Consider the following 60,948-nt stretch of genomic DNA (forward strand, 5'->3'; position numbering starts at 1 on the left):
AGCACGAAGGACGGTCAAGTATTCTCACCTGCAAACCTGGATCTAATCAAGCCTCTGGAGCTGCCTGCCAGTTTACAGGAAACAGAAGGACAGCAGAGCGGGCTAAATGACACAACAGGGGCCCCTGGGTGGCTCTGTCGATTAAGCATCCGACTTTGGCTCAGGTCATGATCTCATAGCTCATGAGTTCGAGCCCCACGTCAGGCTCTGTGCTGACAGCTCAGAGCCTGGAGCCTGCTTCTCAGATTCTGTGTCTCCCTCTCTCTGTCTCTCTCTCTCTCAAAAAATAAACATCTAAAAAAAAATGACGCAACAGAGGGGCGCCTGGGTGGCTCAGTCGGTTGAGTGTCCGACTTGGGCTCAGGTTATGATCTTGTGGTTCCAGCCCCGCATCAGGATCTCTGCTGTCGGCCCAAAGCACATTTCAGATCCTCTGTCCCCCTCTCCCTCTGCCCCTCTCCCGCTTGCTCTCTCTCTGTGTCCCCCCAAAATAAACAAACATTTAAAAATAAACAAATAGGGGCGCCTGGGTGGCTCAGTCAGTTGGGTGTCTGACTTCAGCTCAAGTCATGATCTCACAGCTCGTGAGTTCAAGCCCCGCACAGGGCTCTGTGCTGACGGCTCGGAGCCTGGAGCCTGCTTCGGATTCTGTGTCTCCCTCTCTCTCTGCCCCTTCCCCCACTCATGCTCTGTCTCTCTCTCTCAACAATAAATAAATGTTAAAAATTTTTTTAAATGTTCTAGCAAAAAAAGCAGGGTACGATGATACATATGAAGTCAAATGGACCAGAGGTTGATGGTTCAAGCAGATAAAGGCTACTTAAGAGCCCATTATGTTATTTGCTCTACTGAGGGGTATATTTGAAGTCTTCCAAGGTAAAACATTTTCAGTTTTATCTAGAATTTAAATCTATGCCACAGACATAGTGTACATTGAATCTCATTAATTGGGACTAATGGAAATCAAAGCCAAACTAAACTGTTTTTTAGAGTATAATTCCAATTGTAGAAAAGCGTGCTTCATTTCAACAGACTGTATATTACTCGTAAGTTGATGCAGTCACTTGGACCGGGAATGTTTTAAAGAGTTCTTTAAAGGGTTCCTAGATAAAACATCCGTCGTTGTGTCTGGATGGTTAAGGCAGGTGACTCTTCAATGTCCGTTTCAGCAAGGGCCCCAAAGGCCAAATGGTGAACAACAGGTTCCAAGTTACCTGCTGTCTCGATTGAGATAGCGACTGGACCAGACCGTCTACACTGGACTGGTAAAGGGGGAGATCCAGGCCAGGTCCGCAGGAAGGGATGAGGGTCCCCAGAGGGGCTCTGAAAGCCCCAAGGGCACTCAGGAGTTGGGGGTCATGACTGACGGCAGGCATGTGAAAGGGGAGAAGCCATGGCAGAACAGCCTGTCTGCAGGCAGAGCAAAGAGAATCACCTGGAAATGAGCTATATTTCCGCTGATGGCCGAGCAAAGGGAGATGTTTCCAGGGACCATATGTGGACCCCATGGTGGGCCCCTGCCTGGCATCATGGAAGGAATTCCTCTAAGAGCACCACTTAGAATCCGGACCACCCAGAGGTGGGGTCAGGGGGTCCACACTGCAGACTACACCCCCGTCCACCATGGGAAACGCTGCTCTGTCCCCTTCACCCTGCCCTGCAGGCATCAGAAACTGCTACTAATTTCCAAGCCAGAATTAGGCCCAAGCTTGGGAAGCGGGGACATTTTGAAATTAAATACATTTGGAGTTTCTTTTTTCTTTTTCTTTCTTTCTTTTTTTTTTTTTTTTTTTTAGAGAGAGAGCGAGAGCAGTAGCAGAGGGAAGGGACAGAGAGGGAGACACAGAATCCGAAGGAGGCTCCAGGCTCTGAGCTGTCAGCACAGAGCCCGATGCGGGGCTCGAACTCACAGACCGTGAGATCATGAGCTGAGCCGAAGGAAGTCAGACGCCCAACCGACTGAGCCACCCAGGAGCCCCAGATTTGGAGTTTCAACAGAATTCTTAATGAGACTTTAAATTTTCTGAAAGGACTTATTCAGGTGACAGACACAGAAACCAAAAAAGCTTTGGGACATAGTCATAATTTTATCCAAGAGAGAGGCAGGATGAGTCTACAGAGTAAGCTTAACAATTAAAATTTCTTTTATACTTACCTACTCAATCAAGATTTTTTCACTAAACCACTGAAAATACTTGTGAAACCTTGGCAGTAACTAGAGAGCTGGGGATCCACACAGGTTGAGACCAGAGGGCCAGGGGCCAGGCGGTGAGGACAGCTGAGCCCTGTCAAGGATCTTGGTCTTTGTCCTAAAAACAATGTAGAGCCCCTTCATTGTGGATTACGAGGTAGGATATTCAGTTGCACAGGGGCAAATGGGGTGGAAGCTGGAGTGGAAGCGGGAAACCAGTTCGGAAACTACAGGCATCCGGAATCCAGCCAGATGGTGGTAGTAACCCTGCTGGAAATCAGGAAGGCGAGGAGATATTAGATTTATTGGATGAGGAAATCTACAGGGCTTTTTGATGATTGGCTATGGGGGGGGGGAGAAGGGGGGCAGGCAAGAGAGGGTCCCTGGGATTATGGACTGAGCACCTGCATGGGTGTGGTGCCTTTTCGGGAGGGAGAAGGCCACAGGGGAGGAGGTCTGGAGGGAAGAATGATGAGCTTGGTTCCAAAGCGGTCAAGTTGAAGTGAAGTCCCTGGGAAGGGAGCAGGCAGGGAGCTGGAGACAGGGCCTGGGGCTCAGAAGAAAAGGGGCCACCGAGAGCGAGTGCAGCCTCCGGAGGGCCTGGCTGGCTGGGCCTTGTGGGAAGTGACATCAGCAGCCAAGGGAAAAGCCTCAGGGAAAGTGAGGGGTGGGAGGGGAGAAAGGTCAACCCAGAATATCTCAGAAGAGGAGGCCAGAGAGCAACCAAGAAGAGGGAGAGAGAACAGTGCCATCAAAGTTTAGGGTCAATGGAATTATAATAGTGGGGGGGGTGGTGGCAGATGGTAGCCACACCCACGACACGCACACCACACCACACAGACTTGCTGAAACCCTGAGGTACACCTGAGACTAATGTAATTGTGTGTCCTCTATACCCCAATTCAAAAAAAAAAAAAAAAGTTGAGGGAGGAATAAACCACAAGTTCGATGTTGTTGGATGGCCAAGGCAAAGATGTGAAAATGGTCGTTGAGAGTTCTTATAGTTTTGACAGACGGACTGAGTATTCGGGGATAAATGACATGACATCTGGTGTTTCCTTCACCGTAATCCTGGGCTGGGGTGGGAGGCAGCAGGTGGGGCTACCTGGGCGCGAGCTGTTAATTGCGGGAGCTGGGTGCTGAGCGCGGGGAGGTTCACCTCGCCCTTCTCTCTACCTAGGTGTGTGTTTGAAACTTCCCACCACAAAGTTTTTATTTGCCCCGTATGGAGGTTCCTCAAAGAGTTAAAAAAAATAGAACCACCCTATGACCCACCAGTTGCTAGGTGTTTGCCCAAAGGATACAAAAATACAGATTCGAAGGGGCACATGCGCTCCAATGTTTTTATAGCAGCATTATCACCAACAGCCAAACTATGGAGAGAGCCCAAATGTCCATTGACTGGTGAATAGATAAAGAAGACGTGGGGTACACACACACACACACACACACACACACACACACACACACACACACACTGGAATATTACCCAACCATAAAAAAGAACGAAATCTTGCCATGTGCAATGACGTGGATGGAGCTAGAATGTATTATGGTAAGCGAAATAATCGCAGAAAGGCAAATACCCTATGATTTCACTCATCTGTGGAAATTGAGAAACAAAACAGATGGACATGGGGAAGGAAAAAGAGAGAAGGAAGCAAATCACAAGAGACTCTCAAAGACAGAGAACAACTGAGGGTTGATGGAGAGAGGTGGGTGGGGGATGGGCTACATGGGGGATGGGCATTAAGGAGGACACTTGTTGGGATGAGCACTGGGTGTTATATGCAAGTGATGAATCACTAGTTTTGCCATACATGTTAACTAAGTAGAATTTTATTTTATTTTATTTATTTTGAAAGAGAGAGCGTGTGCGCGCTCAAGTGGGGGAAGGGCAGAGAGACAGGGGGAGAGAGAATCCCAAGCAGGCTCTGCACTGCCCCTTAGCTAACTAGAATTTAAATGAAAACTTGGGGAAGGGGCGCCTGGGTGGCTCAGTCAGTTAAGCGTCCGACTTCAGCTCAGGTCACGATCTCGCGGTCCGTGAGTTCGAGCCCCGCGTCGGGCTCTGGGCTGATGGCTCAGAGCCTGGAGCCTGCTTCTGATTTTGTGTCTCCCTCTCTCTCTGCCCCTCCCCTGTTCATGCTCTGTCTCTCTCTGTCTCAAAAATAAATAAAACGTTAAAAAAAATTTTTTTAAAAAAGAAAACTTGGGGAAAAAAAAGGTTGTATTTTTTCCATAATAAAAAGTAGCCTTTGGGAGCACCTGGGTGGCTCAGTCGGTTGCGTCCGACTCTTGACTGCAGCTCAGGTCATGATCTCATGGTTTGTGAGTTCAAGCCCTGAGTCGTGCTCCGTAGCTGGTAGCATCCTCTTGACCCAGAGGAGAGCCGGGCACCTAGCAGGTGATCAAAAAACATCCTTAAGCCAATGAATGAGTGAAACCCACCGGAGAACATTTTCGTTTCAGCTTTAGTGACAAGCTTTTCTTTTTTCCTTTTTTTTTTGGAGGGAGGGATGGCGCTTCTGAGGGCTGATCTGTTACTTTGCCCAGAAGGTCAGTGTCTCCTGAATCGTGTGCCGCATTGCTGTCCTCTCCTTCCGTCTTCCTTTTCCCAATGCAGTTAGTTTTTATTGCCGCCACCAAGAACAGTTCCCAGACTTAGCACTTCACATCTCGTGCCTTTGAAAAATCCCCCTCAAATGCGAACATAAAAATCCTACTCTAAATGCAAAAGATAAGTTCACCAAAGCGTTGCTCTAAAGAAAACGTCCACTTCAAATCCTCTTTTTTTCACTTCACTTGCAATTTAAAATTAGAAGCGAGTCTTGGGGCGCCTGGGTGGCTCAATCGGTTAAGTGTCCGACTTCTGCTCAGGTCACGATCTCACGGTTTGTGACTTCGGGCCCCCCCGTGTCGGGCTCTGTGCAGACAGCTCAGAGCCTGGAGCCTCTTCGGATTCTGTGTCTCTCTCTCTGCCCCTGCCCTGCTTGTGCTCTGTCTCTCTCTCTCTCTCTCAAAAATAAATAAACATTTAAAAAAATTTATAAAAAAAAATAAAATTAGAAATGAGTCTTGACCCCCACCTCCCCCATCAAAAGCTGGTCCCTGGAAGAATAAAAGCATACCGAATGATTCCAACAAACTTTTTGAAAACCACATTACCTTAAGGTAATTTAATTTAATTTAATTTAATTTAATTATTTAAGGTAATTTCCCTTTTGAAATACTAACGTTCGAAATGCTAACCCTAGCGAAAAATAGTAATATCTTACATTTGATTGTGTATTATATGCATAAGCGTATGCCACCCGGCCCCCAGCATTGTTTGAGATGGCAGGCGGTGAGGGCCACCGAGGCAGGAACCGTGGTTAAGGCCAGTGTCTTGGGCTCATAGACTAAGCTCCACTCTCTCTAGCTGTGTGATCCTGAGCCAGTCACTTCTGGGCTTCAATTTCCTCCCCTGTAGAAGGAGGTATTAATGCCTCCCTCACAGGGTTGTGAGGGTTAATGAAAAGCCCTTGGAACACCTGAAATGTGTGAGTTAGCTAATATTGCCTATGTATTGTCTTTCTTTTTACAGATTAGGAAACTGAGACCCAGAAAAGTTCACAAATGTGCTTAAGGTTGCACAGCCAGTAGGCATCTGAGTTTTGACTCATCCCCAGAATTTCTCACTCCAAACTGAGTGCTCCTTCCATCGAACTACAATTATCTCCCATTTTAACAATGAGAATGTTCGGCTGCGCTTAGACAAGGTCAGAAATAAGAATCCTCAAATTACAGCATGCAATCGGGAACAGACAGCAAGAATACCGTTTTCACATTCTCATGACGTCCCCATTCTAGACAGATCAATCACCAAAGCACAGAGATTCAACTACTGTTTTACCAGCAACAAAGTACCGTGATCCTTTAAGTTATAGCTAAGTAATTCCCTTCGGGATGGTTTTTTGTTTTTGTTTTTGTTTTTTTCTCATCACTCCTTCTCACTGGCCTCTGTGACCGGATGCAACTGTATGGCGTGTTACAAAAATACAGTCGATCTCGTTATTCACCATAAAGTGAATGTCCTGTAAAGTCACTGCGAACAGAGTTACTGAATTCGCAGGGGAAAAAACAGTGTTAGGTTCCTGTGAGCCTCCGGCGACAACATTTTTGTCAAGCAGTCAAATCATAACCTTGTTTTATGTGTGTTTCTGTTTAAAGACACCTTATTTAATATACATTGTTGATTCGTTAACATTGAACTTAGGGGCGACATCACTGTAACTCATGCCTGAGCAAAGCGTATCTAACGCGTATTTCTCTCGTAAAGTACTTCACGGCCTTCTTGTGCTCAGGAGCGTTGCCAGGACCCCAGCACTACACTCGGGGGCCACTTTAAAGAGCAAATCACCCACGAAAAACAGAGCAATGCCAAAAAGCATGGCATTAAAGTGACCACGAAAGGGACATTTATAATATTCAAGCTAATGAAAGCAGGCTGAATGCCACCGTGTTCTACCTCGGTTGGGAACGTGCGCATTGGGCAACTCAAAATTTTCACCACGCTGTGTGTCTGGCTGTGAATGACCCAGGGACTTATTTGAGGATAACAAATCAATTTTAGCAAGGAGATGAGTTCACAAATGGAGTCTGCAAATAACTATCAGGAAGAGCCGTACGTACTCGGAACAGAGAGAGGCCATGTGGAAGGGGGCCGTGAGCTTCTAGACTGGCTCGCCTGTTAAGGAGGTGTGTGGACAAGTCCCCAAGTCAATCTCCAACTGGATCCAGAAGTCCTCGCGGCACTAACATTCATTGATGCATTTAATGACTGTCACATAAGCATGCAATAGACGACTTGACGTAGATCATGAGACTATATGGATCATGGGAGCTTTGCGACTCTGGGCAAACAGCTAACCTCTCTGAACATAGATTCCTTCTTTACAAAACGATAACATTTGGCTCAAAGAGTTGCTGGGGTGGACAATGACATGGGATAATAAATGAAATCATAATATATGCGAAGTGCCTAGAACATGGTGAGGACTAAAACGGTCATTCTTTCCTGAGAATGTAGAAAGCCTGCTTATTAATATAAACTTGTTCGGGGCACCTGGGAAGCCCCAGATCGGTTGGGCACCCGACTTCGGCTCAGGTCGTGATCTCACTGTTTGCAGGTTCGAGCCCTGCATCGGGCTCTGTGCTGATAGCTCAGAGCCTGCACCCCCTGGAGCTTGCTTCGGATTCTGTGTCTCCGTCTCTCTCTGCCCCTCACCCACTCGCACTCTGTCTCTGTCTCTGTCTCTGTCTCTCAAAAATAAATAAACATTTAAAAAAAATTTTTAATAAATAATACAAACATGTTGAACTGCATGCTGGGAAAAGGGGCTACTTAATAACTTCATAAGATCCAAGAATAATCAATGACGAATATGTTTGATCAAGTACCTAGTGGTTTCTAAACTGGTAATAAAATATGTCAAGATTGTTCCTGAGTTATTGCCAATTAGTAGGTTAAATGTGGCCAGCTCAGCCACATCAGGTTATCAAAAGTCCCTGGCTTTCTCATGCACTGATTCATTCATCTGTTTATTCCACAAAGATTTACAGACTACTTACTATGTGCCAGGCCCTGGAGATAAAGCAGAGAATGAAATAGTTAAGTCCCTGCTCTCCAAGAGCTTATGGTCAAGCCTAACGAGGGGCAGACAATAAACCGAGATCTAATGCAGTGTTTGGTGACAATCAGGGCTAAGAAGAACAATAAAGTGGCTCACGGGGACAAGAGGAACGTGAGGAGGACCCCCTTAGATGGCAGGGTCAGAGGAAGCCTCTTTAAGGAGGTGCATTTGAGCAGCAACTAGGATGGTGGGAAGGAGAGACCCGAGAGAAAATCCAGGCAGGGCAAGGGCACTCCAAGCCTTGAAATACAAATGAGTCTGGGGCACCTGGGTGGCTTAGTCAGTTGAGCATCGGACTCTTGATTTTCGCTCAGGTCATGGTGTCATGGGTTCGAGCCCCGCTTTTGGATCTGTGCCGACACATCTGAGCCTCCTTGGGATTCTCTCTCTCCTCTCCCTCTGCCCTTCCCCCACTCTCTCTCTCACACAAAATAAGTAAATAATAAAAAAAAACAAAGAATGAGTCTGTGCATCGGATAAACAACATGGAGGCCGGGGCCCCAGAGTGTAGGGTCAAGAGGGGAGAGCAGTACATGAGGTCAGAGTGGTAGGACAGACCAGCTCATGGAGGCCAAGGAGGTCATGCTAAGGACTGTGGACTCCTTTCTAGATACTGTGGTGAGCCAGCCAGTCATGGTTGGGAGCAGGTAAATGACTTTTCTGATTTGTTTGGAAAGAGTAACTCTGGGTGTCATGAGGCAAAGACCATGTGAGGGTCAAGAGCGGAAGCAGAAAGACCAAGCAGGGGCTGCCCCGTCACCTAGGCAGGAGGTGGTGGTGGCCTGAAGGAGGGTGGTCGGCTCCTGAGTAACAGGATGTAACTGGTGCCGGATTAACTATGTTCATGGAAGTCATGGGGCAGGAATTCTTTACTAACAGCTGGCGGGACGATTAGGCGCTCTGTACCCGAGTTGGACTCTAACTGGCCTTAAACAAATCTGAGGGGAGAAAAAAAGCAAAAGTTCTCAAAACCACCCCTTTTCCCTCTTTCAGATCTCTGTGACCTTACCCTGCAAGACCTTTGAAAAGGAAAGAATATACTGGAGATTTCCTTCGTGGAATTTTTTTAAGTCGGGTAAACATACATTGAATGAATTTGAATTGCTTTTTAAATCCAATTATGAAATATTTAAAGCCACTGAAAAGCATAAAATACAACAAGCCTGGCTGGCTCAGTCAGTTAAGTGTCTGACTTCGGTTCAGGTCATGATCTCGTGGTTTGTGAGACAGAGCTGACAGCTCAGAGCCTGGAGCCTGCTTCATATTCTGTGTTTCCCCCTCCCTCTACCCCTCCCCGCCTCATACTCTGTCTCTCTTGGTTTCTCAAAAATGAATAAATGCTAAAAAAAAAAATTAAAGTAGGGGGCGCCTGGGTGGCTCAGTAGGTTAAGTGGCTGACTTCGGCTCAGGTCATGATCTCACAGTCCGTGAGTTCGAGCCCCACGTCGGGCTCTGTGCTGATAGCTCGGAGCCTGGAGTCTGTTTCAGATTCTGTGTCTCCCTCTCTCTGACCCTCCCCCGTTCATGCTCTCTCTGTCTCAAAAATAAATAAACGTTAAAAAAAAAATTTTTTTTTAAATTAAAGTAGAATAGAATCTTCCTGGTTGCCTGTCCTCAGTCACATACCTCTCCCTCCCCACAAGAGGAAATATTTTCCTGAATTTGGTATTATTTCTAGGTGGACCTTTATGTTTTTACTACTTTATATGCATCGCTACATGCATAGTGTTGTTTTGTATAATTTTAAGCTTTATATAAACACTTTACATATCTTTGCGTGGTTTACATTTTGTTTCAAATTATGTAAAAAATATTAAAATTATTGTAAAAGCCATCCACATTGATGTTAATCTAGTTCATTTGCACTGATGATATATATGTTATTGCTGACTTCGCCACAATTAATCTACCCATTCTCCCATTCCAGACGCTTAATTGTTTACATTTACATTGTTCTTGGCATACTGCTATGATTATTCTCGCTTTTATATGTGAGAATTCGCACTTTTACATGCCCCCTTTTATATGCGAGTCAAAGTTAAATCTATTTTACTTACTATTCAAAGCGTGGTCCCAACATTAGCAGTATCAGCATTGGCTGGAGCTTGCTAGAAATGCAGAATCTTGAGCCCCACAACAGACCTTGAATTAAATCTGCATTTTAACAATACTCCCAGGAAATTTATGTGCACAAAGTACGAGTCTAGCAGAAGCAGTCCTTCTCAAATTATTGATGATGAACCAGTTCTGTTTTGGTTTTTACATTTTCAATCTGTTACACACGGATATTTTGTAAAATATCAACATTTCAGGGGCGCCTGGTGGCTCAATTGCTTAAGCGGCTCAGGTCATGATCTTCCAGTTTGTGGGTTCGAGCCCCACGCGTCGGGCTCTGTGCTGACAGCTCGGAGCCTGGAGCCTGCTTCGGATTCTGTCTCTCCCTCTCTCTGCTCCTCCCCTGCTTGTGCTCTCTCTCTCTCTCTCTCTTTCTCTCAAAAATAAATAAACATAAAAAAAATTTTTTTTAATCAAAATTTGATATCACTGCTCAGGAAGGGAAGGGCTTATCCAAGTTCAGGTGGTCTGGGAAGTTCCTTGGAACGTGGTGTTGAGCTTGCCATGGAGACTGGGACATGACCAAAATGGAACACCACGTCAGGGAGTCTGCCTGTGGGAAGACAGCGGAGCGGGGAACCCTTGCCAGCCACTCACTGCAAAAGCAGTTTTCAGAGAACCCATGACTGACGAAAACATTTCAGGTAATTGGAGGATATGTGCGACAAAGTCCACATGAAATAGGGAAGTTGCCAAAGAAGACTTTGCCTCGTTTGATTATGTACCAACGATGGATGTAAGGAGCACTCTGAAAGATTTGAATAGAAAAAAGTAATCAACTTATGGGGCGCCTGGGTGGCTCAGTCGGTTAAGCGTCCCACTTCAGCTCAGGTCATGATCTCACGGTTCCCAAGTTCGAACCCCACATAAGGCTCTGTGCTGACAGCTCGGAGCCTGGAGCCTGCTTCGGATTCTGTGTGTCCCTCTCTCTCTGCCTCTCCCCCACTCGCTCATGCTCTGTGTCTCTTTCTGTCAAAAATAAATAAACATTTTAAAAATCTTTAAAGAAATAACACACACAAAAAAGAAAAAAGTAATCAACTTAAAGACTGCCAAGCTAAAACTGAACTACTTGGGAGCCCTGATCCACAAAAACAATATATTATTGAAGATCCCTATTACAGGAATGACTCCAACTTCGAGGATGTGTACCTGGCGGTGTATCCATTCACTGTCGAAGACCAACACTGACTACTCCAACATTAGTGAGGTTCAACATTTCTCAGTAGCGGTGTTAAAGGGAAGTAATGTCCCATAGCTCAAGGCCACATATGCTTCTCCAGTTGACTTAGTGTTTCTTACCTTAAAAAAAAAAAAAAAAAAAAAGTTGTAGATGGAAATCAGTTGTGTTCGGCAGAAAAATAAATTAAAATCTTTGATTCAGACAGTTTATGGAGTACATTAAGTGTTCTCAGACCAGTTGAACCTCCCACTTCGCCCCAGTTACAAAGATAGGGGGCCAAACAAAATGGTAGACCCGCAAAGTGGAACATAAATGAAGTAAACAGCTTATAATCAAGGCCAGATCAACCTCGGAACTCACAGTCACAAATGATCTCCTCTACTTCTTCAGGAAGTTTATGTAGATAATTTGATAAAGAAAAAATGCGTTCTTTTCACTTTTCATCTTTCTATCTCAGGGCCTTTTATTGAATAAGAATGGCCCCATGCACAGGAGCCTCCAGCTTCAGCTCAGGTCATGATCTCACAGTTCGTGGGTTCGAGCCCCGCGTCGGGCTCTGTGCTGACAGCTCAGAGCCTGGAGCCTGCTTCGGATTCTGTGTCTCCCTCTCTCTCTCTCTGTCCCTCCCCTGCTCACGCTCTGTCTCTCTCTTTCTCAAAAGTAAATCATCGTTAAAAAATAAATAAATAAAAATAAAAGGACAGGAAAGAGAGAAAGATTTATGGGGTTAATCGTTAGCACCTTTAAAACTTTGTAGATTTTGTATGCTTAGTTTATCTCATAAGGAAATCGACTTATTTGTTCCCATTTAAACCACTGCACCTGTGAAATTTTAATATACCCAGAAAGAAGGACACCACATGCTGGCTTATCTTATGGTCAGTTTGAGGAATGTGTCTGTTTTCATAGGCACACACACACCAAATGTAAATGTATATTGGCTTAGGTGGGACAAAAACCATTGTAAAGGTTGAGAAAGGAATTATATTAGGTTGAAGTGCTTGAATATTAACATGTTAGGTTAATAACCTTTCAGCAGTGTTTAATAAATGTATAGGAAAATATGGGTGATTTCTGTGTGCTTTAAAGTAACTAATCTCCCAATTCATATGGAGATGTATCAGGAAAGACTGTTTGCAAAATAAACTGGGGAGCTATAATAACACAACTGAAATTAAAAAAAAAAAAAACGGGGTGGGGAGGACACTGGAGGGAAAGAGAATGCCAGAAGGATCAGAGGCTGACGTCTCGGGCCTGGGACAGTTGGACTTCCTGGCATGTGCTGACGAGAGGGAGCACAGGAAGGAATTTTAGCCTCACTTTGCAAATACGAAACCTAAGGCCATCCAAGATGCAGTTTTAAACGTGCAGTGAAGAAACTAATGGTTTCTTGTACAAAGCGTTAGTTAAGGATCTTGAAGAAGACGGCATCAGTATTTTCCCTATACTTAAATAATCGTCCTCCCTAGTGGCTTTAAGAAGCAATTGAATCCCCACTAAAAGTACAAGACTTCTTTGAAGAAATGGTTGATTACAGGTCTGGGGCAGGGAATGTGCACAGAAGCGTACTGAGCATACAAAGGATGTCTATATCTAATTGTAACGCATTAAACACATACATGAGGAAAATCATATCCAAATAGATCTATGAAGAGGGGAGGAGGAGCTCCAGCAAACAAACCTAGATGGATTGGCAAAATATGGAAACCACCAGTTGACAACCCCAATGTAATCATCAGTTCAAGGCAAAATCATCCAAAAAAAAAAAAAAGGCAACACCGTTAGGTGAACGGATTTGGGGGAGATTTGCGTAGACTTTTAAACGCAAAAAGGGAAGCCTATCTTTACGATGGAGAGTTCCTGGTCTCCACGTTAACCGAGGGACCAAAGTTAGCATCGCTGTAGTGGGACCACTGACATAGGAGCCCCCGGATGGGTTACAATCTGAAATACACATCATCTAGAAATATCCTTACTAAAAATGTTTAACTTGGATTTAATCAAGCTATTAGACCACGCGTGTCAATGGGAATATAAATTTTCTGTATACATGTTCTATCTAAAGCAAAAACGAAACCAAAAAGCCCACAGGTGAAATTTATTTAAATACTTAATTTAGCCCATATCTATATAGGAAATATTAGTATTTCAACATGTAATCAATATAAAAAGTTAGTGTTCATATTTTACCTTCTTTTTTTATAGTGAGTCTTCAAAATCCAGTGTGCATTTTTACACTTAAAGCACATTCCGGGGCGCCTGGGTGGCTCAGTGGGTTAAGCATCCGACTTCAGCTCAGGTCATGATCTCGCAGTCCGTGAGTTCGAGCCCCGCGTCAGGCTCTGGGCTGATGGCTCAGAGCCTGGAGCCTGCTTCAGATTCTGCGTCTCCCTCTCTCCCTGCCCCTCACCTGTTCATGCTCTGTCTCTCTCTGTCTCAAAAATAAATTAAAAAAATTTAAAAAAAATTTTTAAAGCACATTTCAATTCAGATGATGAGTTTTCATTGGAAATGCTTGATCTGTATTTAGATTTCATCAAATTTACCACTGAAAAAGGAGATTTGCATACCTAAGTTTTTCCAAGCACACTTAACATTTTTCCAACAATGAAATGGAGCATGAGTTTTAGATTCAAATTATTTCAACTTAAATTAAAATTCAGTTTCTCACTTGCATTAGCATTAGTTGTGCAACGCCTACCATACTGGAGAGTGCAGTCCTGGACTTAACTTCCAGTTTACAGAAAATAAAGGTGATAGTAAGTAGACAAGTTAATGATACCACGAGAACAATCCAGAATGTGGGTCGTTCTGCAAAACAACTGGCTTAGTTTCCAAACATTCAGTGTTATCAGAAAAAATAAGATGGGGAGGCCATCCTTGACAAAGACTAATGAGATGTAACAGTCAAATGCAGTACCGGATCCTTGTTTGAAAACAAAAACCAAAAGCGTGGGCAATTGGAAAAACTTCTCTGAACAACCAGGGAACTTTGAACATGCACTACATGCTAGATGAATCACGGAATTATTGCTCAGTTTCCTTAGGTGCGATAACGGCATTACGATGACGTGGGAGATTGATTTATCTCGAGGAAGGATAATAATTCTAGTGGGAGAATCATTCTAGAAATGCAATTGGATCAAAATATCAATCAAAGTTGACAGGAGAGGGGCACCTGGGTGGCTCAGTCAGTTAAGCGGCCGAGCCTGACTAGGGGCTCGATCTCACAACCCTGGAATCAGGACCTGAGCCGAAATCAAGAGGGGACTCAATTGACTGAGGCACCCAGATGCTCTCAAAATAGCCAAATTAAGCTACCAGCATGAAGTCACTGAACAGATTTGGCAAGAGGTGCCCATGATTGGGTCTCAAGAGTCATTAAGAAATGCACGTATACTATCAATTGGTCCCAAGAACCAAATGAGAATTATATGGTATAATTCAGATAATTTCTTATGCAAAAAAAAAAAGAGCCAGTAAGACCTAGCTCCAACAAAATTAAGCAAATGCACAAATACAGCAATTACTAAATCCCTCCCCCTGCCCAAAAAAAAGTCCTACAAGAAAAGAAATGGAATCCTATGACTCTGCGTGGCTTAGCTACAAACATTTACGTTGTCGTGGCAATGTCCACACGGAGTGCGGGTTTAACACTGCAAAATGTGATGCCCCATGTTGAGAGGAGGGGGGGAAGGGGTAGAAAACAGAGCTAAGTTGTCACTATCAGTAGACAATGCCTAAAAGTGAAAAATCAAGAAATAAAAGAATAAGTCTTTTATTTAGAAATATGAAGGGAAGGGGCACCTGGGTGGCTCAGTCAGTTGAGCTCAGACTTCAGCTCAGGTCATAATCTCGCGGCCCGTGAGTTCAAACCCTGTGTCGGGCTCTGTGCTGACAGCTCGGAGCCTGGAGCCCGCCTCGGATTCTGTGTCTCCCTCTCTCTCTGCCCCTCCCCTGCTCATGCTCTGTCTCTCTGTCTCTCTCTCAAAAATAAACATTAAAAAAATTTTTTTAATTCAAAAAGAAATATGAAGGTAAACTATCAGAATAACGAGCCAAAAGAGATAAAGGCCACTGTCTGTGGGGTACAGAACAGACACTCCGAGTAAATTAGGGCAGAAAACAGCTGCTTTTCTTTCTGACTCCATTAAGGCTTGCACACACTCGTGTGCACATATGCACACATACTCACATGCACAGACACACAAATAGGAAAGAAGAGGAGGAAAATTCAGACTTCTGGTTATAAAGGTCTGACAACACAACTTTTTACCGCTCCCTTCCTTAAAACCTATTGAAATGATGAAAAGAATATAAAAATAAATCGGCATTTCTGCTGGAAAGACAGGAGAATGCACCAGTAGAGGACCAGGACAGTAGGCGTTTCCAGATGATACAGAGGAGCTGGGAGCGGATTGATTATTAAACCCAGTATACCTGATTTAAAAACAACCCCACACTCAAAAAAATAAAATAATAAAATATAAAATAAAATAAAATAAAATAAAATAAAATAAAATAAAACAAAACAAAACAAAATAAACCCCACAGAAGCCTAAGAGGAAACCTCAAACCTTCTCTAGCACAGCCCTGCTAACCCCCTACAACGATATTCCCATTTCCTTCCCACCAGCCTGCAGATAACCGCAGCTGTCTAGGATGGGGTTCCTGATCCTGGATGCTCTCTCCCAGATGAGAAAATGAAAGCAGACACTCTGGGCAGCGTGCCAGAGGGTTTACAACCACCAGGAGCAAAGGAAGAGGTAGAGAAGAGTTTTTCTGGTCCCGCTCTGCCCACTGCGCTAACCTACCACCTCATTTAGGACCCCTGCACCCACTGCCAGACAAACACGGAGACTTGCAACAGCCAGCATGGTTGGCAAAGCAAAGCACCACGGTGGGAAGGAGACTGAACAGATCTGGCATCGTGATTCCTTGTTGTCACTGTTATCGTGAGAGTCGCTCCTTTATTTCTTGTCACTGAGACCCTCGGAACCGTCCTGGATGCCATCGTTTTCAACACCTGGCTCAACTTTTTATCCATTCAGTGACTTTCTCCACACCTTCCCAGTACACTTTTTTCTTAATGTTTATTTATTTTTGAGCGGGGGAGGAGCAGAGAGGGAGGGAGACACAGAATGTGAAGCAGGCTCCAGGCTCTGAGCCATCAGCACAGAGCCCGACGCGGGGCTCGAACTCACCGACCATGGGATCATGACCTGAGCCAAAGTTGGACACTTAACCCACTGAGCCATCCAGGGGCCTCTCCAGTACATTTCTTTCTTGTTTAAGCTAACTAGAGTCAGAGTCTTACTTGGAATGAAAAAACCCTTGCCATACAAAAATATGGTTGAATGATAATAAGCTTAATTTTATGTTACTGAGTTTATATTTATATATCCATATATTTATAATATATATATTATACTATTATAACTAATAACCTTAACATGGTACTAATATAGGAACACACACTGTTTTCAAATGCCTATGGAACGTGCACAAAATAATCTCTTAGGTAACACACACACACAAATGGATAAATCACAAAAAGTAGAAATACACGTGACACAGTGTAAAACAAAACAAAACCAAAAAACTAAAAGCGAATTCCAAAACTATATCCACACTTATTTACTTGTAAAGAAATAAAAGCTGAAACTATTAAAAATTTAAGAAAAAAAAATGTAATAAGAACATTACCTCTCAAAATCTATGACATACCATGGGATAAAATGATTCTCAGAGAAAATTTTATAGCCTTAAATATATTCATTAGAAACCAAAAGTGAACTAAGGGAGTCAATTCAAAAAGCTGGGGAAAAAAATTTTTGTGTTAAAAACAACAGGGGCACATGGGTGGCTGTCGATTGAGCGTCTGACTCTTGATTTCAGCTCAGTTCATGATCCCAGGGTTGTGGAATTGAGCCCTTCACAGACACGCTCAGTCTTCATTGAGCACGGTCAGCTCGGAGCCTAAAGTCTCTCTCTCTCTCTCCCCCCCTTTCTCTCTCCCTCTGCCCCTCCCCCACTCATTCTCTCTCTCTCTCTCTCTCTCTCTCTCTCTCTCTCTCTCTCTCTCTCTCCCTCTCTCTCTCTCTCTCTAAAATAAAATTTAAAAAATAGATACCAGGTAAACAGAAAAAATGCAAAATAAAAAATAAGATAGATTAAAAAAAGTGGTTACTAATGCCAAAAGCTTGTCTTTTAAGAAATAATGTATAAATGATCAAAATTATTAATGAGAAGGGAGCACATGAAGATTATTTTCAAAATTATGGGAGTATTTTTTAATTATGGGAGTCGAGGCTTATGTAAGCAAGACGCAAGATCAAAAGCCAGAAAAGAAAATATTGACAGATTACACTCCATTTTTTTAAAAAAAAGTTAAAAGAAATGAAGTGTCCAGAAACAAAATTAAGAAGTGAAGTGGAAATAACTTTATTATGAATTAAAAGCCAACGTTTTAAGGAACTGCTATAAACTAGTAAGAAAATCACATATACAAACACAATTTTTAATGTGCAAAACCTATATACAAAGTTCTTGGAAAAAGAATAACCAACAAACATTTGAAAGAATGCTCAAAGTTTAAGCAGTAAGTTTAAGATAGTTTAAGCAGGAAGACCCCACTTTTCACCCATCACATCAGCAGAAATTTTAATCCATAACATGTAGTGTTAAAAAGGTTGTGAGGAAACAGGCTCTCCAACACATTGTTACTGGGAATGAAAACTGCTAGTATTTCTGGAGGACACTTTAGCAGTAGGTACTCAATTTTTTTAAGTTTCGTTATTTATTTTGAGAGAGACAGACGGTGCAAGTGGGGGAGGGACAAAGAGAGAGAATCACAAGCAGGCTCCACAAGGTCAGTGCAGAGCCAGTGGCTGGCCCCGAACTCAGGAACCATGTGATCGCGACCTCAACCAAAACCAAGAGTCAGACGTTTAACCTACCGCCCCATCCAGGCGCCCCAGGTGGTCAGTTTTTTTTTTTTTTTAACCTTTATTCATTTTTGAGAGACAGAGACAGAGCGCAAGTAGGGGAGGGGCAGAGCGAGAGGGAGACCCAGAATCTGAAGCCGGCTCCAGGCTCTGAGCTGTCAGCACAGAGCTCCACCACCCCCCCCTCAAACGCAGAACCTCCAGATCATGACCTGAGCCAAAGTCGGACACTTAACAGACTGAGGCACCCAGGCGCGCCCCTCAATTTTTTAATGTCACACCCCTTCCAATCAAGCCACTTCCAGAAATCCATCCGACTAAAATACTTGAACATGTGCACAAAAATATAAATATAAAGATGCATTGAAGCACTTTTTTTTGGATTAGTGAATAAACAAAAACAGAAACAAATTTTCTGTCACTCAGAAGGAAAATGAGGTTTGATGAAAGGATTGACGAGCAGCCTTTAAAACGAATGAGAAAATCTATAGGTACTCATGAAAAAGTTTCCAACTTAGTGTTAAATGGTAGAAAGTAAACTATTGAATGCAAATTACATAGTAATTAGATCTGTGTATCATATCCGTACATACAAGTAGGCGTGTAGGGTGGGCAGGTAGGGCACGGAGAGACTTCCGCTTTTTATGCTAAATTCCCATGTCGTTTTAGTAAAGGAAAAAAGGAGAAAAAAAGGACAATTTGGAAACTGACACATCAAACCCCGTGAGTTCACCTTAGGGGAAAAAGGAGGGGTGAGAGTGGAAAAAATGTTTACTTTTCAGTCTTACCCTGTAAACTTGGGGGCGGGGGGGGGGGGGCATATTGTATTGGAGAGGATAATACAACATGCAAGTATTACGCAATTTTTGTGAAAATGCCATTTTTAGTATAAAGAAACAATAACGCTTTCCAAAGACCATGAGTTTACAGTTTTTACATAATAAGTTTACAATTTTCCAAGTCACAGTAAAAATAAAATAGCAGCGCTTATGTGTTTCACCTGGTACTTTTCCAGTTCTCCTTCGTTTTCAACAATACTAGGAATTACTTCAAAAGAATTCCTTCCTCGTTTATGGAATATTACTACCCCGAAACAGGACCTTCCAGACCAAGAGTTCAAAGCACAATCAGCTCGACGGTTGCAGGAGAGAACCCCCACGTGGCGGGATGCAGGGGTGCGGGGCTGTTCTCCCACTGCCCAACACCTACTACAGGAGTAGGCGGTGTAACTGTCCGAGTCCACCCAGAGCTCGGGTGGCACGCAGAGCTGTCCCCATCCACCGCGCGTGGCACGGGGACTGCAGAAAGGGGTCGGGCGACGGTGGGGACGAGGTCAGGAGCCGGAACGGGGCGACAGGGACCGCCGCCTGCCCGCCGCGTACACGCGTGCCCAGGAGCGCACTTGCAAGGGCACCGGGCGGGAGGCGCGCGGCCCCGGCGGGGCAGTCGCCAGCGGGCGGACGGGAGGCCCGGGAAGGGGGCACCGCCCGGCCTCTTCCGCCGCGCTCGGCCCGGGCGCCCTGACGCACGTCCGCCCACGACCGCTCCCTCCATTTTGTCCCCAGTCTCCTTCGGGCGAGGCGGGCGGCGCTCTTTTAAAGCCATTAAGTCGTGGAACTAATAGGGGAGGCGGCGGGGCGGGCGTGGGACGGCGGAGTGCAGGGGGCCGGCGCTGGGGGCTACATGGCCGCCGGCGCTGGGTGGAGCTGCCCGCGGCAGCCAGGGCTTGTCCTAGGGCCGGAAGGACAAAAGACACTCAGGGACCGCGGGCCGCGAGCGAGCGCTGGCCGACTTCCGGGCCGGTGGGCCAGGGCTGGGGGCGGGCTGGGCCGCCGACCCGGCCGCGGGGCCCGCGCGCAGGACAAAGCGGCGGCGGCGCGCCCGCTCTCCGCGCCGCGGACCCGCCGCGCGCGCGCGCGCCCGGCACCCAGGCACGCGCGCGCGCGCCCGGCGGCCAACGGTTAGAAATGGCGGTCGGGACGGAAGGAGGGGGCTGGGGCGGGAAGCGGCGCAGCCTCGAGGCGCCAGGGTTTTGTTTTGCCCCCGCCCCGCCGAGGATCCCAGTGCAGGGCTGTTTCACGAGCCCTCCTTCTCTCACGGCCCCGGCCCCCCGGACTGCGGAGACCCCCTTGTGGAGAAGGCGTCACCCGCCCGTTTGAACAAAGGAGACGGCCCCCCAACCCAGGCGGCGGCCCTGCGCGGCCACTGCGGAGACGGCAGAAACCTGCCCTAAAATGGCGGCCGGCGCGCGGGGGCGGGGCTGGCGGGGGAGGGGGCTTCCGCTCGCGGCGCGGGCGGGGCGGGGCGCAGGCGCCCTCCGGAGGCCATGGCCGCCGCGCCGGAGCCCGGCGAGCCCGCCAAGGGGAAGGTAAAGGGGCGCGCGGGCCGGGGGCCGGCGGTGGGGGGAGGCCACCCGCCGGGACGCGGGTTCCGGAGAGTTACCGTCCCCGCCCCGACATTTCTAGCCGCAGCGTCCTGACGAAAGTGTCCGGGACTCGGGGGCGGAGGGGACCGAGCGGCACCGGCAGTGACCGTGACACGGGCTGGCGGCACTGAAGGAGAGCGTAGCCGGCCGGGGGCCCTGCACCGCCATGTGCTGGTCGCGGTGAAGAGCGTTTGCGCGCTCCCCGAGCACCGGTGCCTGGCCTTGCAGATTGTGTCCTGAGCACGACACACGGGGACCCCGGAGTGCCGAGGAAGGGAAACTTGGTTAGATTCCGGGGAACTGCTGCGCACAGCAGGCGGAGGGCGGGTGAAGACTGAGGTTTTCCCCGTTTGCGTGCGCTCACCTGCAAACTGCACCATTTCACGTCTGCGGGAGATGCAGTCGCTGCGGCGCGTTGCTCCCAGGATAAAAGCCGAATCCCGTGGCCTGTAGTACAAAGCCCTCACGTAGCCCCTAACCGTGCAGCCTGTGTGATTCCTCTCCCTTCCAATTGCACCAAAGCTACCCGAGGCTCTAGACACAGGGGGCTTGGAAAAGGAGGGCGGTTTCTCCTAAAGGGCCTCCTGACTCCCCAAAGCAGACCCGGCACCTTCCACTTAGCTACATCATTCCCGCACTCATGATACTGGATGTGCATCATTTATGTCGTCTTCCTCTTGGGCTCCTTCAGGGAACCCAATTTATATATCCTCAGTGCTGAGCGAATAACGGATGTTCAGAAAATGGAAGAAAACATTTTTTTTCAATAGAGAGCTTGTAGAGATGCTCACTTTGGATCAATAATGAACAAATACGCAAGAACTACTGTGTGCCAGAACGGTCCTAATCTACAGTTTTAGGATAGTCTCTGCTCAGCTTGGAAATTTTGCTACTTCAGTTACTGCTTCTCTGGGGATTTTTCCTTTAAATTTGGCTCAGGTCATCAGATGGTTAATATGAACAAATGGTGGATATTTCCATATTGAATATCAAAACATTTGTCAGTTTCTACACTGTTAGTGCCTTTTTTTTTTTTAATGCCTCATATACTATTTGGAGTATACGTCATGTAACCAAATGTACCCCAATTTAAAAGTTGTTTATTTCAAGAGGCACCATAACTGTAAGCACTGGCATCTTAAATAGGGCTTTTATCCCTCTGTTTGTTACCTTTGACAGATGACTGCTATCATTTAAGGGTGCAAAGTATGGTTTAGCCATTGAAAATTTAAAAATTTAATGAAAAAAAAACTATTGACCTATTTAATTGGTCCATCATTAGTAAAACAAAATACTGTAGTTGGTGAAAAGAAGGCTTAGGTACAAGCCGCAAAAGTGAACACCACCAGATTTATGTGGCAAGGTTGGGAGGGGGGGAAAAAGCTTACTCCTAAAACACTAGTACCTATCAAAGCTCATACAAAGAGATTACAAAATTTATGTAGCATAAGCTATGACTGAATTAGTAGCCCAGGGTGGTGTCAGAAAAGGAAGCTTGCAGTTCTTTTTAAAGAATTATTCAGTGATCATTCCAGTGTAATCTAGGGATTATTAGCATCAGCAAACCTAAGATAAAAATGGGAGTTAATCAAGCTGATAGAACTAACCCTTAAAAACTTTCTGCCCCCTTTCTTTGCTCTCCAGGAAACTTTAAAATACAAAATTTGGTACTGGCCTACCAGGAAAGCACTGTAGGCAAATTCTGAATTTATCAACCCATTCAAAAAGTATTTACAGAGTACCTACTGAGTATTAGGCACTTGGTGCCAAAGACACAGCCTTGATCAAAACAGGCAAAATGTTCCTTGTGGAACTTCCATTGTGCTGCAGGACTCAGACAAAAGGGAAACCAGAATTTCAGCTACTGACTCAACCACGCAAAGATCCAGGAGAAGAAAGGCAGTGTGTGCTAAGGAAGAACCATCTGGGTCGGTGTACCTAGACCAGAGGATGAGAGAGAGTGGGGGCCTTCACGACAGTAGTAAGGAAGGCATGGGGGATTTAAAAGGACGATGGTCTGTGAAGATACTATGAGGGATGATGGTAGCCTGGTAGGAGCAGCGGAGGTGAATTCAGTTCAGGATGTGTTTGGTTCAGGTATGTCCCAGACTTGCCAACACATTGGACATGGGTTTGATGAAGGATTCAAGGATGATGGTGCCTAGGTTTTTGGTCCGCAAATTGGTGGAGGAGTGATGCCTGAAAAGTAATTCTAATTTGGAAGTATCAATTTCAAGGTGCTTCTCTGACATACACAAGGCATCGCTAGACAGATGAATGGGGAAATGAAAGCTTGGGAGAGGTTAGGTGTGATTTACAAATATGGGGAGTCGCCATCATGCAAATGGCATTTAATTGAAAGCCTACATTTGGGAGCGGCAAAGGGCAGTCAGTGCGAGAGGTCATCGGAGGAGGGAACAGCAGAACTGCCAGGAATGGCCAGCAAGGTAGAAAACCAGGAGGCGCTGTCCCTCCCATCTGAAGCCAAGGAAAGCGTTTTGAAAACAAACGGTGGCCCGTGCCAGGTGTGCTGATGGGAGTACGGCGGGTTTTATGGTGTCTCACACAGGCTTCTGCAGTGCAGCGTAGGGATAAATGCTCTTTGAAGTGAGTTAAAAGGAGGGGAGGTTAACTTTAGCTTTGCAGTGAGAGGGAGCAGAAAAATGGGATTGTACCTTAGGCGGCTTGTTGGGGAGAGGGGTGTCGAGAGAGGAGGGGTTTTGTTTTTAGCCCGGAGAGGAAAAATAATGGTGCAAATGAAGGGGTAACCACATTTGCACCATTTTTGAGTGGTCAGGAGGAACCCACTGCAGTTAGGACTGGTTTGAAATAGGAAGGCACCCATTTCATCCGGCGCATCGGGAGGAAAGTATGTACCGGCCCTTGATGCAGTGGGAAATGGGGTGCCTCTATAGTTCAGTCTATTTCCTATAAATTATTAAACTGGCCTGCTGGCTTAGAAATCTTTTGAGCATCCCTAATTCCATCAAGGTGAGCTGGAAAAGCTGCTTTTCCAAATCTAAGCTTAAAATTTTTATGGGGCACCTGGCTGATTCAGTCAGTAGAGCATGTAAACACTTGATCTTGGGGTCGTGAGTTCGAACCCCACGTTGGGCAGAAGAGTGTTTTTTAAAAAAATCTTAACATAAATAGTACTCCAAAGGGACTTACGGCTTGAGCCCTTTAATTTACATTTCTGAGCCTTACAATTCAGTGTACTTTCTAAAAGCGTTCTATGTGCTTAAGACTGGTTTTTCATTAATTTTCCTATACTTGCTTTTAAGTAATCAGTCTAAACTCCAGCTTTCCTGGGAAGCTGAGAATTCTCTACCAGTGAAGGGAAGATTGGGCTCTTAAAAGAAGTCTGTGCACTCTCACCCAGTTTTGATACAAACTGCCGATCTGTACTTAGTACTTACTCCCGAGATGTGTGACCTTTGGAAAACGTCCCCCCATTTCATTTATGAAAACAAAAGAAAGGGTTAAGGATGTGGGAAGGACAAGCTTTGGAGGTCAGGCAGACTTACTTCCACGTCCTCTCTGACCTCTCTGCAGCAGGTCACAGCCAGGCTCGGAGGTCTCCTCACATTGAGAGGTTGTGACAAGGGATGTAAAGGGCCTGGAAGGACAACTCCCGCCCCAGCTCTAAATTACTGTTGTTTAATTAGACCAGTGTTGGTTTCTTAACTTTAGCACAAACCAGTTTTGTTGGATGTGGTGCTGATAAATGTAGTGTGGAATGTTTGGCAGCAGCATCCTTGGCCTGTAGCCACATGTTGGTTTTCTAGAAGATTCCATTTTATAAAGTAGATGTAACTTCTTTTAAGGGGTCTTTTAAAATAAGACTATTTTGAATCACCTCCCTTTTTAACATTTACTTTTCTTAACAGTAATCTAAAAGCTGTCCCTGATCTGGTAAGATTCATAGAAGGGGGGGGGGACCCTGAAACTTTCTAAACCTAGATCTCCACGGCCCATCCCAGAATCTGAGGGCAGATTTGAAAACCTCTAAACTGAAAAAAGGTAAGTTTCCTAGCTGACTTAGTGCTATTTCATATATTTGCGAAGGTATTTTACTTTATAAAGAACTGGGGTTGGTAGCAATTTGCCTAAGTACCCCCAGAAACGTTTCGTCTGCAGATCCTGCCCGGTAGGACTCGGGCACGGAAGGGAATCCACATGAAAAAAGCCATTCATAGAGTGATGTGTGCAGTGGCCGACCCGATCGTTCCTTTTATTCTTAGGACGTCTCTGCCCAAACGTGCAAGCCATAGTGACTTCCTACCCTGTGGCAGACCTGAGAAAATGGGCACAAACCACCCCTTCTGGTCTTCCCCTAGGTAAACGGGCTGGTCTGAAGACGAGGGCATTAGCCCTGGACTGCAGTGGGGAGCCCTGTCTGCAGAGCAGCGCATACCCTCCCCACCTGCCATGACTGTTCTGTCCCCCTTGGCTTTTTGAGCTGATGGGGGACAAGCGGAGTTTTCCTAAATCAAATGAACTGCTAGAAACAGAATCAACCTCTTTGAAAACACAGGGACGTATTAAGTTTGTACTGAAGAGCTTTTACAATTAAGTCGGCAACATGTATCCACCAAGCAGCATTAGGGGTGTGTGTCTGGAATGGGGGAACAGGGAGAGAGAAGAAAATGGGATAATCAAGAAGATACATAATTTCAGCTTTATTGTTAACCAAATCACACTTCTTGCCTGGCAGCAGCTTGAGCCAAAGCAGCAAACACAGGAGGAAATACAAACAAGAGTATCTTCATAATTCAACCTTTAATCTGATTTGCCATTTACTGCCCTTTTCCCATTCCTTCTGGATCTTTTCCCTCCTCCTACAGAATCCTGCCTCACACCATGCTGTTCACAAATTATTCATTGAAACTTTTTAAAATATTTACTAAGAGGGCGTGCGTGTGCACACACACATTGGGGGAGGAGAGAATCGCAAGCAGGCTGTGCTGTCCGTGCAGGGCTGGATGCGGGGCTCCATCCGTGACCCTGGGATCACGACCTGCGCCGAAATCAGGGGTCAGACACTTAGCTGAGCCACCCCAGGTGCCCCATAACTGAAACCTTTATTTTTTTAAATGTTTATTTTTGAGAGAGAACGCGAGTGGGGGAGGGGCAGAGAGCCGGGGACAAAGGAGCTGAAGCGGGCTCGGCAGTGACAGCTGCGGGGCTGACAGCAGACAGCCTGATGTGGGGCTCAGACTCAATCAGACCTGAGCCAAGGTCGGGCCACTTAACTGACTGAGCCACCCAGGCACCCCCATGACTGAAACCTTTATACGGACAAGTCTGCTTCCTTTTTTCAAAGTCTGTTACCGAAAACTTGCATTTACTCATGTTTTAGGAAACCGTCTCATTGTTTTCTACGTCCTTCTTACGTAGGCATGCCAGAGTGAAGCAAGTGTGACTTTAAAAAAAAAAAATTGTGTCCTGCCTTCCCCGAACCCCGAAAATCGAGTTCCATTGGATATTCACACTAAGCACGTGAGGCTAAGCTGAGCAGTATGTTTTTTAATCAGGAAGAGCAAGTCCATACATCCATGCAGACTGTAGAAAAAGAAGGCAAGGTTCATCTTAGCACCCGAAGGAACTTAAATCCTCTCCTAGCCTGATGCCTTTCATTATAGATCGAGGGCCACAGACATTAAAGAATACACATATATCCCACAGGCTGTAGAAGTCGGTGGCACAGCTGACAGAGAAACCCACCTGCACGTTTCCACGGCTTTCCCCAAGACGCCTCCCCCGCCCCTCAGTGCCGTGTGCTATCAACAAAGACTCAAATACAGTCCAGCACAATTTCTTATCACAGGCAAGGAAACAGACCAAGAAATAGTGCACGTTTATCTTCACGTGAAATACTTTCATGAACAAAACTGATGTTCACCTGATACCAGTAAAATCCGAAGTCCTTGTTGACTTTAAAACAAACGGCACTATAGTCTCATAAGCAAGCGCGGCTGAGTATTTACTTTTACCATTCTGTGCTTCCCGAGGTATGGGAAGCAAAGTGTTGCTTAATTTCAGTGATCACCAGATTCCCACCAGATAATTTCATTGATGTTTAAACGATCAATGATCAGAGTGACGGATGCTCTTATTTCCAAATCAGTCAACCGGCAAATTGTGGTATGAACACCATACTTTAATTCGTTTAGATGTTTAAGTTGTCCTGTTGTAATGGGGTTTTCTGATCAGATTCTCCAGGTTTCCCACATTTAGAGATTCAGACTGTGGGCCAAAGCCCGATGACCAAAGATGGTAAGTGGGTTCACGGTTGTCACACAGCACATAGCCTAGAGTTTCTAATCTTTGCCAAACCACCCAGAAATAAAATATTTTGTTCAATCCAGGTTCTTTTCTATTTTATCCTAGACCTTTAAGCTCCTAGGAATTTTGGATGTCGAGAACATCCCCTGTGCACGAGATTCAGTATTATATGGCTCATTAGGATCTGCTGTGGCTGGCCTTGGACATTTTTTGTTAACTAGTGAGTATCTGTTTTTCTCTACGTGTGGTGAACATTTCCTAGAGGGACTAGTATGTAATGTTTAATTACGATGGTCATGTTATGCTTTTTGACAGGTAGGATTAGAAGATCATGTGATGTTGGAGTAGGAGGATTTATCTTGGTGACATTAGGATGCTGGTATGTGTACTAAGTAATTCCAGAATATCCAGGATGGTGATAGGTTTCTCCAGTTCAAGCACATGCTCTTTTCTGAGCCACCTCCCACTCGAAGACTCCCCCCACCCCTGTGCCTTTATATCTTTTAAATGTGCGTATGTAGACGCATTTTATACCATTCGTCAGATGAACGGACGAATGCAGGACATTCCGTCAACACCAAGTCAGGACTTGTACTTTAGGGAAGGCCTCAACCTTCTACACGCTCACTTCCGGCTTATGGCATCACAGCTGAAAATGCTACTTTAAGAGTGTGTTCACAACTACTGGCACAACACATGCATGAATCTGATGATGGGTTTTCTTAAGGGGGGCGGGGGGAGCCAGACCCAGAGGACCCAGAGTACATCATACATATGAGGTTCTACAAGTAAAACTAAGCTAAAGGTCATGAAAGTCCTCATTTTATGTAAAGCATACCTTAATAATAATGTGCTCATAGGTATTCTTGACATCAAACTACCCCCCACAAACAGTACTCCAAATTAGAATGGTGGTATTTTCAGTCTTGGAATAGTCATCTCTAAGGCCTCTTGCATTTTGTTACTACAGACATCACACTTGTCTCTAGAAGAACTTTCTATGAAGAAAGACTTAACTCCTGTTCTTTTCTTACAAGGTTCCACTGTAGGTATAATTATGCAAAGCTAAGAATCCAGGAAAGAATGGCCAGAGAAGGAATTAAAAATAAGATTTTATATGAAAGTACCCACCTTGATCCTCAAAGAAAACCAGCCAACGGCAACGGCGGCAGCGGGGTGACCTCGAGCACAGAAAACCCAGCTACAACTCACTGAGGTCCACGCTAGTACACCTTGTACGTGCCGTGACTTTCAATCAAGTAAATAAAGCGTGTGTTAGTTGTAGTCTCTTTTTCCTACACTTGTGTGAACACACACTTATTCTCACTCTTGGACTGCGGCCAGCGTAGCAGATAGTGGGCTCGTCAAACTGAGTGGCCTCACATGCTCAGAAAAGTTTCCTTGTAGTAAGAGTGTAAGTAATGGCATTTCGAGAAACAGAATCTCTCCCAGTTGGGTCAGAAAACTTGCCTTAAAAACAAGTAACAACTGCATTACTGTATCCTGTTAAAAATGAGGAAATACTTCCTGGTTTCTAAAGTTAGGTGCTACTGTAAGCCTTAAAACATTAATGGGCCGTAGGACTTTGCGGATTACTATTTTAAAAACGCACTCACCACCTGACCATATTCTTCGATTTCTTAGAACAGTAGGATCTCTCCAAAAGTGAAGATTGTTTTTAAGTGCTCTAATTTTTCTGGAAGTATGCAGTTTCTTTTAAATGGAATTTAAATATACGCAGGGCATGCACAAACATTTTCAGAACTTGTTTGGTACAAACAAAAAACTACAGGATCACACACATATTATTACATTAATATGAATAAGTCATTTACAATTCAACCAGCTGTCATGTAAAAAGGCAAAACAGAAACAAAAACAAGGCACCCAACCAACCAAGTCTACAGCATTTATTCATTCAGGGGAAAACAACTCCCTTTTGGAATGGAAGCAATGGAATTATTTATTTTTTGGCTCGATAAATAGCCAACAGGACTTTCCAGGAAAATCTCGTAAATAATTTGACAAAACACAAGCTAGGGGGTCCCTTCCTGGTTAAGAAACGGTAAGTCTGAACACAGACCAGCGGACAGGATTCTGGTTATTAATGGTCCTAGAACTGGATTATGGTGGTGAGCCAGAGAAACAGAACAAGGTCAAGATATGCTGAAACTTTATTCTGGGGTGTCCCACTTTTCAAAGGTAAGTGGGGAGCGCATGCTCCGTTCAGGTCACACAAGGGAGCACCCTTCCCTCCTACGCCCACCTTTCCCGTGGCCGTCCTCACCAGGGGCAGGGCACACGGGCTATGTGGTCTCCCAAATGCCACACCTCCTAAGAATATTATCATCTAGGGGCCGCCCAAGGCGGTATTTGAACACTAATGAGGAAAGGTTGTTGGAAAATGCAGTTTACGAACATCTGTCCACTACAGACACAACTCAAAAGCTGAATCCAGTCTGTTATTCAAAGTGACCAGTCACTCACGTTTTAAGAGGCAGCACTGTATCTGCATGGGGGGTGGGGGGAGGGGGGGGGGCACCGAGGAGTACTGATCCAACCAGACCTTTAATAAGCTGTGTGCACAGGCCACTCCTGTTCTCAGCTTCGGTTTACAAACGGAGGCGATGTATAAAATCGGGCAATCGGATTCAGTTAACTCAGTTCCCACCTTGCCCTCCCATTCTATGATTACATCTTACCCTGAGTGAGAGAAACCTCTCAGCTGGCAAAAATTTCCAAGGCCTTCACCAGTTACAAGGTTAGTTCACTTTCACAGCAGAGTAACTGCATAAACTGAAGACCTGGGTAAAAACAAAGTTGTGACATACTTATTTGGATTGACTCTGAAAATATCGTTTAGTAAGTTTACATGATAACGCCTTCTATTTCCTTCCTCAGTTACGGAGGTTAGGGATCACACTCCTTGCTGGACTAGGACACACTCCAGGCCCCTCCCCCGTGGCTCCCGGACACCTTCCCTGAGGCCTCCCGACAGACCTCTAGGTCCCACCGCTAGTCTCCAACCCCGTCCGCTCACGCTCCGCCATCCAACCTCAGGCTCCCACCAGGTGAGCGCTGTGCGAAGCCTGTCTCCAGCGCACCTCCGGCCGCGGAGACCTGAACTCAGGCCTCTGCTTAAGCTCTCCCACTCTGGCCACAGGCAGAGCCCAAGTCCCTCATCGGCAACTCCGGTCAGCTCTTCTCTTTACGTTCCCAACCCCTGTGCCTGGTAACGCCAGTCCCCACGTGTCCGTTAAACGGTGCTCCAGGTCCCCGCTCCCCCCCACCCCCCTCGCCAGGGGACTGGAAGGGCAACCTACCTTCCGTGACCTCGGGAACCTCCAGGTGAATCGCGGCTTTCACTGTTCCATTAATTCCAAAACTTCACACTAGGTGATCTAGCAGTAGATACCAGCTAAATAGCTGATTAAAATAGAATTGCGGCCATTAGTAGTTTTAAAAACGCTTTGTGGCTTATCTATAATGCTTCGTTAAATCTGTCTGGTGCTCTATGCATTTCCCCCTTCCCTCACCCCTCCCTCGACTACTTGGCTTTTCCATCACAGTAAAAGGACCTCAGGGAATTTAACATTAACTAGAAGCTTTTCTTTGGACTTGTGATTTATAATGACCAAGTTTGGCAACAAAAAATTTTAACTATTCCTAGTACCATTATTTGATTTGCAAGCATCTTTTTAGTCTACGTACCTCTACTCCATCGCTGGTTTCCCTTTGCTTCGATTATATAATGCGAGGAGGTCTATATAATAAATTCAGGACTCCTGTTTATGCACTTTTCAGCAAAGAGCTAGGGATCAAATGGGGTTGGAATCCTAGATAAAAATCTGTAGCGGATGGGGGTCAAGGCACCCCTTTGAGAGTCATGTTAATATACGTACTACAGTTTGGGTAAACAGAAAGTCTTAATGAGTAGAAAAAAATAAAGCGAGTGCTAAACTTCTGATTTTTAATGGTCCTCTATAATAATAGTTTTTGGAAGCATCTTAAAATATGGTCCAGTGGTCATCCAATGAGGACAACAGAATATACCAATACCCCAATGCTGGCGTCTCACGCGGCCGATTTTATGCAGGAAGCTCCACCTTTTTTCTCTTAAAATACGAAGCTTTAGGGACAAAGCTTATTACAAATGTCTTCCTCAAGGTATTACACGTTGAAGCTTGTAACGTTGAAGCTTGTAACTCCTACTTCAAGTAGGAGTCTTCAACAGCTATGCTTGCCTTACTCTTCATTTTCTAGAATAAAGGTTTTTTTCCAAGTATTTCTATCTTGACAAAACCAGCAGTGACTACATTTACACGAGCAGGCACTAATGTAAAAAGCCTTCGGTTGTTCATTTTTGTGAACAAATGGTATCTGTTCCACTTTCCTAGGAATAACATCCGTTAAGTTCCATATGCCATAAACTTATGGTAGGACCTCCCCTTAGGAAACCAAAGTCAACAACCTGTATACACGGGGTTTCTTAATGGAGCAGTTTCCACGGAAATGTTTCTTCCCTTTGGACTGTGAGGACAAGTCCTATGAAATGAAAGCTATGCTTTGCTATCTGAATTCAAAGCTTATTTCTGAAACAAACCTTTTTCTTGTAATGGTTTTCTTCCTCAAGTGAACAAAATCGGATTTTTACTCTTTAGTCTGAAACAGAGCAAGCAGTCTGCTCTTTCAGAAGCCATCAGATTTTAAGTGACACCGTAGAGCTCTAGCTCATTGAGCAAATCCTGATAGCTACGTCTCAACGCTATACTGTATTACCCAATACATTTCCCTCTAAGCTTCTTATCAAGCCTTTAAAGGACTTCAGGGCGGTGAGAAATTACATGCTCTGGACTGGCACAAGCAGAGCTCACACTGAGCCTTTTTATTCCTTCTGTCTTCACAATTTAAATTTACTTCCTAGTTGATTTTTCCATTTTGATATGGAGTCCCACCTCATTATCCAAAAGGATCTCAACCTATTTTCCAAATGTTTATAAACTAATAAAGAGTAAGCATGTACGCATTTAGCACAGATGCAGAAAGATCTGGGGAAAACATGGACACAGGTATCCTGGACAGTTTTCTGCATTAAAGCATTTTCCGTAATCTCTACAAGTGAGGAGAATTAAAAAGAGTGTCTTCCAAAAAGTTACAACAGAAGGAATTTGAACCATCAGACTAAGGATCTAACCTTTTAAGGGCTCGGCTCTATTTGCATACGCAGTCTTAATCCCATGCAAGGACCACCACTTGCGGGCACACCGATACTTCATACTTGGGGGTGCGAAGGACAGAGGAGAAAACCTGGTTTTCCAGTTTATAGAATCTAGCCAATCAGGGTTACCAATGTCTCCCAATCCCCTACTTTTAAATAAGAGAGTTCTAATTAAGGTGATCCTGGAAGCCCAAAGAACAAGTATGAAATGTACAAGCAGCAATGAATTTGGAATACCTATTGGAATCACTGGAACACATTTAGTTGGGCCCTTTTACTCTTCCACACAGGACATTCACATGGACAGACTAAGGAAAAGGAGATGAAATTTCAATCAGCATATATTTTTGTTTGTTTGCTTTATTACTTAAAAAAAAAGATACATAAAGCTGGAACCTTTCGTTGTACTTGACCATGACGCTCCCACTCCCTTCAACTAGACCACTGAAATGTAAGGACACCTTCTATTACTAGCTACCTAAAAAAATTGCTAATTGCCATTCTAGTAAAAGCCCCGCTCCTTCTTCTGAAGTACCTTCTTCTGAATTTTCCCTCACCTGTCTGTAAGCCTTAATACTTCAAAACGTTTCCGTCACAGGTTGGCCAACCATACCGGCCATCTCGCTGTTCTTGGCCTTTTAATTTTTTTTTCGTTGACCCTAACGTGTTGAGTATGCTTCTCAGGTGCTTGGCAAGTGCAGAAAATTTCACTGCACAAAGCGGATTTTACTTCCGGTGAGCGCCTGGACTGTTAAAGGACTGGCAGGGAAGAGCATGCCATAAACAACAGTTCAGTGTTTATTTAGACAGGTTGGCTCCCTGGCCTATGCAGTCGGAGCTGCGCATGCTCCAGAGAACGTGCTCCGCCACTGGGATGGCAACGCCACTGGCGGTGCAGCCAAAACGAAGCGAATCTGCCCCAAGACATTTCTCTATTTACCTAGACTGTCGTTACCACCTCTCTTTCAACTATAGAATGTAGTTTCTCATACCCACCCATCCAGCTTTAAAACCAAAACCCCCCTTGTTCCTTGTCAAGATGCAAGTATACGTTGAATCCTGGCACGAAAAGGGAGAAAAAATTGTAATATTCCTAGGCAATAATTAAAGTTAAGTACAAACTGAAACACACAGTTAAGGTCCTTGTCCCAATAACCTCCCTAACCAAGTAGCGCCTATCGATGATCTGTTCCCCTACAAGTAACTGCTCTACAATCACAACTGAATGCCCCAGGAGCTACGCAATGCCAAGAAATTGTAGTTATTCCGCTTTCCACGTGGACGGCACAACCTAACTTCACAAAATACAGAGCTGTTAACATTTTTAAAATAACTCCGGTTGACATTAGGACTATAGTATTTACAATCTACTGAGCCTTACAGACTAAATTAAGTTCCTTGGACCAACGAATCAGACGTACTCAATCGCCTGTAATTTTAGTCAACTGGTTAGGATGTGACGTCTGTCACTTAATGTACGCGCATGCTGTTGGCCTTCTCCTACGGATCTTAAGTGCTCGTATGGGGTCTCCAGCCGCATGCACGTTGAAATCGACTAAGTATAACCACCAAATAAAGTAGCGTACATTTTTAGCAGAAACAACAATTGGCTATTAAGTAGGTGATTTCAACTATTCAATGTCACATATACAGGATTTAAACTTCGGGATATTAAGGGACTTGGGGATCCTGGTTTTTCTTTTTGTCTACCCCAACGCACTCAAGAGATATACACTGTGTCAATCAGCACGCCTTTAGGTCACTTCCATCACAATTCTGAAGGGTTTACCTTAGATAGCAAGGTGAGTAAAAAAGAGGAGGAAGGCTAAGGTCACTCGCTTCAACACAAGCTAGCCACCATAAAGTATTTTTAGTATTTGTCTATCACGTACCTGCAGTGCTGGCACCAGGGTATAAAATACACTGGGCCTCAGAGGAACCTCAAGAAAAACTCAACCACTAACCTGGCTACACATACGACCCCCGAGTGTTTTACTGCAGACTTGAAGAAAAGGGCCGAAAATTCAAACCTAAATCCAAACAGAAGGCTCCGCGTAGCAGAAGGGCATTATGGTTTTAGGTAAGTTTATGAAATTAACCATTCGAGTTCGAAGAGACCGGTTGAACGGGACTAAAACTATTTAGACAGCTAAGGCAGTTAGTCTAAATACCAATTTACCGTCCCCTTTAACGCCCCGGGCGTAACCATCGTGACCTATTGCCAAGGCCCTTAACGCTACGTATCTTTGCTCTCTACCATTACTGAAACGTTACACCATTTCTCAGAGCCCCAGAAACAAAGGACGACAAAGTTTAGACTCAAACCATTTTAAATACTTAGGTACACACGGCTTTAGAAAAGAATGCTGTACTCCTCTTTCCAGAGTAGTTCAAGGAATATTCGGGGGGGTGGGAGTGGCCAATTATTCTCTGCTACATCCACCCACTTTTAAAAAAGACACTTTATACTTACGCGTACAAAGGGAGTCGTGGAAACGGTTTTTAAGGTTACATTACCAGACACTAAGACTTGGGCTATGAAAGACAGGTTTATGCCTTCCTTGGTAGCTTATTCTGGTTTTGGCTTTTTCAAAAGTACCAGATATATTCCTACAGACCTATAATCAGTTTTTTGTAGGTGACTGAAGTCTACCCCAAGCTTAAAAACGTATGGGAATACTTCGTTTTTATTTGTGCGACGGGACCTATTATGAAAACGGTCCTAAGGACAAACAGCCAATTTATATTAAGCGCACAGAAAAACACATTGATTCCCACAACCGAGGCAAGCATTGGATGCAGAACACACCTCCATGAATGTAAATTCTCCCGAAGGTGGAAAACATACTTAAGTATTACTTCTCCTGGAAAAATTTTAAGTACTTTGTCAACGCAAGTAGTCTTTAGGAAGCTTTAATACCTTGTCAGTGCTCAGGACATGGTCATTTTCAGACAGAATCTACCCTGGCCAAGTGTGAGCTTCTGGTTTTGTGGATTTAATGAGGCTTCCTTTGGTCAGATGGACTTCACTCGTGCTGCATTCTAAGATTTCATCTTACTGTCTGGCCAGGAAGGGGCCACAAGTTAGTCCTGACCTCCTAGGTCCAAGCCAGAGACCTCCACGTCAAAGGCCAAACAGGAGCCACAAGACAGAACCCACCAGCAGCAAAGCAAATGCTCTACAGGACAGGAGCTGTTACTTCATTTCTTACAGTGATTTGCCATCTTTCCTGATTAACCTATTCCTGCGCTTCTCACACCGCTGGAGCTCACCAATCTGATCCAACACCTCACTCAGGAGGACAGGACCACCTGCAAAACTTTCTAGGGGAAGTACCACTAAACCAACAGCAATCTCACCGGTGGAGCGGAGACATTTGTTCCCAACTAGGTCTTTTGTTTCTTCGGTTTTGCTCGCCACAGAGGGACGGGCTACAGGAGGGGCAAGCAGGAAGCCAAGTTTCTCGTTTACAGACCCTACTCTGCCAAATGGCGTTTCTTCTTTTTCTCCCTTTTGCTTGCTATCTGATACGCTCCTCCTTCCCAGTTCCTTAAACACGAAGATTATTCCTTTCCAGGCATATTTAGTACTAATCTTGAGGAGACTGCTGCTGGAAATTTTAACATATTCCTGGACAGTGTTTTTATCTATTCCACTGGTCTTCCCAAACTTCTCTGGACTACCCAAGGGAGAACAGTCTACCCAACAGTATTATTTGGCCATTACTCCCCCACCACGATTCACGTTAGAGTATGAACTCCTCGGGAAGCAGTTTTCAACTAGAAGGTAAGATCCAAGATGTTTCAAACGTACCCAGAACACTGATTAGCAACAAAGCTGAAAACAAATTTTTCCCCTGGGTAGGTCTACTATGCAATCCTCGTAATTACAATGTGTACTGATATAACAGTTAATGCCAGTGGTTGCCAGCACTAAAGCTAACTGCTAAAAAAACAAAAACCCTTGAGACGCTACCTTGTCCCGTTAAGTATTCTCACCGGAATTCCAGGATTAGCCTCCGCTCCCAAAATGTATCAACTTAAACCTACACCACCAGCTAAAACTCCACTCCCGCTCCGCTTGTGGCAGAATTCCTAGGAGTATGAAGAAGTGAAAAATCTGATTGAAGATGGCTAAAACAAAAATCTAAGCAAACAGAAGAAAATACAGACAAACCTCAACTTACCAGAAGCAACCTAAAACACCAACAAAACGCTAGACTGAAGTCAAGTTTTAGTTCTACAGTTTGACTCCTGATTCCTCACTTCACATCAGTGAGGGTCCTTTAGAAGATTAAGTGTTCTGTGCAAACCCAATAGAATTACAATTAGGGGATCTAATGCGGTCACATAGCTACAGTTAAGTTAGCAGTGTTGTGTAGTCGTGAAATCAAGGACTGGCTTGTACGATGGCTTCTAAAAGCATCTGTTCCCAGAGTCTCACGTATCAGATATATGCGTATTAAGATATTCTCTCGAGGACAGCCGTTAGCATTTCGTAAAGATGGTAAACTGAGTGTTAACTTCTCCCAGCCAGTACACCTTTTCCCCTCGTTAAATGTTAAGTCGTCTGGGGGGGGAGGGGAAGGAAGGATTCAACTTTACTTCGTAATTAAAACTCAATTGTCAGTATACATTTAAGTTTTTAAAACCTAAATGTTCGAAGTACGGAGTACAGAATAAGCTGTCCAGAAAGCACACACTTAAATTTCCTCCTCTTGGGAGTTTTATAAAGGGATTTTGAACCTTGATGGCGAGAATCCCAAAACGAGAGTAAAATGAATTCTTTTTATTGCAAACAAACGTCTAAATTAATTTCTCCACCCACTTTCTTTAGAAAGAAAAAGAAATCAGCAGGCTAAGGAGATACCCATTCAAGAACTGACATGATTAAAAATTAAGATATAAATGGGTGACTCACAATTTCATTAGCTTACAAAGATGGTGGAGTAAAGTACTACAAGCACACTAGTGATACAGTATTTTGTGGGAGAAGGGCATACAGACATAGCTAACTTCATATAGATCCCATTAGACAACTGGATTTACAACAAGTTTTTTTAATAAGAAATGGGCAAAGCCAGCTTTCTTTTCAGAATCAAAATGCAGAACAAATGGAAAAATTATGGTATTGAACCTTCACAAGTTTGAGCCTCCACAAATAATGCAACCAAAGTTTTACATTTTGAACAGCCCTTCTACGTACACTCCATCTTCTCTCTCTTGGTTCCAAGTTTTCTCTTCGTTCCCCATTAGGCCAATTCCGTTGTTATTTAAAAAAAAAAACAAAGAAAAAGACTTCCCAGTTATGGTCAGGAACTACGATGGAAGCTTCCCCCTCCGCCGCTCGGCAAACTACAGAGAGGATGGAGTGTTCTAGGAGCAGTACAGAGTCTCAGGTGATTCATGAGGACTGCGCGGTCCTCCCATGAATCTGGTTGCTAACATTTCTATTATATTGTGACAATGACTCCCGACTGTTATCTCTGTGAGAAATGGGGGGAGTAAATTCTTAATAAAAGACACCAGGTACAAAGCAACATTTTACTTTTGTTGTGATAAAAAAAAAAAAAAGTCACATTTTACAGATAAAATGTAGAACCCTGAAATACTGACACATTCTCTTATCGTGCACAATGCTGAGGTTCTCTTACGATTCACTTTAAAACTGCAATTAAAAATGTACAAAAAAGAAAAGAAAAAAAATCAACCCACAAAGCTTCTAAAAAAGGAACCCGCAGGCACTTCCTCTTGTGGAATGTTTAAAAAGTTAGCCTACTAAAGAAAACAGTCGACTTCTTGTGAAGGTTTTGGAGAAATATGTATCAGTTCGTTTTATTTGGGTATTCAATAATATCCTTGGTGATAATGCTGACTCCATGGCTTCTGACCCCAGAATTGCTGTAAGAGAAAATTTTTTTTTTAAAGAAAAAACATCAATAAGCCACTCAAACTGCTTTTAGGAAATGACAATCTAATTCAGAGTAATTGCTGGAAACAAATTTACACCTGTCATACCTCTGATTTCTATCAAACCAGATTTAGTTAGTATTAATATCCCATTATTATCAATAAACACATTACAAAAGAAAACACATCATGACTTGGTTAGTTTATGCAATTAAAGCTAACAATAAAAAGAACCGTACGTATTAAAGAATATTACTTTATTAAAACAGTAAGTTACAGCCATCTCCACCTATATTCAAACCTCGCCCTGTAACGATTATAAAAACGCTCCAATCCCTGCGCAAGGGTTTCAAGACTGACTCTTACGATGAACTTAAGGCACAATGAATGTACGTAGCACATAAGAAGTTACTTACACCCTGCTGCCACTGGTTGTAGCCCTGAGATTGGTTTTTGTAGCCACGATTGTTTCCTCGTCCTCTGAAGTTCTGGGGGGGGGGGGGGGGGGGGGGGAGGCAGGGAGAAAAAAAAAAAAATCCTTGAAAACTCAAACTCCAGAGCACAGGTCTGTGTTGTACACAGGAGCCAGCAGCACAGGACAGGCCTCGCCTCTAGCAACTCAACCCTGGGCACCCTGTGCTGTTTGCTCTCGGTGTTTAATTTATTCATTTAAGACATCCTTGGACGTGTTGCGGGTTCATGCACCTGAACACCAAACTTAGGCGGCCCTCATTCTACCATCCCTGGTGTTCCTGCGCCACCGCACTCAGACCTAATGGCCTAATTGAGGCTGTGACAAGACTTTACAACTTTCCCGACTCCGTTATCCGAATCATCGGGGCCGGGGGCGCGTTACCTGGTTGTAGTTCCCTCTGTTGGGCATCCCGCCTCTGCTGTAGTTCCCTCTGTTCGAGTATCCGCCTCGGCTGGGGAACACGGGGCCGCGAGGGTACGGGTAGCCGATGCCGCCGCTGCCGCCACCGCCGCCGCCTCGCTGCGGCATGTTGCCCCTCCTGTTGTAACCACCGCGATTCCCAGGAGCTGCAGACAAGACACGTTGGCTTTAGCAACCTTGCACTTCCTTTCCACAGGACCCTACTCTTGCGGACTGGCCCTCTACTGTAGAGAAAAGTAACTTCTAAAACCAACAGGGGCGCCTGTCTGGCTCGGTCGGGTAGGCATCCGACTCTCGATTTTGGCTCAGGCCCTGACCGCAAGGTCTGTGGGATCGAGCCCTGCGTCAGGCTCTGTGCCGACAGCGCGGAGCCTCCTTAGGATTCTCTTTCCCCCTCTGCCCCTGCCGCGATCACACACGCTCTCTCAAAATAACATTTAAAGAAAAAGACACAACAAGGTTTAACACCTAACAAGGCGTGCTTAGGATCACATCACGGCATTTGAAGCTAGTTACTAGGGCAGCAGAGTCCAGGGAGGTCAACTGTCCTGCGTTAAATTCAGTTGACCACCACCCAGCCCCCAAACTTAGAAGATGGTCATCGCTCATTCCAACCTCCAACCAAGTGAAACTCAAAAGCAAACTCGCCTCCTCCTCTGAAACTCCCGCCGCGCATGTTGAACCCGCCACGTCCTCTGTGGCCGCCGCCTCTGTTGAACTGGTTCTTGCCACTCTTATTTTTATTGCTCTTCTTGGAACCGGTGTTCTGTTTCTTTTCCGGCGGCAGGGCCTTTTTGCTCTCCTCCTTATACTGCTCCAGAAGTTTTTGGGCTTCCTCCTTCTGCAGCTCAACATAGGTGATTTCATCAAAGCACTCGGCCACCTCCGGCAGCGTGAAGTTTCCTACAAGGAATAGGGTCAGATTAGCCCCAGACCACAGTCCTAAAGCCTGCTTTCATCCTTTCAAACCACGCTATGCCATCTGCTCGGTGTACGAGCGTTTCCCTAAAGAGAGAAATAAACCCCCCCCACACACTCCCTTAACAAAGAGTGAAGGTAACTCAGGAACCTGCATCACTGGCAAACGTTCACGCGAGTTTGCAGGTACAGATCTCGGCAGATTTAACGTTAATAGAATTAAATTCATACCTTTCATTTTGAGGACAGCGTGTTCTGGTAGGTCTTTCCCCTCTACTTCAGCTTTCTTCTGTGTTCTTTGCTTATAGTCTTCATCTTTTGGGCAAACTACGACAGCTTTTCGCTGGAAGCCTGCAAACAGGCACATTTTTCTCCTCTGGGCAGCAGCAGACACGTTGGTCTTTAAAACAAAGTTCATAAACCCAAATGTTAGCTCCACGCCAAACCCAATCATCAGTTCCTTTTGTTTATAACCTCAAGGCTGCAGCTCACCTGATCCAGAATGAAATTTCGCTTCTTACGGGCAGCGATCTCAATAAACTTTCCGAGACACTGTGGAGCCCTCTGCAACAGCGTGTTCAGTTTTCCAGTATCAGCCATCTGTTTCTTAAAACCTGCCACCTGTTTTAAAAGTTCAACAGTTCCTTTGAGCTTGTGAATAAAGCTCAATTTTTTTTTAATATCAGCTTAGATCTACATGGAAACCAGACATTGCAAAGTTTAAATACTGCCTTTCCTTATCATCGCTACAAAAAAGGTTGTTTTATCACGTAAGCAAGATCCTCTGCTCTTCTAGTTCAGCTACTAAATGTCGAAAGTTCAAAAAGTTTCCTAGGAAAAATAAAGCGTCGCCCCTGGAAGGCACTTTACCTTCCAGACAGAAGTAGTTTACATCCTTCTATAGTTTAAGTAACCAACGGAACTTTGCCCAAGCTCCTATCTCTAGAACACCAACGCAAAATGGATAAAGACAACAGGCAAAAAAGTTTTAATGCCTTCTGGTCTTTTTAAAGTGCTGAGATCACACCCTCAATATTTTTCTTACCATCATTTTATCCATTATGGTGTTTGTTCCGAGAATGTTGTATTTACCAGGATTTTCTGCCGCATGTTTAGTAACCCAGGTGGTTTTCCCAGCTCCGGGCAAGCCAATCATCATAACAACCTACCATGGAAAAAAAATGTTTCACTTAGTAGAGCCATCTAAAAATTCCTGAAGTTATTTTGTGAAGTGCACAAAAACCCAGTTTCAATTTGTAAATTTTCATTGCCCTAAAACAAGGGAATTTTTGGAAAACTTAATATTCTACATCAAAAAACACAGCTACAGCTGATGCCAACAGCCGTGCCACAAAGCAAATGAAACAGAACAATCATCCAGATCTTCTGAATGTCATTCTTGCCAAACAAAAGTAACCTTCAAATGCTTTTAAAAAAATCCACTTACTTCGCAATCTTTCTTCTCTTCAGGCCCCTTTGGTCCTCTAACTCGATCCTCTAAGGGGACATTCTGGATAAAAGTATAATCTTCTGGTATTGGAAAATATGGCTTTTCCTTCTGACCAAAATTAAATTCAACTGCACAGTTGTGGCAGAGAACATGCGGGAAGAGTGGCCTTCCAGCAAGAATTTCCTTACTGATTTTGAAGGCAATGCCAAGATCTTGCCCGTTCTTTGCATAGGAGAGTTCTACTTCATCGCTTTCAAAGTTCTGTTAAATTGGGAAAAAAATTAAGATTTTAACCTGCTTCCTTTAAACTTGCTTTAAAAAACCCTCAAAATTCAAGTTGAGTGAAGCTTACCCTCTGGAAAACAGATTTAGGTTAAACGTTAGGAACTTTAGAATAGTTATAAACAATGAGACACACACATCTAGAAGCAGAAACAATACTGCCTTCAGTAAAATACACTAGATTTTTCAGGTCCAGTTCACGTTAAGTACTTTTTAGTCAAAATGGGTTAGTAATGAAGGCCAATGTTCATAAACCTTTTTAAAAAAAAATCCCCAGCTAGTAATTGCTCACTTATATATAGATACTTAGTTGACTTACAGCAAAACATGTTATCACATCATTTTCATCAAATTTCTCTCCATAATCTTCAGTCTCACAGTTGCAGGTTTTTATTCCTTTAAGAGAATACCCATAAGAGAATTCTTCTTCACCTAAGAAAATAAAGAACTTTTGTGAAATCGATTGTTCAAAACAGTCCCATGACCCACATATTTTAACATTCAGGATAGAGGACAACAATATGAATGAGTACCTAACCTAACATTCTTCCACTCATGCTGTATCTAAAACATAGACAAGTAATGAGAGCTACAAGGCTTATATAACTATTTGAAAAACTGCAGACCACAGGATAATGTTTTTCCTAACCACTGGTCATAAAACAAGTAACCATCCTACTATACATGCTAATAGCATTCATCTCTAAAATACTAATAGATTAAGAACAAACAAGACAGAATTAGAATACTTCTAGTCTCACTACTGAAATCAGACCCTGAACACTCATGAGGACAGTACTCTAATGGAAACTTTACCAAGCAACATTCCACTTGTGGTTAGTGACCAGCCAATCCGAACTTCATGTATGTCAATATCTTTTGTATATAAATGCCTTACTGGGATCTTCTCTGTAACCTGAAAGTCAAATCATAAATGATTACAATGAAGATAAACCCTTGAACTCTAGCTTCATTTCATCTGGGCCATGGGCTAAGTCTTCTCTGGCTACTAATACAAAGACACTCATTCTACCCTGTCATCTCCCCCCTCCCCCATAAGAACTTTACAAATTGACAGAACTTGTAACTTGGAATTGAAAAGGTTCAAGTTAAGTACTTGGTCGGATCACATTTAAAAGAACAGATAATGTTTAAAAATTACATATTCCTGACTCAAAACCCGATGAAAGTATACGCTCAACATGCTTTGCTCTGGGACAAAACGAGAAACCCAGCAGTTATTTTTAAACCCTTGGTGGGCTTTTCAAGTGCCTGATAAAAAAGGAGCACCCTAAAGAAAAACAGACTAGCTCAATAACAAATTCTGATTGTAACAAATATGGTTAACGGTTATAAAACAAAGGTCTTCCAAGCCCCTCTTCCAGTCCACAGAAACTTCCAAAGAAAGAAGCCCCACTGACACTGAATAGCGTCCAGCAACTGGAAATTCACTTGTTTAAAAAAAAAAACAAAAAACCAAAAAGTCACAAAACTGCATTTACCTTCATCTCAAAACAGACTTTGCCTTTGGACACACCATAAGATGCCCTTCCTCCGGCCCAAAGAAAAGCAAAACTCTCCATAGTAAGGGAAGAAGCACTGAGGCGGTCTCTTGATATTTTAAAATGTAGATCACAATTATCTGTAATTATATCAAATACCATATTATTTCTTTTGACATCCAAAGTGAATACAGCTGCTACGTAGGCAAAACCTGGTGATTACATTCTTGCGTATTTCCTAATGCTTCACCGACACTGCTTCTACAAACCATGCTGCTGTTCTGACCTTCCGTTTAAGCCCCACCCCCACACCAAGTCACTCACCAAATTACCAACTAAAGCGTAAACAGCCTCCAAAACTAAAACAGCCAGGTTTAACGTGTATTTTAAGTATATAAAATAATCAAGACAATGGGACATGGATACATACCTGCTCTGCTCTTTACCTTGATTTAGAGGCAAGCAGTAGAGGATAGCAGGAAATCAAAGTGAAGTATGCCAGAACCAGGGAGAATTTACCCGTGCCACAATAAAACTGAAGGTAGGCCATGATATTTTAAAATACAGGAATATGAGCCGTTGATCCTGCACTTTGTAATTTTAAAACACCAGGGGCTCTAGATCCTAAATTCTTTCTAAAACTTGTGAAGGCAGCCTCAACCCTACAAAGTGCAAACCTGGTTGTCTAACACTGTTCATACTACGGCATTTTAAGGTCCCTTTTCCCCAGGCTTGCCGGTTAGTCAATAACAATGGGGGATTATCCACTTCCCGGATTACTCAAATCCAAAAGGTCTTTAACTTAGCTACCTTTGGGTCACTGGCTCATTTTGTATGCACCTTCTTGGTGTTCCCCCCATGAGAGCTGAAGTTAAAAAACTGTTTTCTTCAACAGTTTTTATTGATGAAAGGAAATTAAAACTAGTTTGGAATTCTCCTTAAATAAGCTTTGCTCTCAAAAGATTCCTGATCGCTGGTAGAATTTTTGGCTCAAACTGTGTTTGTACCCAATGTAAGTAGCAAATTAAGGAGCTGATATTCCTCAGTAATGAATTAAAAGCCTACTCTGATAGTAGCGTTACTTCTTGAATCACTGCTTCACTATCCTACCCATGCCCGCCCAGTTTGTATTTAAGCAACCAAACTGTATTTAAAACTTTCAAAGAAAACTACTTTTCCGTGTGTGTTTTCTCTTTTAAAAGACTCCCTTAGCTCAACTACCTGTAAAGGACATTTAGTAAGAAATCCAGGGTTAATGTTTACATCCTCACAAACCTGATTAAAATTAAATTCGTATTGGAAAACCCGGGAATCTACACTTTAACTGCCTGGATCTGCAGGGCAGGTTCACACCTTACCGCTTACTTTTCAAGCAATTGTTTCTACGTTTTGTTCTATCCAAGTGAAAGAATTGTGCATTCTGATCAAACGTTAAACCAACAAAACGTTGTTGTTAAAAAATAAAGTCACACACGTGACAGCCAAGGCCCATCTAGAGGTCTGCAATCCTCCTCATACTCAATTGCAACCCAACTTGGGTAAAGGAGCAGTATTTACAGCGCTGCCATTGACACCATTCGCTGCTGAAGAAAGCTAGTAGCCCCGTGATAGCCCACTGCTGCTGCCCCAGGTCTTTGGAAGAAATCAACTTATGTTAAAGCAGCAGCTACTGAACTGGAATTGAGAACAAAAGAGCAGTTATTGAAAAAGTAATATTACAATCTTTTAGAATAGGGAATACACTTGCGTGCTAATGGGAAAAGCCATTCATTACATATTTCACTAGCCCAAAGAGCTCCCTTGCTAGAATTCTACCCCAAAAAGGGAAATTATCGTAGGAGCCTGCAAGGATAAGTTACAGATAGTCTTACAAGTTTCCATTAACTAACTAAAATTTAAAAAACTGGCATTAATTTTACATTCCTACAAATGAAAACTTTCGAGTCATATAAAAAAATATAACCAAATTGCCGAAGCCTGGAAAATTATCAATACGACACAACCGATGCTGTACTAAACATTTAGCTACCGAAATCTGAATACAAGCCATCACCACCTTCCTTTTAACAGAAACGGTTTAGGCTAAGTTTTATGCGTTTACGTTCGGTGCACTGCGTTGTTTTCTAACACTCTCGGACCCAAACCGCCACACTGAGAATCTAGGGGAGTAGACGGGAGAAACCGCTTCACTTACAAGTATCAAGACAAACCACTGTGTCATCGAAGTGCTCATCTTCCTCTTCAACAGGTGGCTGGGGAGATTTGGCTCTGAAAGACAGAATTGTCTCCTGATTCAGCTTGTCCTACCCAAGACCGAACGGGTAACGAGTAGAACTAGATGGGCATCCTCTACCTGCTATACTTGTTCTCTTCAATGTACTCAAAATATCCACGGCCATGATCTTCTCGAGGTCTTTTCACACCTCTCTTTTTATCTCCGCCTTTCTGCTCTGTTTTGCCGTCTCCTATAACACACAACACCCCCGCGTAAGGGGCCAAGCCGCGTCACGGCGGAAAAGAAAAACCCCCTTCCTGTTCAAAGACGCAAAAAGCTCGACTTTCCCGTTCTTTTCCGGGAGGGTTTTCAATCGACGAATCCAACGCGAACCCAAAGAACAATCAGCTCGGAACCGGGCTGCAGTTAGTGACGCAGTCCAAAACCATCGCTAATTTTGCCACTCTACGCGAAGATTCGAGAAAGCTCCTGCAGGCTAGCGCGGCACAGGCCCCGAGCCCACGTGTATCCCAAAGAGAGTTCAGGAAGGGGGGAGGGGCCGGCCCGGCCCGCGCGCCCTCCCCTCCCCTCCCCCACCCGGGCCCGCGTTCCCCGCGGCCGCATTGTACTGATCTTCCGCCCCGCTCTCCCCGCCCGGCCCCTCCCGCCGGAAGTGACGTCACGCCGAGACCCTGCGCTCCTTGCACAATACCGCGGCCCAGCGCCGCCAAAGCGCGCCCGCCCCGGGCCCTCGGGCCTCTCCCCTCCCCCCGAGACATGTGCCCGCACCGCGCGCACGCAGCGCGGCGGCGCCACCGCGGGCCGGCGGGGCTCCCGCCCGCCGCTCCTCCCCCCTCCAGCGGCAGCTGCAGCTTCCCCCCCCCCCCCCCCACCCCCGGCTCGCCAGCCACATAATGGAGGCGCCGCCGCCACCGTCGCACGCCCCGAGCCCGAGACCTCGCGGCCGGGCGGGATTCCCCGCGCCCCCTCCCCCCCTCCCCGCTACCCCCGCGGCGGCCCCCGCCCGGGGCTCCCTCCCCCCGGCGGGGCTCCGGCAGGCCTGGGGCACGGTCCCCACCCCGCGCGGGCCTCCCGCCGCGCGCAACGTACAACGCAGCACTCACCCGCCGCCGGAGCCCCGGGGCGACCGCCGCCTCCGCCGCCTTCCGCCTTCTTCTTACCTCCCGCCTGCTGCTGGCCCTGCCTCGCCCCGGGCGGCGCCACCGTCACCGCGAACAGCGAGGTGGGGCCGCTGCTCTTCCCCGCGGCCTCCTTGGCGGCCCCGCGCTGCTGTGGGGGCTGTTGCTGCGGCGTCGCCGGCGGTTGAGGCTGCTGCTCCCCGTGCCCGTTCTCGTCGCCCGCGCCTTCCTCCTCGTCGCCGAGCTCATCTTCCCCTTCCTGGAAGCCCTGATCGTCGCCGTTCTCGTCTTCCGAGGCGGCCTCCTCCTCCTCCATCGGGCCCGAGTCGGCCGCCCCCGCGGCCCCGTTCTCCTCCCCTAGCTCCATCTGGTCGCCATCCAGCGCGGCGATCCCTTCCTCCTCCTCTTCCTCCTCCTCCTCCTCCTCGTCGCCGCCGGCCGCGGCCTCCTGCTCGAGGCCTGCTCCCGAGCGCCCGGCGGAATCCCCGCCCAGGTCTAGGCTGCCGTTCCCGGGCTCCATGGCGGGGCGGCCGCCGGCCTCCTCGTCGTCCAGCGCGGCCTGGAGTCGCTCCATGAGCTCGGCCTTGAGACCCTTGTCGGAAAGGCGCCGCTTCTTGAGCTCCTCTTTCAGCTCCGAGACCTTCAGCTTTTTTACATTAACAGGCGAGGAACTCATGGTGAGGGCCCCGATTCACCGCTAGGCGCTGGCTCAAACTCGGCTCCGCTCACTCGGCCACTGGTGGCGGCTGCTGCGGCTGCTCCTCGGCCCGGGCGGCGGCTGCGGCTGCGGCTGGAGGTGGGTTCGTGCTGCAGAGCGGACCCGCCTGGTGTCGAACGGCGCCAATTCCTTTCACCGAGTTCGCGAGGGAGACGCGGAGACTCGCCTGGCGCGAGCGAGCACGCAACGTCCTCTCGCAGGGGCGGCGCCGCGCACGTAATATAGGCGCCCCGCCCCCTGCGCCGCCGGGAGCGCCGCGCAGGAGGAGAGCCGGAGCGCGCCCGCGCCCCGCCCCGCCCCGCCCGTGCCTGCCTCCCCGCCCCCACGCCGAACCCGCCGAGAGCGCGGCGCAGGCCGCGCAGTGCGCTTCCAATTGGGGCCGAGCAAATGGAGGAAGAGGAAACCGCCTTTCGGTTAAACCGATCCTCTGCAGCCTCCGCCGGCTTTTCTAGTCCTCTGCCGGCGGTACTCGTCCCGCTCTTGGCCTTCCCGGCCCGGAGGCTGTGTGCGCGCACGGGCTCGCAGGCCTCGACCTGGCCTGTTCAGTGGAGCCCTCCACCTTTTCTTCCATCTTAGATCTGCCTTCGTATCTGTCTCCCCAGCTATTTGTTCGAAACTCCTTCAATCTCATTTCCGTGTCGGTTTGTACCACACGAATCGGCAGTTATCGGACGCGGGGGGCTTTCTTCCGCTTAGTGTTTGGTTTAATTTTTCCAAGCCCTGCCTGGCGCCCTAGGTTTTAAATTGAGGAAGGGCGAGGACAGAGCATCTCTATTGTCTCTTCCCCAAGCCCGGGTGCAGGGCTGGCTTCGGGAGCGGGAGCCTCCACTCCATGCTGCCAGCCTCCCCGGGGCAGCTGTTCGCCCGGTGCTCGGAGCCTGAGAAGTTAAATAAGCCTCAGAATGGCGTTTCTGAGTCGGCTCTACCTCCCCAAACACACAGACCTCTGCAAAATTAATTCCGTCCAACTCAGGACCTGGTCATCCAGTTATGACGTCCCAGCAGCCAACAATGAGGATGAGACCCAGCTAGATCATGCACAACGATTCTATTCCTCATCCCGTACAAATACTCCTGATAGTGCTGAAACTCGTAGGTTAATTATCAAGGCTCATGAAAAATAAAAAACAAGAAAAAGAAAACGAGACTATCCCTCCCGAAGACAATTCTGTTATTCTGGTGTATTTTAGAAGCTTCATCTTCCTCTTTGCGAAATAAAAGGTGTGTTATGTTCTTGCGGTTTTGGATAGGGGTGCCAGAATTTGGATTTGTGATGGGAGGAACATCTTAAACCCCAGAAGATCTGCACAGTGACTGGCCAGTGGTCCACGATCTCGGAGGAGGTCAGTTACCCCCACTGTTTGGTGTTTGGCTGGCACAGTAACGCTGCCCCAATGTTCATTTAAAATTGGAACACTGCGAACACTCCCCCATAGGCTAGTGTGATTTAACTGATTAATAAATTTCATTTTTAAAGTTTCTCCTCCATAGCTTTTAAGGAGCATGTGTTTTACCACGCAGTCGTTATCAAGATGAAATATTAACACTTGTGAAATGATCTGAATTGCAATTAACGGACTATGCACAGTACTGGTAATTCTCAGCTTAAAGCTGGTGGAGGTGGAAGGTACCCAAAATAGGAACTTCCAAACCGTGCCAAAAACTCATTTAGCCTCTGCTTATAATGTCCTTGGAGCTTATAAACAACTCACAGACTGGAATTTGAGCTTTTCAAGTCCTTTGCCTGTGTTCAAAAACGGGAAGAGAGCTCCAGGGGGCTTCCGTGTCCACCAACTGGATAATTAGTCTCTTCAGGAATCAAAGTTAAATGTAGTCATTACAATGGTCCTTTAAGTTTATAAGTGTCCTTAGATACTCTTACATTTTTAAATATTTGTCATAGGAAAACAATTTCCACTTAATTAGAAAAAAAACTAAACTCTGAAAGTAAAGTTTGTAGGTCTAAATGTCAATTTATAACAATTGTTCTTGGTATGTTAAGTCAGTTGTAATAATAAACATGAAATATAAGAGTAGATGGGCACGAAAAGTTTTAGCTTTACCTCCATTGACTTTTAGAGCTTGATGGAGCCTGGAGATTGTCTTCAGTCCACCCATTTTACAGCCCGGGAGGCTGAGGGCCCCCTTCCCCGCCACCCCCCTCCCATGCTCCTTCCTTACACTGGGACTTCTTAGATAACATTTGAAAGAAAAACAGTTTTTGCGGATGGTCAGAGCCATCCGTTACTGTTTGTCCTGTCTACAAACAGGTGAAATCTGCAATTCCATATTTTACTGCTTGCAAGTGCAAATAGTGACTTAGCGTTACTTATCGTTTTTGTTTTCTACCCTTCTAATGCCACCATGATTGTCCTGTTCTGCAGAGACCAGGAAAAGTACAAGTCACTTCCCCTAAATCACTGGGGGACCTGTAAGACTCTTGAAACTCCCCCTTTCTGAAATCCTAGAGATTAGTTAGGATACTGAGTGGAAGTCGGGACAACTGAATTCTCAGCAGCAAAAAGCGATTAGCCTATTGTGTATGGGTAGCCGATCTATTACCACGTTAGGGTGCCCAGAATATACAGCTTCCATTTTTAGGTTGATGCAAAGGCACATACCTAAGCACCGTAGTTTGTCACAGAGTTCACTCAGCAAACATTTTGGAGCACCTTGTCTAAGGCAGGCCCTGCGTGGCGTACTGGGGATACAGCGGTGAGCTACTATGAGATACTATGCCGTCCCTCTCTCAGGGAGAGTCAGGCAATATATCAAATAGAGGTGGGAACAAGTACTAGGGGGAAATGCAAATCAGGAGAGCCAGAGGGTATGCTGATGTGGGGGTGAGTTTTTCAGCTATAAATGGGGGTGGGGTCAGGAAAGCCTAAGAAAGAAGGTAACACCAGAGCAAATATCTAGAAGAGGCGGAGGCAAAGAACGGCAAATATAGAAAACTGAGAGAGTCAACGCCCAACGGACCCATTTATCTACTTAACAAATATTTATCGATCGCCTGCTGTGGAGCAGTATTATGCTATGTGCAGGGAAAACAGACATGAAGGACACAGGCTCAGGCCTCCAGGAGCTCGCAGTTTGGAGAGAAAGGACCGGCTATGAGCAGGATGCTACGGTGCCCTAACCCGCGTGGAGCCAACCACCTTGACCCTCTGCTGAGCTCCCTTCGGCAGGGTTCCCACGGGGTAGGTCTGGAGACACGCTTGTCCACCCACCGACGTTCACACATGGGAAAACAAAACCAGAGCAAACCTCACATACAGACTTGAGAAGCCAGTTGTATGACATTTGACAGTAAACAGTAATTAGCTAGGATAATCTTCTAGCATCCCCTTTATTCTAGATACAGAGCTAACATTTGCAGACTTCTGCCAGCTGATAATTAAGTCCTTCACTGAACGCTGTCCGGGCTTTCGGAGGGCAAAAGTCAAACTGAGAGTGCCCCCAGCACTGTCCTAATTGCCTGCACACCGTGTATATATACTCTTTCCTTTGCCCCTTCTGCTTTTACTTTATTCCACCCAGGTACACTTTACATTTTTTTCTTAATGATGATTTAGTTTTGAGAGAGAGACAGAATCTGAAGCAGGCTCCAGGCTCTGAGCTGTCAGCACAGAGCCCAACGTAGGGCTGGAACTCGTGACCCGCAAGATCATGACCTGAGCCGAAGCCGGATGCTCAACCCATTGAGCCACCCAGGCACCCCTACCCAGGCGCACTTTAGATGGGCTGTTTCTTAAGTCTGCTGTGTTTGTCCCGATTCATTTACTGGGGGTATGAATTGGCAGGGATTGAGTGCCTGCTAGGGATCAGCCTCTGTGCTAGGCATTTTATACAACATATTTCTAATCCTCATAATGTCACAAGGTAGGAATTATTATCTCCATGTATAGATGGCGATAACTGAGAATCAGAGGGGTTGAGGAAGTTGGCCAAAGTTGATAAATGGCAAAGCTGAGGTAGCAACTAGCCTGCCTCCCATGGCCAAGCTCCCTCTGCTGCACCAAGAGGATGCATTAGAGTTCCAAAGTCAAAACTCACATGCTGGCTGGCAGCAAGATTTGATGGTGTATCGTCACAGGAGAAAGAGACACGCCAATGATTCCATTGCAAGGGTAATGTGTGCGATGATGGAGGGGTGTCTTCGGTTTGGGATGTGGAGCAAGGAGTTGCTTAAGGGAAAGACGCGGGAGCCGAGTCTTCAAAAGCGTGTAGGGCTGAGAGGGAAAGGCATTCGGGCAGTAGGAACAGCCTTTGAATGCACAGAATGCATGTGAATCAATCCCATGGCTGGAATTCAGTACGGCTGGGGTAGGAATAAGGCTTGGGAAGCAAGGGTAGATGGAAGGGTGGAGAATACTGAGAGGGGACAAAGAGGCAGATTAAAAAGAATCCAGCTGAGCTAAGATACTGGGGCTTCCTCCACTGACCAAGACATGGGGAGGGCGGGCACTAAAGAATTTTAAGCTGAAAAGTGGCACCATCAGGTCCAAATTTTAGAAAGATACGTAAGCAGAAGAGTGTTGAAAACTCCCACGCGAGTAGGTTCTAGGCAGGAAACGTCAGTGAATGAAGCGGTCCAGGTGTGAGAAACACCGCAGTCATGACTGTATGGGGCAAGTGACAGTCTCCCGTCAGGGCCACCCCGGGAGGGATGCGGGTTTCAGAGACCTGGAGCAAAGGCCCCAGCTGAATAGGGCAGCCGCCTATGGCCTGCAGGGAATCATCACTTGTATGTGACATCTCCTGAATTTTACAGGTGGCCAAGGCCATGCAGGCCAGAAAACAAGAACAATTCCTGTCTTTGGCCACCTGTTTGTAAGCCCCGGGCTAGAGGGTCACGGAGGTGTCAAAGGCCAGAAGACCAGTTAGGAGGCTATTTGGAGTGAACCAGGTGAGAAGGCATGAAGGCCACCTGACCCAGGTCAGATGTGTCACTTTAAGTTTATTCACTTATTGGGGCGGGGGTGGGGTGGGGTGAGGGGAGGGGCAGAAAGAGAAGGAGAGAGAAAATCCCAAGCAGGCTCCGTGCTGCCAGCGCAGAGCCCGACTCGGGGCTTGATCCCACGAACCATGAGATCATAACCTGAGCTCAAATCAAGAGTTAGACGCTCAACCGACTGAGCCGCCCAGGCGCCCCCAGATGCGTCACTTTAGAGGCACCCCAGTGATGTTCCTTTGGACTCTGACATGACCACCCAGGCTTGGCAAATTAATCATTTGGGTTAATTTTCTAACCAGAGAAGAGATGAAAGATTTCGTGGGAGTGAGCACCGTTTTTACTAAAGGAAAATGGCTGCTCAGCGCCCAGTTTTTTGGACGTTTCCAACAAGCGTGTATGAAGGCAGTCAGCCCTCAGCTAGCTCCTTACCCACCCCCCCTCCAGCAAAGTGGCCGCATACAGACCACAAGATGTATGAATCAAGTCACAGAATCAAAGCAAACCTTAGCAACACGTAAGGCCTGGGAACTCGCTCCCTTTTCCTCTACATGTTTATACCATCGGGACAGGGGGAGGCTGACTGCAAGGAGCGTTCGGATAGGAGCACAAAGGGACATCTGTAACCCAAGGGGGGTGATCCATGGAAAGAAACACGGCAGTCTCGACTGGTGGACCTCAGCTGTCCAGGGTGGGCCCTGTAGGGGCGCCCGGGGGGCTCAGTCGGTTAAGCATCTGACTCTTGGTTTCGGCTCTGGTCACCATCTCGCAGTTCATGGGTTTGAGCCCCGCGTCCGGCTCCGTGCTGACGGGGTGGCTCCTGCTTGGGATTCTCTCTCTCCCTCTTACTGTCTGCACCCTGCTTGCTCTTTGTCTCTCTCTCTCCCAAAATAAATAAACAAACGTTAAAAAAAAAACAAACAAAAAACCAGAGTGGCCTTTGTTATAGGACCACATGGGGAGAGAGACAGACAGACGGACAGGACATACGTATGAGAATATGCCAACTTACCAGTCGTCTCCCTGAGTCATTGCCCAGCTGCACCATGTCTGAATGACTTCTCGTGTATCACCTGTCATCCTCCTAGTGAGTCTAAGCTTGTCTGAGGCTGCGCCTTGCTTATTCTCCTCTGTTTTAAGATTCAGTTTGGGTGTCACCTCCTCCAAGAAGACCTTCCAGATTACCCCCCACCCCAGCCTCCCTTGTCCTTGACTATGTTGGATATGCCTCCTGCGAGCTTCCAAAATCTCCAACGCCGTTCCTGCCTCCTGGTTTTATATTCTGTTTCTATGTCTGTCACCCACTGACTGACCTTCTCAAGGGGGCACTGCTGTATGTCTAGGTTCATTTACATTCTTAGTCTAGCCTGAGAGGTAAGCATTCAGGACAGGTGATGTGTGGAATAAGTGAGCCTTTGTAGATCCACAGAGCTCCACAAATGGCTCTGTCCCTTACCAGGCAGGTGACCTCAGGCAAAGTTTCTCCTTCTCTCTTTAGTCTCTGAACCTGTAAAATGATCACGTGCTGTTTCCCCCTGAGGGGTAGGAATTACATATGCAAAAATGCTACACTATAACATGCTATACAGGGGCGCCTGGGTGGCTCAGTTGGTTAGGTGTCTGACTTCAGCTTGGGTCATGATCTCGTGGTTTGTGGGTTCAAGCCCCACGTCGGCTCACTGCTGACAGCTCGGAGCCTGGAGCCTGCATCGGATTCTGTGTCCCCCTCTCTCTCTGCCTCTCCCCTGCTCACGCTCTGTCTCTCTCTCAAAAATAAATAGACATTAAAAAAAAAAACTTACATGCCATACAAATGTATGATATCTGTATAGTTATTATTTATCAAACAGGCTTTTGGGGGAAAAAGAGGGGGAAAGTTTTTGTTTACCTATCTCAATCTGAAATTGAGTGGTGACATAGTGTTTATTGAAAGAATTTATAATTAAGTTTGATAGCTTTGGGAAAAAGAGAGAGCTATGATTGGGTTGATACGCTATGTCTCTCTTTTTTTTTAATTATGTTTTTATTTGTATACATTTTGAGAGAGAGACATAGCACATGAGCAGCGGAGAGGCAGAGAGAGAGAGGGAGAGAGAGAATCCTAAGCAGGCTCCCAGCTGTAAGCACAGAGCCCAATGTAGGACTCGATCTCACAAACCGTGAGATCATGCTCTGAGCCAAAATCAAAAGTCAGACGCCTAACCAACTGAGCCACCCAGGTGCTGCTACACCTCTTTTGATTGGGAGTCAAGACTTCGAGCAGTTTATCTTCCTCCTGGGGCAGCAGTCACATTAAAGAACATTTTTTTAATGTTCATTTATTTTTGAGACATAGAGTGCTAGTGGGGGTGGGGGAGGTGTCAGAGAGAGAGCAAGACACAGAATCTGAAGCAGGCTCCAGGCTCTGAGCTGTCATCACAGAGACTGACATGGGGCTGGAACCCATGACCCGCAAGATCATGACCTGAGCCAAAGTCGGACGCTTGACAGACTGAGCCACCCAAGCACCCCTAAACGAAGTCACATTTAAACAAAAGGTCTGGAGAGATTCTTGACTCTTGAATGCTTACCTGTGCACAAGGTTCACGACCAACTCTTGCTAAAGAAAAAACATAAGTGGGTGCCTTACATTGCTTCCGCAGAAGCATTGTCATTGTGCATAATAATAAAAAAAAAAACACCTTAAAACTGATGAGACATTAAAAAATAGTGCAATGGGGCACCTGGGTGGCCCAGTTGGTTGAGCGTCAGACTTCAACTCAGGTCATGATCTCACAGCTGGGCTTGTGAGTTCCAGGCCCGCATTGGGCTCTGTGCTGACAGCTCAGAGCCTGGAGCCTGCATTGGATTCTGTGTCTCCCTCTCTCTCTGCCCTTCCCCCGCTCAAGCTCTGTCTCTCTCTGTCTCTCAAGAATAAATAAGCATTAAAAACATTTTTTTTTTTAAGCTCAGTGCTTCCAAGTGTGTAGATAAAGCTATTGACAGCCCATCAAATGGGACAGGTTTCTCTTGGTAACGGGGACGGCCACTCTCACACCCTCGCCTGGGATGGCTCAGTGATCCACGGTGAGGCACTCGGTCACAAAAGCAGCACAAGTGAGATGTAGAAGGGGGTTCCGCTCTCCAGTGCTCACTGTCTCCCTGTCTTCCCCTCCAGAAACGGAACTTCTGAAAACGACCTTTATCACAGAAATACTCCAGCAGCCCAGCAGTCCAATGACAGATGAACCTGACCCACAATTATGATTGATAATATTGCCTAGGCACGTTGATGAAGCACTTTGTCAACAGAATCTTCATTTGCGTTTGTCCAGAGGCAACTGAGGAAATTTACCTCCCTGGCCCTCCCACCTTCCTCCACTGTCCCCCCCCCCCACCCCCCCAGGGAAGACAGGAACAAACACATTCAGAGAGGGGGCGGCCAGTGAGGTTTCACTCACGCCTCCTATCTTTCTGCACAGGGCTAGGATTTCTTCGCGCTCTGAGAGAGGTCTGATGGGCTGCACGCTGGGACAAATTTCCAGTTTCTTCCTCCATCAGCCCTTGGGTCAGGCCACACCGTTTACTTAAATGTGAACTCCCAGGACAGAACTTCAAACGAAGATTTTACATTGTAAATACTGGTGATTTTTCTACCAGGGGTGGTTCGAAGTCAGCTGCACTTACCATCAGCATGATAATAAAGAGCTTGCAGAGAAGTGAATCACTCATTAACAATTCGAGGGAGCGATTGATCTTTTTAAGGCCCTGCTGAAAGCTCTTGGCGGCTTCCCACCGCCTTGGAGATAGAGCACGAAATTCTGCCCGGGCCCCCCGGAGGGGAGGGGGGTGGCTCCAGCAGCCTCCCCAGTCTTTTCCCTGGTTTCCCTGAGTGTCTTTGGCTCTGAGGACCCTTGTGATCCCAGGGCCTGCCTCTGTGTCCTTCCCACTCTTGGCCTGGCTAACCCCCTCTCTGCTTCAGAGCTCAACGTAATCCTGATGCCCTGACCAAGTTCTGTCCTCCCGACGGAGTTTACTGTCCCCCCCCCCCCCCACCAGCCCACACTTCCCTTTCCAAACACGAACTGTCACTACGGTAAACCTACCTCTAAGGAATGTTGTCCATGCAAAGTGCCCACTGTGTCGGGAGCATCCAGCCAATGTTAGCTTTCTACCCATTGGCTTGCTAGTCTCCCTTCTTGCACTATATCTTGTCTGTCTTGTTCCTTCTGTAACCCAGACCTCCCACAATGAGAACTGGGCTGAATCTGAATCATAGGTGCTCAATAAACATTGGTGGAATGAAGGAATAGATACAAATGTGTTGACAAGGGGATGTGTGTGGGGGGGTATTGTTTAATGGGTACAGGGTTTCTGTTTGGGATGATGAAAAACTTTTGGAGATGGATGGGGGATAGGCATACAATGACGTGAATATCACTGAAACGTACATAAAATGGTTAAATGGTCAATTTTACGTTATGTATATTCTACTACAATAAGAAATTTTGTTGAATGAATGTGTAACTTTTTTTTTCTTTCTTTTTTTTTCTTTTTTGTTTTTTAGTAGGCTCCACACCCAACGTGGGGCTCGAACTCACAACTCTGAGATCAAGAGTCACATGCTCTACTGACTGAGCCAGCCAGGCGCCCCTGTAGTTAACTATTTTGAACCTGGCCTTTATTCAACTCTAATACTTTAATTCAGTAAACATTCGTAGAGTGCTTACTATGGGTAACATACAAAGGTGCTCTCTTGGACTTACGGAATAGTCTAAAAAATACACTCAACTTTCACACCCAGTTACCCTTCGTATGTAAATATGTTTTATCTAGGTCTTCTTCATCTTTATATCCCAAGCCAACAGCACATAATATGTGTCCAACCTTCGTTTGCTAAATCAAAAATAGGACATTGGCAATAACCTAGTGTTTAAGTAGGACTTTCCCCATCACAAAATGCTTCCCAAACAATATCTCCCATCTTGTTCTTTCTCTTCCTTTCTCTTTCCTTCATGTTAACAGTCATCCCTTCCAGACTTTCCGTTGTCAGGCCCAACACAATTTCCTTAATTTTCTTATCCTTGCTTGACCAGCTAGTCATTCCCACGTGTCTAAGCAAATTTTTGAGGCCTTCGACAAAGTCCAAGTCCTGGAAAAGGGTTGCACTTGACTCTGATAAAGCCAGCTTAGCAGATAGGTTGAGCTATCCTCCCTACGACCCCAAGACCTCCCCCACCCCCACCCCCACCACCTGTCACAAAACCTTCTGGGCACCCTTGGGAGCCGGGAGGACACATCGCACCTCAAAAAGGAACCACGCACCATTTGTCCACTGTCTATGGTCTGAACGATGGTCGGGTTTCCCAGTAGCTTTTCTTTATTTTCTACGGAATAAAGTTCAGTCTTTTTAGAATGTGAGGAGCTCGATAAGAAGAGATGGTATAATAAAACATTAGGCAGCATTGTAGAGAAGGAAATATCAAAGTATGAGGCTAATCAGGGTGATAACGAACGTTCCGTTTTCAAGGCCCGTGTCAAACGGCGTTTGTCACCAGCGGGAGCAGTCTTCCGAGGAGCTTGGCTTTCCAAGGTAGACACCGTGGAAAGAAGTAGAGAGGTGACGACCTTTAGATCATGGTTTTGAGATCTCACTTGACTTCCATACATCTGACGTCTTGGACACAGGGGGTGAGTTCCCATCTAAACACCGTCTTCCCAATGGGTGCCACACAGAAGAGCTTTTACGAACCCCGACCCGAGCCAGGCTGTGAGCGGTAGAGTCCATCCCCTGTACTTACTACCTTTGTGAACTGAGGCAAGTCTCCTGACCTTTCTGTGCCTCGGTTTCCCTCATCTGTAAAATGAGAATACCGAGGTACTTAGTCATCAAGTTGTTATGAGCGTTTGACCCACGAATACTCGCAAAGCACTTCAAACAATGCGAGGCTTGTACTAAGTATTATATCAACATTTGACAAGTGAATAAAATCCCAAGTATAGTTAATGCACATCTTACTACCCCCTGGTTTCCAGAACAATTTCATGTGTGTCACCTCACCAAATCTTCCCAACTCTGGGGTAGGTAGGATTGCCTCCATTTCACGGATGGAGAAATAAGGTTTCCTAAGCATTTTGCTAAGTTACTGGCTTTGAGGAAAGTTGGTCAAAAAAACAAAAACACAAGCATTTAATATCTTTTATTTCTTAATCCTTTCTCCAAGGGAAAGGATCAGCTCTCTTTTTTCCTATTTCTACAGCAAAGAGAATGGTGGGTAATCATTTAATTTTTATTTGATTGCATGGTAATAAGTAAACTAGTTACTGATGAAATAACATATAGTTTGGGGTACCTGGGTGGCTCCGTCGGTAGAGTGTCCGACTCTTGATTTCAGCTCAGGTCATGATCTCACGGTTCACAGGTTCGAGCCCCAGGTCGGGATGCTTAGGATTCTCTCTCTTCCTCTCTCTCTGTTCCTCACTCGCCCACATGCGCGCGCTCTCTCTCGCTGTCTCGAAATAAATAAATAAATAAATAAACATTAAAAAAATAAATATAGTTTGTGTCTGTGTATTTACGATGTCTGACACATTGCATGTGTCTATTCTAAGACTATTTATTGATCTTTATTAGTAGTAGTGGTCTATTTATCCTCATTGTTCAAGAACCAATATTAATGTTAATTTCAAACATATTAGTCTCAGTAGTGTATGTTATACTTACACTCCAAAGCCTAGCTTGAAATTTAGGCTTTCAGCCTGTCGAGGGAAGCTCAGTGTAGACTTTGGATTGAGAGAAACTTCTCTTTCTTCTCCCACCACACACTCATACCTAAGGCTACATGAGAAGTTTTATTTTCTGCTATGCAGTTATTGGCCTTTCCTTTTATTTACTTTTTTAAAAGTTTATTTACTTATTTTGAGACAGACAGCATGCAAATGGGGGAGGGCCAGGGGGAGGAGGACAGAAGATCGGAGGCAGGTTCTGTGCTGACAGGAGCGAGCCCGATGCCGGGCTCGAGCTCACGAACCATGAGATCATGACCTGAGCCAAAGTCGGCCGCTTAACGGACTGAGCCACCCAGGCGTCATGGCCTTTCCTATTTTAAATAGGGTAGTATGCATGGGGCAAAGGTTCTCAGAGTAGCAGAAGGAACCAGAGAAGCAAGACTGCCTTCCTCCTCAGGCCCTATATGCTTCTGGGCCCTGCAGAGTGGTATTAAGTATACAGTCTTGGGAGCTGGGAGCCAGTAGTAATAATGGTTTATGCTATATATAATATATACTATATTAGCATGTCTGGCATTAAATCCCAGCTCTCCCATGTTCTACCTGTGTGACTTCAGCCAAGACACTCGATTTCTGTCCATTTCCTCATTCACAACATGGCGGTAATGGTACTGGGCAGTTGGAAAGATTATGTGAGTTCATGAGTGTTAAGCTTTTAAAACGGGCACATTCCGCAAATGTTAGCTGTTAGCGCTATGTTCTGTTTTGCTCGACACTGTCATCAGCCTCTTCTCTAAGTCAATGGCTTTCAAACACTTTTGCCCATGACCTTCAGTGAGAAATACATCTTACAGCACCATCGAGTATGCTCACACATAAAAAAACTAAATCGAAATTTTGCAAATTCACTTCTCTGAGCACCTGCATTATCCTCTATTAGTTTCTGTTCCCCTTGAAAGGAAAATACCGGTACTTCCCTATTAAGTAGATTTCACAATCCCCTAATGGATTTGAAAAACTCTGTTCTTTGATACCTGTGATAAGCAGAATAACGTCTAACACATCCACGCCCTAATTCCTAGAGCCCGCCAACATGTTGCTTTAATTGGCAAAAGGAGCTTTGCAGATGTGACTAAGGTTACAGACTCTGAGATGAGAATGTTAAACCGATGGTCCAGGTGGGCTCACTCTAATCACATGAGCCCTTAAAAAGCAGAAAACTTTTCCCGGCTGTGGTCAGAGACAGATGTGACAATGGAAGGGTAGGAGATGGGAAGGGAGAAAGACTCTGCCGTTGCTGGATGTGGACACGGGGCAAGGTGGCCATGAGTCAAGGGAACTTGGCATCCTCCAGAAGCTGGACAAGGCAAGGAAATAGATTCTTCCTCAGAGCCTCCAGAAAGAAAAGCGCCTTGATTTCGGTCCAGTGGGACCCAGGACAGGCTTCTGACCTCCAGGACTGTAAACGAATACATGTGTGCTGTTTGAGATACCAGATTTGTGATCTTTGTTACAGCAGCAATAGGAAACTAATATACCACGTAAGCTGGAAAACTTGACTTCGTCTTAGCTCTCTCTTCCTAGCCTCACACATTTCAGTGACTCCTCTATTCCTTCTGCCTAACCTTTGAGTACCTCTGGAATAATCCATATGCTTCCCAATTCGTTGCCCTCATTCTTGGGCCCATTGATCTCTCTCTTGAATGATAGAAACTCCTAACTGCCTTCTCTACTCCTGGTCCCCAATCTGCGCCCCCCCCCTCCCCGATTTCTGGCTTTCAGAGTTAACTTTCTCAACCACCAATGCAATTACCTTTTGGTGCTTTTGAGGCCTCGTCATGCCTGTCCAATAAAATCTGAGGTCTTTGGAGAGATATTCCAAGTGCTTTGGATGACCCTTTTCAAATCCCTAAGGACATGTTTCCCTACTGAAATTTTCACTGTTCTGGCTCCTTGGGATATTGTATTTATAGTCATTTTACCATCTCGCTTTATTATATACTTGGTGGTTTAATTTTTTTTGTCTTGTTGTTTTCAGACTTTAAAAAACTGCTTCCTGGGAATGAAAGAAGGCACATGGGGCACCTGGGTGGCTCAGTCGGTTAAGCGTCCAACTTCGGCTCAGGTCATGATCTCACATTTTGTGAGTTCGAGCCCCGCGTTGGACTTTGTGCGGACAGCTCGGACCTGGAGCCTGCTTCGGATCCTGTGTCTC

The 60,948-nt window shown here is 45.6% G+C and overlaps 2 protein-coding genes across 5 annotated transcripts; one reads left to right on the forward strand and one right to left on the reverse strand.

Annotated features, from left to right (window-relative positions):
• The first annotated feature begins 20,379 nt into the window (after positions 1-20,379).
• LOC109251187 (cytochrome c oxidase assembly protein COX20, mitochondrial) lies at positions 20,380-28,108 on the forward strand. The gene is made up of 4 exons (XM_019422565.2): positions 20,380-20,479; positions 26,930-27,044; positions 27,140-27,203; positions 27,862-28,108. The coding sequence occupies exons 1-4, from the start codon at positions 20,438-20,440 to the stop codon at positions 28,037-28,039; spliced, it is 399 nt and encodes a 132-aa protein (XP_019278110.2). The 5' UTR covers positions 20,380-20,437; the 3' UTR covers positions 28,040-28,108.
• Positions 28,109-28,719: 611 nt separating this feature from the next.
• Positions 28,720-47,266, reverse strand: HNRNPU (heterogeneous nuclear ribonucleoprotein U). 4 transcript variants are annotated; one of them, XR_008424705.1, is made up of 16 exons: positions 46,339-47,266; positions 45,353-45,464; positions 45,194-45,267; positions 43,000-43,139; positions 42,314-42,413; positions 41,817-41,929; positions 41,213-41,476; positions 40,811-40,930; positions 40,258-40,386; positions 39,997-40,165; positions 39,496-39,750; positions 38,809-38,993; positions 38,369-38,440; positions 32,280-32,350; positions 30,148-30,250; positions 28,720-29,628 (listed from the first exon to the last, which is right to left on the reverse strand). XR_008424705.1 is itself a non-coding variant. In XM_053909409.1 (14 exons), exons 1-14 carry the CDS (start codon positions 47,027-47,029, stop codon positions 37,890-37,892), a joined length of 2,478 nt encoding a protein of 825 aa, XP_053765384.1. In that variant the 5' UTR covers positions 47,030-47,266; the 3' UTR covers positions 36,817-37,889. The 4 variants fall into 4 exon arrangements, 2 of the variants coding, with proteins under 2 accessions (XP_053765384.1, XP_053765385.1); XR_008424706.1 differs by having other exon boundaries at positions 30,148-32,350; XM_053909409.1 differs by lacking the exons at positions 28,720-29,628; positions 30,148-30,250; positions 32,280-32,350 and adding an exon at positions 36,817-37,943.
• Positions 47,267-60,948: the final 13,682 nt, after the last annotated feature.

This window comes from Panthera pardus, unplaced genomic scaffold (genome assembly GCF_024362965.1).
Source record: "Panthera pardus isolate Hobbes unplaced genomic scaffold, ASM2436296v1 HiC_scaffold_21, whole genome shotgun sequence".
In the NCBI taxonomy this organism is placed as follows: domain Eukaryota; kingdom Metazoa; phylum Chordata; class Mammalia; order Carnivora; family Felidae; genus Panthera; species Panthera pardus.

What these genes read in the sequence shown, in the direction of transcription:
- HNRNPU (XM_053909409.1), bottom strand. Translation starts at nt 47,029, where the DNA reads ATGAGTTCCTCGCCTGTTAATGTAAAAAAGCTGAAGGTCTCGGAGCTG. An exon ending in ATGTGATAACATGTTTTGCT is followed by an intron (nt 41,477 to 41,816) that starts GTAAGTCAACTA and finishes CCAATTTAACAG; the next exon opens with AACTTTGAAAGCGATGAAGT. An exon ending in CGGGAGTTTCAGAGGAGGAG is followed by an intron (nt 38,994 to 39,495) that starts GCGAGTTTGCTT and finishes TCTTGTCTGCAG; the next exon opens with CTCCTGGGAATCGCGGTGGT.
- LOC109251187 (XM_019422565.2), top strand. Translation starts at nt 20,438, where the DNA reads ATGGCCGCCGCGCCGGAGCCCGGCGAGCCCGCCAAGGGGAAG. An exon ending in GCGAGCCCGCCAAGGGGAAG is followed by an intron (nt 20,480 to 26,929) that starts GTAAAGGGGCGC and finishes ATTTTATCCTAG; the next exon opens with ACCTTTAAGCTCCTAGGAAT. An exon ending in TGGACATTTTTTGTTAACTA is followed by an intron (nt 27,045 to 27,139) that starts GTGAGTATCTGT and finishes GCTTTTTGACAG; the next exon opens with GTAGGATTAGAAGATCATGT.